Source organism: Rattus norvegicus, chromosome 1 (genome assembly GCF_036323735.1).
Source record: "Rattus norvegicus strain BN/NHsdMcwi chromosome 1, GRCr8, whole genome shotgun sequence".
Taxonomy (NCBI): Eukaryota; Metazoa; Chordata; class Mammalia; order Rodentia; family Muridae; genus Rattus; species Rattus norvegicus.
In genome coordinates this window covers 219,993,358-220,065,446 of record NC_086019.1, presented here as the reverse complement: position 1 = coordinate 220,065,446, position 72,089 = coordinate 219,993,358, and the positions used below count along the sequence as shown (strand labels likewise).

General features: G+C 36.8%; 2 protein-coding genes and 2 pseudogenes across 2 annotated transcripts; 1 reads left to right on the top strand and 3 right to left on the bottom strand.

The window, feature by feature from the left end:
* Positions 6,555-7,495, bottom strand: Or5b124b-ps1 (olfactory receptor family 5 subfamily B member 124B, pseudogene 1; annotated as a pseudogene).
* On the bottom strand, positions 39,301-39,367 carry LOC120100118 (U4 spliceosomal RNA; annotated as a pseudogene).
* A 13,233-nt stretch (positions 39,368-52,600) lies between these two features.
* Or5b116 (olfactory receptor family 5 subfamily B member 116) lies at positions 52,601-53,545 on the bottom strand. The gene has a single exon (NM_001001046.1). The coding sequence runs from the start codon at positions 53,543-53,545 to the stop codon at positions 52,601-52,603; it is 945 nt and encodes a 314-aa protein (NP_001001046.1).
* Positions 53,546-61,289: 7,744 nt separating this feature from the next.
* On the top strand, positions 61,290-62,234 carry Or5b17 (olfactory receptor family 5 subfamily B member 17). Its single transcript, XM_003749077.1, has one exon. It carries the CDS (start codon positions 61,290-61,292, stop codon positions 62,232-62,234), a length of 945 nt encoding a protein of 314 aa, XP_003749125.1.
* The last annotated feature ends 9,855 nt before the right edge of the window (positions 62,235-72,089 follow it).

The following is a 72,089-nucleotide window of genomic DNA, read 5'->3' as shown; positions in this document are numbered from 1 at the left end:
TCAACCTCATGGAACAGGTTAGAATGCAATAGTAAGATCATTCATTAATTCTCTGGGAGTGCCCTTTATATACTACACCTGCATACCCTTGGTCCCAAGCAAGTGTGTCCTCTACATGGAAGTTAGTTATTTGTTGTCATTAGCTGTACCACCAATATTTAGTCAATTGGGCAGCCTTCAGTTTGTTTATGTGGAAGCAGCCACCTGGCAGCTGAACTTTTCTATTCCTCCTAAAAGTACCCACCAATACTTGCCTCCAGACCTACAACTATACTTAACAATACTAAAAATAGGCACTAAGACAGGTAACTATACACCCTTCTATGTATATCTATTCCAATTATACAGTATACACTGCTAAGAAAACAATCAGACACTACAGGGTCTACTGAATAATTCTTAGAAATTAATGCTGATTCTGTGAAACTCCTAAGAAACATTTTGTCTCCCCAGCTAAAGTAGGGGTTTGTGGAGGTTGGTGGGTTGAGTTTTGATTGAAGTTCTACTGGCAGCATGTATAGTTTGAGGCCAAATTTACTCTGAGGTTATTTTCCCAGTCTCATGCTGTATAATTGGGATAGATATACATAGAAGGTGGACCCTCAGCAATGGGGTAATGGCAATTATTGTTGGAAAGGCTAAAGAGAAACCTGTAGGTTTTCCTTTCCAAGGAATATGGTCAATCATCTCATGTACCATATTCCTAAAGGAATTAAAGAAATTAGTGCTACCATCCAGTACAAAGGAAAACATGACGACATTAACCATCCTGCTAGTTGTACACTACCATGAGTCCTGAAGCATGAATAAATTCTCTTGCTCATGTATCAATATGTTGTTTAGTGTGAAGGACCACCTGCTGAGTTCAGAATATGAGAAAGCTGTATAAGCACTTCATTGTATAGGAACTTCATTGATATCCGCAACTGGAAAAATTCAATGTAATGTGACTCTGGGACTCATTTCAACTTGCTTGATATACAGTCTTCTCTGTTATAGTAATCCACACAGGACTACTTTATACTACCGGAAATCACTTGTAAACACTCTTTCTTAAAATGTGCACTGATACCTTAATGAAAAAAAGGGTTTAATGTAGGAACATGCAGCCAAACTTCAGCATGCAATAAAGGCAAAAGCTGTTAGTGGATATTTCATATATCATGAACACCTGTCAACTGATTTTTATGTTTTCTTTCTCTTTTTGTTATTGTTCCTAGATGTTGAAATCATGTATGTTAAAGAAATGCTATACCATTAAGCTACATATTCAACCTGCATTTCTCTTACTATATGCAGATAAGTAATGATTTATTTTCTTCTTTAGAGATATACATCCTCTTTATGAGGACTTTAAATGGAATCTTTTCTTTAAACACAGGTGAGTGGAAATGTACAACCTCTAGAACATACTATTCCCTTGAAATGAGTTATAAACAGTTGTGAGGTGCTATTAGGTGTTAAAGAAAACCAAACCTTGATCTGCTACACAGGAACAGGTCCTATTAATTCCTCAGCAGTCCTTAAAGACTTTCTCTTATTTTCTTAAAAGTTATCAGCATATAATAATTGGAATGATTTGTATGGTTTGATGTGATATTTTAATACATGCCGAAGGGAAAAATAAAGATACTGAGAGTCCAATATTATAAATACTAAATACAAGATATTCTACTAAAGATCATTATAGTTAAAATGCTATACAAGATAAAATAAACATGAACTCGATTGTTTCTCTTTATTTACAATGCATAATACATGTTGAATATTAAGGAATCAGTTTCAACATCAAAATAATAAGTTACATTGAATTGAAGAAAGAAGTAAATGCAAAGTATTAATTACAAAGTCATGATTAAATTAAAATTTTATACAATAGGAAAATAGAATACATACAAGCATATATAAAATTAATGCTCAGCCATACTAGGAATCTTAATTAAAAAGGATGGCAAAAAAAGCTTAAACAAAGTGCTTTCTGAATGATGAACAATCTAGTATTTTCAGTGCTCCACTTATTGTGCATTTTATTTCAATAAGGCAAATCAGAAATATTAGTAAGTTAAAATGTCCAGAAATAATTGTACATCAATTTATAAAATATGGAAATGGCTGCTGAAAGACAAAGAATAAATTTACTCCTGGGAAAAACCTCCAATTAGTTATTCTAAACCTTACTGGTCAGGTCAGCCATATATGCTTTTATACATGCATAAAAGTAAATGAATTTGAGAGTAAGCAGATAGAAGATGGAAGTAAAGAAGGAAGGAAGTTAATATGACAGTGTTCCTGTATAAAATTTACAAATAAATGAAGTTAAAAATAAAATGAGACCTGGTAGGTAAGAGACTCTCAGGACTCACAGCAAGGGACCATAGATGAACTGCCTAAAAGTGGAGAGAGGGAATTTGTAGAGTCCACATCCAGTAGAAATACAGAGCATCAAGTGGAGGGAGGGGGTTGCCATACCACAGCCAAAAACTCTGTTCCTGCTTAAAAGTTGGAGGGACAAAAATAGAGAAGATACTTCGCAAAGGAGGTCTAATGACAGGAACAAATTGGGATACAGCTCAAGAGCAGGTTCCAGGGCTTGACACTATTACTGATGCTATGGTGTGCTTACAGACAGGAACAAATCATGGCTGTCTTCCTAGAGACCCAGCAAACAGCTAAGAGTCAGTTGCAGATACTCACACCTAAGCAATGGACAGAAGCTAGGGAAACCTGTGGTTGAGTTAGGGAAAGGCTGGAAGAGAATGAGAAGGAAGGCTACTCCATGGGATGACCAGCATTCTCAATTAACCTGGATCCCCTAAGACCTCTCAGACACTGAGTTGCTAACTAGGCAGCAAACATAAACAGCCTTTAAGGCCCTGAGACAGATACAACAGAGAACTATCTGGTCCATTCTCAGTGAAAGATGTACCTAATCCTTGAAAGACTTGAGGCCCCAAAGATTGGGGAGGTCTGGTGGAATGGGTAGCATCCTCTTGCACATAGAGGAAGGAGAACTGGAACTGTGGGATAGTAGACAAGGAGAGTGGTAATGACTAGACATGAAAACATAACAGTAAATATTTTATAAAGTTAAAAATTAAAAATTTTAAAAAGAACTAGCCATTTGAAAAACTGAAATGGAGCAGACCTATGTAGGCTTCTATATTCTCCCTCCTCTTCTCCTTCCTTTCAGTCTTCCTATTCTATCAGCTATTTTCCAGTGAGAGCACCCGACTTTCAGCCTGTTAACATTATTTTGAATCTCACCTGTTCTGTTGCTTACAGGGAAATTGTAGGCAACATATTTGTTTCTTTTCTTCCTCTCCGCTTTCATTCCATTTGCTCAAGCTGCATCCAACCTCAAAAATTTAGTCATAGCTTAGATTCTGTACAGAGTCTGACTTGTTTCCTTGACCCTAGATCATGTACACTACACCTACAATCCATATTTTCACATCTGTATGCAGATAAAACTTAAGGAGATCCCTGAGACTTACTGGTTCAGGACAACTGCACCCCTTGTAGTTTGCCCAGACTATGTAGCCTGAAGTAGTCCACAATCTCATATCTGACATGCAATGCACAAAAGAATTCCATATTCTCAGAAGTAACTATAAAATCACAAACAGTATTTAAAGTCAAAAACATATTTCCCCTAAAAATCTCTGGTCCTATAGCAAGGTCTTCCATCAAGAATTACACGGATGAACTCAGGACACAAAAACTTAAAGAATTCGGTATGCTTTAAAAAAAACACAAACAAACAGATTAGTGAACTTAACAAGCACAGAAATGTATACCACAGTGATGCCCAAGATATATATATATATATATATATATATATATATATATATATATATATATTCCTGAGAAAAATGACAAAGAAGAAGACCTACCATTTGTGTTATAGAACTAAACTGAGAATTCACAACAAAGGAATCTCAAATGGCTAAGAGGCATCTAAAGAAATGTTCAAAGTCCTTAATGACCAGAGAAATGCAAATGAAAACGAACCTGAGGTTCCATCTAACACCAGTCAGAATGGCTAAGATCAAAACCTCAGGTGATAACAAATCAACATGAGTGGAGGATATAGAGAAAGAGGAACACTCCTCCATTGCTAGTGTGGTTGCAAACTGGTACAACCACTCTGGAAATCAATTTAGAGGTTACTCACAAAATTGGAAATAGACCTACTTAAAGACCCAGAAATACGACTCTTGGGAATATACCCAAAAGATACCCCAGCATGAAACAGGGACATGTGTTCTACTATGTTCATAGTGGCCTAATTTGTGATAAGCAGAAGTTGGAAGCAACCCAGATTACCACTAAAGAAGAATGAATACAGAAAATGTGGTTCATTTACACAATAGACTACGACTCAGCTATTAAGAACATAGACATCCTGAGTTTTGCAGGCAAATGGATGGAACTAGAAAATGTCATACTGTGTGAGGTTACTAAGACCCAAAATGACATGCATGGTATGTTCTCACTAATAAGTTGATATTAGCAAAAAAGAAAAGTTCATAACACCAAAGATACAGTCCATAGAACTCAAAAGGTCAACAAGCTGAAGAGCCCAAAGAGGATGCGTCAGTCTCACTTGGGAAAGAGAAGAAAGCAACCACAAGGATGGGATGGAGCAATGTATAGAGGAGGGAAAAGAGATGGATATTGGGGAAGAGGGGAACAAGATCTGTCCCAAAGTGGGATCAAGCTCCTCAAGAGGAGGCCCCAAGGCCAGACATTACTGAGGCTATGGGGTGCTCACAAAAGGGACCTATCATGACTGACATCCAAAAGACCCAACAAGCAGTTGAAATAGATGCATATATGTACACGAAACCAAAGAAAAGAAGCTGCTGACCCCTCTGGTTGAATTAAGGAAAAGCTGGTGGGATCTGATGATGAGGCCAATCATGTAGGATTACCAGTAGTCTCAATTTACCCGGACCCCCAAAATCACTCAGACTCTGGATCACCAACCAGGCAGGACACACCAGCTGAGATGAGGCCCCTAACACATATTATACAGCAGAGGACTCTCAGGTCTGGATTCATTCACAGGAAATGCACATAACCCTCAAGATACTGGAGGCCCAGGAAGTTTAGATGTCTGGTGGGATCAGTGGGGTGGGTGAGGTTGGAACCTTCTCATGGAGACACGGGAGCCAGGTTGAAGAAGTTGTGGGATGTGGAACAGTAGTGGGGTAGATTGGGAGGGGCATACAATCTGGAGTATAAAAATAAATAAATAAAAAACCCGATTCTATTAAAGAGATATAAATATTGAAGAGAATTGAAGTTGAAATAAAGAAGTAATTTAAAAACTCAACAAACCAACTGGGCAACTTAGAGGAGATTTGGGTTTTTAATTCTAGTAGTAGCCATGAAGCTATTGGCAATTTATAGTTGCTGGAAGACAGATACATTTCTCCCTAAAAGTGTAGCTAACTGATCTTGAAGTGAAAAAATCAATAAATTCAAAATTGTGGTGGGAGTGGTAGGAGAAAATTGAGGGGCTTGAAATGATTGTGATCAAAGAATATAATATGAAATACTTAAGAAATTAATAAAAAATTAAAAGTAATAATTATAAAACCCTGATATCTACATACCTCTAGTATAATATATATTTTGTATAATATATATGAATGTTCACCTATATTAATACCTCCTTGTCTATACCTCTATCTATCTCTCATCTATCTATCTATCTATCTATCTATCTATCTATCTATCTATCTATCTATCTATCTATCTTCCTACCTACCTACCTATCTACTTTACATACCTATAGCCATCAACACAGTTCATGTCAAATGGGAACAAGTATCTATTCAACACACACACAGGGCCTGAATGACAGCAATGAAACAATTATATCCAGATCTATGTTGCTGATCTGATCAGTTTAGTCGTGGTTCTGAATGACATGAGCATATTCAAGGAGCTCTCTACAGACAAAGGCATGTCTCTAAGACAATTCCTCCTTAGAAAGTCTATCCTTCATTGGTGATCACTCAAGAAAAAAATCTGAATTCCTAGATAGAGCTCGATAAACAAATTCAAATGAACTTAAGTTGAGACTCTTCATTCTAGAATTACTTTTCCATTTTCTTTTTAGAGACATGATATTTTGAGACTTGTAACATTGTAAGATCAGGAGCTTAGTATGTTTCATTGAGATCATACTTCTTTTAAAATTAGTAAGATTTCTGAGCATGTAAATGTTTTTCTGAAACTTATTGTTCTCCTCCATCTCAAGAAACCAAAATTTTATTCAAAAGAACCACAAAAAGGCATATATTTTATGGTACAATGTGGGGTGCTGTAGTATCCAGGATTTTAATCTTGATATTTAAAGGTGAGATACCCTATTTGTATTATAAATATCGAAAATGACAGGAATCAGTCAGAATCCAGAAAAAATAATGAGGATTCATCTATGAAATACCAATTCACAAAGATTAATGTTATGAAGAATAATGTATAAAATATTTAAAGACAATATACTTCAAAAGTTTTCATAATTTACAAACATGTTACACTTAGACTAAACCCAGTGAAAACAACACTTTTCTAGTAACATTTTTGAATGCATTCTTGACCTCTGTGTTCCTCAGGCTATAGATTATAGGGTTCAACATGGGAATGATCATGGTATAGAATACAGATGCTACCTTGTCAGTGTCCATGGAGTGAGTGGAGCTGGGCTGTAAGTACATGAAGATGATCGTGCCATAGAATATGGAAACAGTGGTCAGGTGTGAAGCACATGTGGAAATGGCCTTCTTTTGTCCATCAGCAGAACGCATTCTCATGATTGCAACAAAAATAAGTATGTAAGAATTCAAGATAACCAACACACTTAAAGCAACATTGAGTCCTGCCAAAATGAACAATACAATTTCATTTGTGTAGATACTAGAGCAAGAAAGATCCAGTAGTGGGGGAATGTCACAAAAAAATGATTCACTATATTAGAATGGCAAAAGGATAGGTGGAATGTGAAGGCAACATGAATGGAAGATTGTAAAAATCCAATTATGTAAGAACCTGCAATAAGCAGGGTACATATTGTTGTTGTCATGGTGGTAGAGTAGTGTAAGGGTTTGCACACTGCTGCATGACGATCAAAGGCCATAGATGCCAATAGAAAACTTTCAGTAATTGCAAACGCTATGAAAAAGAACATCTGGGTAGCACATGCATTGTAGGATATGATGTTGTTTTCTGTGAGAAAGCCTTCTATCACTTTGGGAGTGACAGCTGAGGCATAAACACAGTCCACTAGTGAGAGGTTACTGAGAAAAAAGTACATGGGAGTGTGGAGACGAGAATCCAGGAGAATCAACCCAATCATCCCAAGATTACCAATCAATGTGGTCAAATAAATAAAAGTGAAGATGATACATAAAGGAATCTGTAGTTCTGGGACAAATGTTAATCCCACAAGGATAAATTCAGTGATTTCTGAAATATTCTTCATCTTTGTTTCATGTAAATTATGACAGTCTCCTAGGATGAAATCAGGAAATTAAAAAAATATTGAATATGGAACTCACTTTGAGATTTTAGGTATGATTAAGTTCTATACCTCAATTTTCCACACACAGAGTGCTCAAAAGTCAAACTGAAAGCTGGGTACTTGTGAGATGAATTAAATCATTTATCTGGGGATAGTGCTTACTTTATTGCTGCCAACAGTGTTCCTTACTGTAAAACTAGATGATTTTTTTCAGTTTTCTGGATATTAAAATATTTCTTTCAGTAGCCTACAAAGTACTTTTGTGTTACTTGTAATATTTCCCAAACACACTTTTCTAAGCTGTGCATCAGAGGTTGCTTGGTAACAAGAGCAGTGTAGAAATATACTATCAGCTTTGCTCTAGGTTAGTACCAAAATTTATATACTGTATTTCCCATCTCTGATACTTGTACGGAATTCCATTCACATAGTTGTAGCTATGTTGTGACTTTCTACTACCATCTCACAAGTCTGCTTTATTTGTATTTGAGAGAGAATAAGGTCAAAACAAATTAGTTATTTTTGCTCTCTCTACAAATTGTTTTGTCATTCATGTTGTATCTTATATCATTTCCATGATGAATCAGATGACATATGACTATACATCCCTGGTCCCGTATAAGTCTGCTTCTTCACTTGAGAGTCACTTTCAAACTTGGAATCTTTGATATACTCATCCATCTTCATTTGTAACCTCTTATAATCAAGGGGACAGGCAATATAACCTTATTCTTTTAAACAATTAGGTTAAAATTCATCCATCTTTACAGGCTATGACTGCCACTTACATTGCAATATAAGTGTAAGTTCTTAAAAGATATAAAAGATAGTAACATTTTGAAATTATGTAAGTCAAACTTATTACCTTCCAAGCTCTTTTTCTTCTTTGCCCTGATTCTTCCCAATGCTCAGATCATAGAACAAATGTCTAATAGTTGATGTTTCAAAGGAAATGGTCCTATAAATTAACATGACAAATGGATATTGAAAGTTGTACAGCCACAAAGGACTCAAGATCAACATTCTGGAGACACTTGCACATCAATATTTATAGTAGTCCTTGTTATAAGAACTCAGAAACTGAACCAGCCGGGATCTCATTCAAAAATACCTGGATAAAGAAAATACAAAACTGGCCCTCTCAACAGTCATGGATCTATGAGGGGGCCTAATCAGAAATGGGATCATTTTGAACAATTTGTGTGTGTGTGTGTGTGTGTGTGTGTGTGTGTGTGTGTTTAAAACATGAGAAATATATCAATTAAACATTTATTCATAAAAAATTGTACAGTCTTCTGAAGTTAAACATGAGCAATATAACATGTAGACTTTTAATCTTGTAGATTACAATTATTAGCAAATTAGAACTTGGTCTTCATGTAAGGTAAAAGTAACCTGAGAAATAAAAGTACTAGAGTATAATCTGAATACTCTGCACCAGTATAGTGGTTAGAAAAGCAGTAGCCAAGAGTGAGAGCATTATTAGTAATACTGTATAGGTGACTCAGCTGATTTACCAATCTAGATAGTAACTTCACTTTTTGTTTCCACATAGAAAATAAAAGTGGTTCGGTATTTTATCATCAATTATACTTATTTCTATTCATATTACAATATTTTTAATACTTACTGTTGCTCTAAGAACAGACAATTAGAGTCAAATGGGGTGTTGTGAAATATTTCATATCAAAAGTATGGATTTAACATTCATTTCCAAAAAATAAAAGTATTTTACTCTTCATCTTTTCTGTAGGTTGAGCTCTGCCATGGAATTGAAACTGACCTTGTAATATTTCCAATATCAAGAAAAGATTACAAGCTATATACGTATCTCACAGAAACAGTACATGTGATTGGATGTCTCTGGAGATGTATGAATCCATATTGATTCTTCAATTTACCCTTAATGGAGATATCAGGTGATTTTTTTTGTCTAAGAGTATGCATAATGATAATGGGAAATAGGAGCATAGAGGAAAGATCCTTCAATTATAAAACACAGATGTTGCACAACCACGGTGCACACAAACCAAAGTTAAAGGCCTCATTAAAACTACTGCATAAGAAACTTTCACTAGTTATGAAAGCATTCTGTTATAAGATTTATTACAAAAGTTGAGATGTCCCCGGGATACTTTATTCTTTCAATTTTACCTTTGCAAAGAATATACTCATAAATGTTTGATTATTTTGTTCTCTCTTCTACTCTTTGGTATATTTGATTCTTTTGTTGTAGAGCTTTCAGATGTGCTGATATGCTCCTAGTTTATGCTTTCTCCTGATTCTTTTTGGAGGCACTCAGAGCTGAATTTTTCTCTTAACACCACTTTCATTTTGTCACATTAAATGTCTTTAATTTCTTTCTCTTTTCATATCTAGACAACTTATCACTGAGTGTGGAGTTCTTCAGCATCCATGTGTATGTGGGCTTTCTCTTGTTTTTGTTGTTATTTAAGGCCAGCCTTAGTCGTCAGTGATCTGATGTGGTACATGGTATTATTTTAATTTTCTTGTATCTCTTGAGGCTTGTTTTGTGACTGATTACATGAATTGATCATGTAATTTTGGAGAAGATAGCATGAGGTACTGAGAAGAAGGTAAATTCTTTTTTTTTCAAGGTTGAAATGTCCTATAGATGTCTATTAAATCCTTTGGTTCGTAACTTCTGTTAGTTTCACTGTGTCTCTGTTTAGTTTCAGTTTCTATGATGTGTCCACTTATTAACATAGGGTGTTGAAGTCTCCCAATATTATTATGTGAGTTACATTGTATGATTTGAGCTTTAATAAAGTTTCTTTTATGAATGTGGATGCCCTTGCATTTGGAAAAGGGATGTCCAGGATTGAGAGGTCATCTTGCTAGATGTTTCTTTTGACGATTAGGAACTGTCCTTCCTTATTTCTTTTTGAATACTTTTGCTTGAAAGTAAATGTTATTCGATATTATAATGGCTACCCCAACTTCTTTCTTGGGATCATCTGCTTGAAAAAAAATTCCAACCTTTTATTCTGAGGTACAGTCTGTCTTTGTCACTGAGGTATGTTTCATGTATGCAGCAAAATCCTGGGTTCTGTTTATGTATGCTTCTGGTAGTCTGTGACTTTTTATTAAAGAATTGAGTTCATTGTTGTTCATAGACATTAAGTACTAGTGTTACTGCTTCCTGATTTTTGGTGTTAGTGGTGGAATTATGTTTAGCTGACTGTCTTCTTTTGGGTTTCTTGAAAAAAATTACTTGTTGCTTTTTCTTGGATGTAGATTCTCTCCTTTTGTTGGAGTTTTCCATCTATTATTTTTGGTTTGTGGACAGGTATTAGTATATTTGGCTTCATCATTGAATATCTTGTTTTTTCCCTCCATGGTAATTGACAGTTTTCGTGGGTATAGTAGTCTGGACTAGCATTTGTGTTTCTTAGTGTCTGTATGACACCTGCCCAGGATCTTCTAGCTTTTAGAGTCTATGTTGAGAATATGACATAATTCTGATGGGTTTGCCTTTATGTTTCTTGACATTTTTACCTTACAGCTTTAATATACTTTCATTACTTTGTACATTTGCTGTTTTGATTATTATGTGATTGGAAAAATTCCTTTTCTGGTTCAATCTCTTTGGGGTTCTGTAGGCTACTTGTATGTCTATGGGCATCTCTTTATTTAGATTAAGAAATTTTTCTTCTATAGTTTTGTTGAAGATATTTACTTGTCCTTTGAGTTGTGTATTCTTTCTCTCTTCTAAACCTATCATACTTAGTTTTGATCTTTTAATTGTATTCTGGATTTCCTGTATATTTTGGGTTAAGAAATTATTGCATTTGACAGTATAACAGCATGCCTGAAAGTCCTATAAAAAAATCCAAGAAGAGTAGACTGCAGGAAATAGTCATACTCAGGGTCAAAAATCAACTGAATCTCAGATACAAAAAAAAATCAACAAAACCAAAAATGGTTTCTTTGAGAAAAATCAACAAGATAGACAAGATAGATAAACCACGAGTCTAACTAAAGAGCACAGCAACAATAACCAAGTTAACAAAATCAGAAATGGAAGGGGACAGATAACCACAGAACTTGAAGAAAGTAAAAAACATGGTAAGATCCAATTTTTAAAAAGGCTATGCTGAACCAAAAATGTCTAGATGAAATGGATGCTTTTCTAATACAATACTATGTACAAAAGTTAAATCAAGAGTAGGTAAACTGTCTAAACTGTCCCATACGTCATAAGAAAATATAAGTCATTAAAAGTCTTCCAACCAAAAAAAGTCCATGGCCAGATGGCTTTAGTGCAGAATTTGCTTATGAGTATCAATGTAAAAATACTAAATATAATTCTTGCAAACTGAATCCAAGAACACATAAAAACCACTCACGATAATCTGGTAGGCTTTTCCCAACAGATCTAATGCTGTTTCATGTACAAAAATTCATTAACAAAATCCACTATGTAAACAAACTCAAAGAAAAAATTTACCAGGTTATATAATGCAATATTTAAAAATAATTTGACAAAATACAACACTCCTTCATCTTAAAAGCATTGGAAAGGTCACTAATTCAAGGTTTATACCTAGACATAATTAAACAATACACAGAAAACCAACAGTTGATATCAAATTAAATGGAGAAATACTTGAAGCAATCCTACTAAAATCAGAGACAAGACAAGGCGGACCGATGTCCTCATATCTGTTCAATATATTACTTAACATGCTAGCCAAAAGCAATAAGACAACTAAAGTCGATTAAGGAGATACAAATTCACAAAGATGAAGTCAAGATATGACTATTTGCAGATGATATGATAGTAAACATTAACAATACCAAAAGTTCTACTGGAGAACTTCTACAGTTGATAAGTCTCCAATACTGTGTGAGTTTCAATGTGTGTTTTGAGCTTTAGTAGAGTTTCTTTTGTGAATGTGGTTGCCCATTTCAGGCATAGAAGTTCAGAACTGAGACTTCATCTTGGTTTATTTTCCTTTGATGAGTATGAGGTGTCCTTCCACATTTCTTTTGATTGCTTTTCATTAAACATCTATTTTACTGAATTTCAAAATGGTGACTCTAAGTTTCTTTCTTGGGACCTTTTGCTTGGATAATATTTTAGCCTTTTACTCTGAGATATTTTCTGAATTTGTTCCTAAGTATGCTTCCAGAATGCAACAATATAATGGATGCTGGTTAATTAACCACTCTGTCAGCCTGTTTCTTTTTATTAGATAATTAAGTTTATTGATGTTGAGAGATATTAAAGAACAATGGATTTTAGTTCCTGGTGTTTGTTTTTGTTTGTTGTTGTTTTTGTTATTTTTGGTGGTGGTATTATATGTCTGTGATTCTCTGCTGTTAAGTTTGTAGTGAGATGATTAATTTCTTGTTTTCTTGTTTGTAATCACAATGTTTGTATAGGAGTTTTCCTTCCAGCGTCCTCTGAAGATCTATCGTAGTAGAAGATATTGATTAAATTTGGAATATGTTAGTTTCTCCATCTATGATGATTTACAGTTTTCATGGGTATAGGAGTCAGGGTTCACCACTGTGGTATCTTAGGGTCTGGATGAATCAGTGCAGGATCTTTTGGCTTTTGAGCACTCCTCTTGAGAAGTCCGATGTAATGCTGATAGATCTGCATTTATATTTATTTGACCTTTTTCCCTTACAGTTTTTAATATTCTTTCTTTGTTCAGTTCATTTAGCATTTTGATTATTATGTGATAGTAGAATTTTATTTTCTGGTTGAAACTATTTGGTATTCTCTAGGTTTCTTGTATATGCATGGCCATCTATGGCTTTAAGTTAGTCAAGTTTTCTTCTATAATTTTATTGAAGATGTTTCTGTCCCTTTGAATTTTCTCTCTTTCATTGGTTACATTCTTTTGTTGATACTTGCATCTATAGTTCCTGTTCCCTTACCTAGGTTTTTAACCTCCCTATTTGTCTCCACTTATGATTTCCATATTGTTTATTTTTCTACCTTTATATCTATGACTATCTGGCTCAACTTCTTTACCTATTGGATTGTATTTTACTGCATAACTTTAAGGGATTTACTTCTTTCCTCCTTAAGGGCTTCCAGTGTTTACCTGTGTTTTCCTGTATTTCTTTAAGATAATCATTTTTGTCCTCCTTAAAGGTATTTATCATCTTCATGAGGTGGGAGTTAAGGTCAGAATCTTGCTCTTCTGGAATATTAGAGTACCCAGGGCTTGCTGTGGTAAAAAAACAAAACAAACAAACAAACAAACAAACAAACAAACATGGAAGCCTGATGTTGCCAAATTTTATTAACTCGTGTTGCTTATATTCTTTTGCTTGTCATTAGATATCTGGTTATCTCTCTTGTTAACAGACATGGGTATCTCAGATTGGAGAAGGCCTCTTTGGAGACAGGTAGAGCTGCATGACTTGGCCTAGAGCAGGCAGGCCATTATGCTGGAAATGTTGTACCTTCTTAGGCAGTCCTCTTGGGTTCCTGGATAGAGGATGACTTCTGGGAAGCAGGATGGCTGTAGGCTGGGGGACAGTGCATACGGAGGTACAGACTGGAAATTGTTTGGAATGAGCAAACATATATAGATAGAAATAGATATATAGATATAGATATAGATATAAAATTTATTGTCTGCTGGGTTCTGTAGGGGTCCCAGATGGCTTGGGCATTGCAGCATGCATCTCTCTTTTATGCATGATTAGAACAGACATCCTGGAAGACAGGCAGGCTTAGGGGTTTAGGGCAGGTTTTATACTCATTCTAAATTCAAAATAAAACTTAAGCTAATTTTAATTTCAAGCCTAGTATAATTTCTTTGCTAATTATTTTATTAAATCATTATCAATGTGTTTTAATGTTTGCTCATTTCTTTCCTATTTGTATGTGACATTTTTTATTTATAGCTACTTAACATTAAATGTAGTTTTAGTTTTATTTCATATAGTATGGGAACCGTGTACAAAAGAAAATATTCCCTCCTGTTCCAGTACCTGAAAATTTGTTTATTTTTGGAAGGTGAGGAATTTCAGGACCAGTTGCTTAGTTTTAAATCTATTTTTGAATATATTATATAACAAGCATGATAAAGGAAAGTAGTTTATTATCTGTGCATAATGAATTTCTGGAGGACAATTTAATAAAAAGGCTGGAGCTTTTCTATATTTCTTTTTTTCATTTTTATTGGTTAGTTTATTTACATTTCAAATGTTATCTCTCTTCTAGTTTCACTCCAAAAGCTCCCTATTTCTTCTCCCTACTCCAGGCTCGATGAGGGTGCTCTGCCACCTGCCCACCCACTCCTGCCACAGTGGCCCAACGTTCCCCTATCCTGGGTCATCAAGCATCCACAGAACCATGGGACTCCCCTTCTAGTGGCACCCGATAAGTAAATCCTCTGCTACATATCCAACTGAGGCCATGGGTATCCCTTGTGTACTCTTTGGATGGTGGTTTAGTCCCTGAGAGCTCTGGGTGGGGAAGGAGGGTCTGATTAGGTGTTCTTCCTATGACGTTGCAAACCCTTTCAGTTCCTACAGCCCTTGCCCTAACCTCTTCATTGGGGTCATCATGCTCAGTCCAATGTTTGGTTGTATACATCCACATCTGTATTGGTCAAGCTCTGGCAGAGCCTGTCAGGGGACAGCTATACCAGGCACCTATCAGTAAGCATTTCTTGGCATAATGTGTGGATTTGGTGTCTGCAGAAGGGATGGATCCCTAGGTGAGGCAGTCTCCAGATGGCCTTTCCTGCAGTATCTACTCCACTCTTTGTCCCTGCATTTCTTTTTTACAGCAGGAATTCTGGATAAATATTTTTGAGGTGGGTGTGTGCTACCATTCCTCAACTGGGGGGCCATGCCTATCCACTGGATATCGTTTCTACATGTTATATATCACCTTTATTGGATGTTTCAACTAATGTCCTCTCTGTTGGGTCCTTGGAACCTCTTGGGTCCGTGGCATCTGGGACTTTCTAGTGGGCACCTACAATTCCTCCCCCCTCACTGCTACACACCTACTTTCAAATTCTTGACCATCTGTACCTCTTCCCCATCTCTTCCTATATCAGAATCCCTCCCCCTTTCTCCCCTCTCAATCTCCCTCCCAGATTCCCTTCTCTCTTTACTTACCTGAGATTGTTTTCTTCCCTTTTTGAGTAGGACTGTGGTATCCACACTTTGGTGTGATCTTCTTTCTTCTTGGTTTTCATATGGTCACTGAGTTGTATCATGAATATTCCAAGCTTGTTTTTGGCTAATTTCCACATATCAGTGAGTACATACCATATGTATTAGACTTATTGCTGTGAACTAACCATAACCAAGGTAAGCTTTATAAAGGACATTTAATTGGGGCTGGCTTATAGGTTCAGAGGTTCAGTCCATTATCATCAAGGTAGGAGCATGGCAGCATCACAGAATCTAGGCAGGAATGGTGCAGGAGGAGCTGAGTTCTACATCTTCACCTGAAGAAAGACAGGAGCTGACTGAGCATCTCCAGGCAATTAGCAGGAGGGTCTCCAAGCCCACCCTCACAGTGACATGCTTCCTCCAACAAGGCCACATTTTCTAATACTGCTAATCCCTGGGCCAAGCATATGCAAACCATCACACCATGTGTGTTCTTTTGTGACTGGATTACCACACTCAAGATGATATCTTCAAGTACCATCCATTTGCCTACATAATTCATGATGTAATTGTTCTTAAAGCTAGTAGTATTCCATAGTGCAAATGTACAACATTTATATATTTTCATTTATTAATTTTTGTGTTGCATTTTTTTTAACTTTCTGTAAAAAACAGACAACTATAATAAGTATAGTGTTTTAGTTGCAGGACTAATTTGGTGGTGGGGGAGGGTATATGCCAATGTTACCACAGGAAAAGAAAAGCTGTGGGTTCCTTCCAAGTTGATAAAGATCATACATGACAAAGCAAGATCTCCTGAAGACCCTGGTGACAAAGAAAAGGGACACTAGCATAATCAACAAATAGGTGATGTATACATGGTGATGTTTGTGTCTGTATATGGAGACAGCTCTAGAACTGGCTGAGACTAAACTGTCTATACACAGCCAGTAACATTCATTGGGTATAAATGTCCTATAACTTGTTATTACATACCATCTTTAAGATGGCATGTATATGTGGCCCATACATATACAGCCACCCAATTAGACAAGATGGATGAAGCAAAGAAGTGCAGGCGGACAGGAGCCAGATGTAGATCTTTCCTGAGAGACACAACCAGAATACAGCAAATACAGAGGCGAATGCCAGCAGCAAAACTGAACTGAGAACAGGACCCCCGTTGAAGGAATCAGAGAAAGAACTAGAAGAGCTTGAAGGGGCTCAAGACCCCATATGTACAACAATGTCAAGCAACCAGAGCTTCCAGGGACTAAGCCACTACCTAAAGACTATACATGGACTGACCCTGGACTCTGACCTCATAGGTAGCAATGAATATCCTAGTAAGAGCACCAGTGGAAGGGGAAGCCCTGGGTCCTGCTAAGACTGAACCCCCACTGAACCCCCAGTGAATGTGATTTTTGGGGGGAGTGCGGCAATGGGGGGAGGATGTGGAGGGGAACACCCATAAAGAAGGGGAGGGGAAGGGGTTAGTGGGATGTTGGCCTGTAAACCGGGAAAGGGAATAACACTCGAAATGTAAATAAGAAATACTCAAGTTACTAAAAAAATAAAAAGATGGCATGTATACAAAATCATATTACAGTTTGATTATATGATCAAACTAACCTCTGAAGAAAAGCAGTCATATTACTTTATTGATCTTCATTAACAAATCCATGCACACTCCATGTTAATGTGTTTACAGTACTATATGATGCTTGTAAGTTTTGTGTGCTGCAGGATGAAGAAGAGAAAGACAGCCTTGAAAAGATCAACATTCTGGGATGCTGCGATTCATTTGATTCTACCTCAACTACACTGAAGCTGTTTCTTTTTAAAGATGTTTTTCCAGAACTTTTTCAGAACAGCTAGTTTCCCAGTCTTTCAGATTGTCATAGTTAAGATGTCAGCTAAACAATGAACTTTCTCAGCATATAGTGACTGGAAGGTAAATAATGCCAGCTACCTCTTCTTTGACAAAGCCAGTTTTCCTATTTCCCCTTGGGTCTCCAGAAGGAAATTCTTTTCCCCAATTCAGCTGGAAGCAGGCGAGAGAAGATCATCATCCCAATTCCTTATGCTTGGATGGATGGGTCTAGTTCTGTAAGAATTATAGATGTGTTGTCATTTACAAAAGTAGCTTTGGACAGGGAGGAAAATACAGTGATTAAACTCATGGATTGCTGCCTTTTCTTTCTTCCTCTCTATTCATTCTTTTTAGGTAAAAGGGAGGGGTGGATGGGAAAGAGGGGATATAGTAATATCATAGAAGTTAGAGACATGGACAAATAACAATAAGTTAGCAAATTTAATCTTAGACAAAATATTACACAGCTATATATTTCATTGATAGAAATCTTTGTAATTGATACACAGTTGAAGTTATAATCTTTACATTGGTATAGAATTTATTTGATACAAATTTAAGGTTTTCATTCATATAATTCCTTATTGATTTAAAATTGAGATTAATATTGTTACTTTCATATAGGCATTGTCCATGTTCAATACATTTAATAATACAAAGCTTAGACCTCAGCCCAATAAATACTATTATACACTGTTTTTAGTTGATTAAATAATACAAGTTAAGGGACAGATAGCAAACTTGTGGTTCTGAGTCAATTAGAAGGGTGTCTTTGATATACTTCAATTAAAAATGTCTAAGAGTCGTCAAGGCTTAACAGTTTAGAAATACTTTGTCTTCATAGATAATCTTCAAAAGTTTCAGAAGTTCACAGAGTATGAAATTTATGGATATTTCATTATTAAAGACCATTTGACTAGGGACCTATCTGTTTCTAACAGCACAACTACTTGAATTCTAAGAAGTTGAGCATCAATGGCATTGCTCCAATTGCAGTGAGACAGCCACTAGGCAAGAATTACTTCAATTCACATACAAATAAAATACTGTCCATAAAAAGGACAAATTATGCAGAATAGTTGACTGATAATCTTTGTCAATACAGGAGAATCAGCCATTCAAAATTCTGCATTACAAAGGTCTGTCAGAATCTTGGGCCAGAAGACTGAAGACTGATGCCCCAGTCTTTCCTGAGGAATGAGGGACTAACCAGTTGATCAGTGTTCTCTATAAATTGGCTAAGTTTTGGAAGCTATGTTTTGTTCTCATATTTTCAGGTAATATTAATCATTCTTAGATATCTGATGTGTTTGAAGACTGGTAGTCTCATGGCCATGCTCAGCTGTTTAGCATTAAGAAAGATAATACGGATTAGGAAGGGTGGTTTTCAGATGGCATACAATATAAAATGAGGATATAAGTCAGGTGTAACATTATAGTTTTTTAGGATAAATGGCATCATGCTTTATTTAATAGAGAAAATTGATGGACTGGATGTTCAGTGTATCTTATACTTCATAAATTGTAGAATGATAATAGTTGTACTCAATTTGTATTTGCAAAAAAGAGCCGTTTAGCTGAACAATAGGGGGAAAATGTTGGGGATTGCCCTGGAGCTTTTTGTATTTTCATGCTAATTCCACTTCCTTAAGAAAGGTTGCCCAGTCTTGTACTCATGACTCAGATGACTTCATCAGAACCTTCTCCCCATTTTAACTTGTAAAATAAAGTCAAGAGCCACTGATTGGGCAGGTGAAGGAATGGTGGAGCAGAAGATTTGGGGTGCGGGGAGAGAGACAGAGACAGAGACAGAGAGAAAGACAGAGAGAGACAGAGATATACAGAGGAGAGACAGAGAAAGACAGAGATATACAGAGAGAGACAGAGACAGAGGAGATAGGCAGTCATCAGGAAAGGACAAGTTGGAAGGAAGGTGGCCTGGAAAAATTGCAAGTTATAAGGAATCTCACAGCCAAGGGAAGTATAGTGGTAAATCTGTCCTATCTAGGCATGAGCTTGTATTCATACTAATCTAGTTGTGCTTTCTTTGCATGGCCTTATTTGGGTTGGAGAGTTTACTGCAACAAATAGAAAATAAAAGTCTATAACACCAGACAAAGTACATAACAGATATATATTATAAAAGTTGCTAATTAGTTAAAGTCTAAGGCTCCAAGTAGAGAGATTAACATATAGATGGTATAAAGATATAATGCTCTAGTATGTCTTCAAGGTACTCATATTCTTTCTAACATGGGCTTTATGGAAATTTTGGGTTAAAATCCTAGTTTGAAAAGTTGTTTACTTATTGGTATTGGTAATAATAAAAGGAATCAAATTATTTTTATGTATTATCCCAGTAAACGACATATGGCTTGATGATGCCAATGTCGGCTAGTGAGGGTTTATAGTTATTTTTTATATTTACCACAACAGAAATCTCAGGTTCTGTTGACATGGCCTACACAGGAATTTTGGGTTAATATCCTGTTAGGTCAGATTACAACAGCCTAAACAGGCTCATACACAATTTATTTTTTAGCGTACTTCTTTTTTTTAATTGTTTTAATTTCATAAAGGATGTGATTTTGAGTCCTATTAATCCTCTGGGAGAGACTATAAGAAACAAGATTTTCTGGTTACACACGAAAGAAGACAGTATTTTTGGAGAAAGGTCTTGTCTTTGTGTATTCCACAAGGGTGAATAGGCTCTGGACATGTTACAGAATTATATGGTTCAAATTTGTTTGATAGAGGCAGACCACATGAAAAACTAGATTCAAGATTAAAACAAAAAGTTATCTTGGTGATGCTAAAATTTTGTCTTGAGAATTATATTGAAGAATGACCTGATTGGATTCCCGATCTCAAAGACATTTCAGCTGGGTCCAGTCAAGACAGACACATCAGGATACAATATCCGTTCCATTTTCCCTATCCCCTACAACCCCATGAATAAGACAACAAACTAGCACAGTTTGAAAAGTTATTGAAGAGCCATCACTCTGATTCCCTGGATTTGGGGGGGGGTTGAAGGTGATTATTCCAAGATTGTATTTGAAGAATTTAGAAATTGTCATAATTTAACAGGAATGAAATATCTATATTGATTTGTACAGCCATAATCTCATTTGGTAACTGAGCTAAAGTCATATCTTTACTTTGGTATAGAACTTATCACAACTGGTTCACTTTTCAAAGCATCACAAATTTTTCACTTGTTATGTCTTTGAAGAGAGTAACTCACTAAAGATTCAAGCTGCCTCTTGCCACTTAGAGTGATACACATTTGTTAGAGCCTTACAATTTCTTCTGAATTGAGCTGATACTACTCATAAGAGTTTGGTATTTGCCTCCACTGGGCTGCCAGTTTTAATTTCTGTTTGATATTTTGGACTGTGTTGTTGATATCCTAACAACAAATATTGGAATCTCCCTGAAGAATTACTTCTGAATAGCTCTGCAACTTCTGTTTCCCATTATTCCATTCTATCCCCAACCTATGGTATGTAGGCTAGAAGGGAGGTTGAAGTGTTTAAAATCCCATGGGGGAGAGAGCTGAACAACAATAAGTGCAGACAATTCTGGGACAGCAGAACAGACCACCACTGCTGCCCACCTCTACCCACACTCCTAGCCCTCCTCCCAAAAAACTGCATAGTGTCTCAGGATACAGGAATACAGAAGCAGGCAGAAGCAAGAACCTGCTTCTTCTGGCCATCTCCCTGAACTAAAATGAACCATCACACAGCTCCCTGAACCCAAGTATAATAGGGGAGAAAGCTGGACACTCAGAAGTATGGAGAGCCCTGTGAACTCAGAGGAGACTATTCTCTGCTCACATTTTTGAACCAAGAGTAAATCCCCTAGTGCAATCTGTGCCTTCTGGGCACAAGGACCTAGGAACAGTCAGGGGCAGGACCCTTCAGGTTTCTACCTGTGCCAAGAGCTGAAAGTCAGTCTCCAGGAGCCCCTACATATTTGACAGCAGAGATCTCTGTTCCCAGATCCAGCTAAAGAAAACAGGTCTGAAGGAGTGCTGACACACAGGCCTACAGGAGGAACAATCCACTCTCATAGACAGCAAGGCAAGCTAACACCAGGGACAACTTGATGGCAAGAGGCAAGGGCAGGAAACTAAGCAACAGAAACCAAGATTACTTGGCATCATCAGGGCCAAGTTCTACCACCAAAGCTAACAATTGATATGAAACACACTGGAAAAGCAAGATTTGGTTTTAAAAATAACATGTTATAATGATGATGGGGGACTTTAGGAGGAAATACAAAATTCCCTTAAATAAATACAGGACAACAAAAGTAAACAAATAGAAGTCCTTAAAGAGAAATCACAAAAGTCCCTTAAAAATTACAGGAAAATACAACCAAACAGGTGAAGGGATTGAAAAAACCATCCAGGATTTAAAAAAGGAAATGGAAACAATAAAGGAATCACAAAGGGAGACAACCTGAGGGATAGAAAACCTAAGAAAGAGATCAGGAGTCATAGATGCAAGCATCACCAACAGGATACAAGAGATAGAAGAGAATCTCAGGGGTAGAAGATAGCATAGAAAGCATTGACACAACCATAAAATATAATTTCAAATGCAAAAAGTTCCAAGCCCAAAATATCCAGGACACAATGAGAAGATCAAACCTAAGGGCAATAGGTATAGAAGAGACTAACGATTCCCATATTAAAGGACCAATAAATATCTTCAACAAAATTAAAGAAGAAAATTTTCCTAACCTAAAGAAAGAGATGACCATAAATATATAAAAGCACACAGAACTCCAAATATATTGGGTCAGAAAAGAAATTGCTCCCATCACATAACAGTCAAAATATCAAATGCAAAAAACAAAGAAAGAATATTAACAGCAGTAATGGAAAAAGGTCAATTAATATATACAGGCAAACCTATAAGCATTAAACCAGGTTTCTCATCAATGACTATGAAAGCCAAAAGATGCTAGGTAGATGTCATACAGACCCTACGAGAACACAAATGTCATCCCAGTCTACTATATCCAGCAAAACCCTCAATTAACATAGATGGAGAAACCAATATATTTCATGAAAAAAACAAATTTACACAATATCTTGCTACAAGTCCAGCCCTACAAGGGATAATAGGTGGAAAAGTCCAACACACAGAGGAAAACTACACCCTAGAAAAAGCAAAAAAGTAATCACCTTGCAATGAAACCAAAAGAAGAGAGACACACAAAATAATTCTACCTCTAAGAATGAAAGTAACAGGAAGCAACAATTACTATTTCTTAATAAATCTCAACATCAATGAACTCAATTCCCCCCAAAAAAGATATAGAGTAACAGACTGAAAAGAGGACCCAGAATTTTGCTGCATACAGGAAACACACCTCAGAGACAATGACAGACACTATCTCAGTGTAAAAGACTAGAAAACAATTTTCCAAGCAAATGGTCCAAAGTGAAAAGCAGGAGTAGGCATTCTAATACTGAATAAAGTCCACCTTCAGTGAAAGGTCACCAAAAAGTAAAAGGAAGGACACTTCATATTCATCACAGAAAAATCCACCAAGATGAGGTCTCAATCCTAAATAGGTACGTTTCAGAGGCAAGAGCATCTACATTCATAAACAAAACCTTACTACAGCTCAAATCACACATTGTGCCTCACATAATAATAGTAGGAGATTTCAACACCCGACCCCCATCAATGGATGGATAATGGACACAGAAATTAAAGACATAGAGAAATTATCAGAAGTTATGAACAAAATGGACTGAACAGATATTTATATAGCATTTCAACCTAAAACAAAAGGGTATACCTTGTTCTCTGCACCTCATGGCACCTTGTATACAACTGACCATATAGTCTGTCACAAAACAGGCCTCAACAGATACAGGAAGATAGAAATATTCATGAGCATCCTATTAGATAACATGGAACAAGGGTGATCTTTAATAACAGCAATAAAGACAGAATGCCCACATATAAATGGAAGTTTGACAACACTCTACTCAATGGTTACTTGGTCAAGGAAGATATAAAGAAAGAAATTAAAGAGTTCTTAAAATTTAATGAAAAGGAAGATCCAACATACCAAAACTTATGGGACACAATGGAAGCAGAACAAAGAGGAAAACTCATAGGTCTGAGTGCCTGAAAAAAGAACGAGAGAGAGTATACATCAGCAGCTTGAAAGCACACATAAAAACTCTAGAGCAAAAAGAAGTAAATACACCCAAGAGGAAGAGAACACAGGAAATAATCAAACTCATAGCTAAAACCAACCAAGAAGAAACAAAAAGGACTATACAAAGAATTAAAAAAAAACAAAAAAAAAAAAAAAACAAAAAAAGCAACAGCTGGTTCTTTGAGAAAATCAATAAGATAGATAGATAAACCCTTAACGAGACTAACCAGAAAGCACAAAAGAGTATCCAAATTAAGAAAATTAGACTTGAAAAGAGAGAAACAAAAACAGAATCTGAGGAAATTCAAAAAATTATCAGATTCTATTGCAAATGCCTATAGTCAACAAAACTGGAAAATCTGTAGGAAATGGACAATTTTCTAGACAAATACCAGGTATCAAAGTTAAATCAGGAACAGATAAATCATCTAAACAACCCCATAACTCCTAAATAAATAGAAACAGTTATTAAAAGTATCCCAACAAAAGAGCCCTGGACCACATAGAAGACCTCATACCAGTATGGTCCAAACTATTCCACAAAATAAAAACAGAAGGAGCACTACCAAATTTCTTCTCTGAAACCACAGTTACACTTATACCTAAGCCACACAAGGACAGAACAAAGAAAGGGAATCTTCAGAATATCGAAGCAAAAATACTCAATAAAATTCATGAGAACCAAATCCATGAACACATCAAAATGATCATACATCATGATCAAGTAGACCTCATCCCAGGTGTGCAGGGATGGTTCAATATATGGAAATCCATCAACATAATCCACTGTATGAACAAACTCAAAGATAAAAACCACATAATCATTTCATTAGAAGGTGAGAAAGCATTTGGCAAAATTTAACAACCCTTCATGATAAAAGTACTGGAAAGATGAGGAAAGATTAGGCCCATATCTAACCATAGTAAAAGCAGTATACAGCAAAACAGTAGCTAGCATCAAACTAAATAAAGAGAAACTTGAAGCAATCCCACTAAAATCATGAAAAGGCTGCCCACTCTCTCCCTACTTAATTAATATAGTACTGAAAGTCCTAGCCAGAGAAATCAGAAAATGAAAAGAGGTAAAAGGGATACTAATTGGAAAGGAAGAAGTCAAAATATCACTATTTGCAGACGATATGACAGTATACTTAAGTGAGCTCAAAAGTTCAACCAGAGAACTACTAAACCTGAGAAAGAACTTCAGCAAAGTCAATGGATATAGAATTAACTCAAACAAATCAGTAGCCTTCCTCTTCTCAAAGGATAAATAGGCCGAGAAAGAAATTATTGAAATGATACCCTTCACAAAAGTCCCAGATAATATAAAATACCTTGGTGTGACTTTACCCAAGCAAGTGAAAGATCTGTATGACAAGAACTTTAAGTCTGAAGAAAGAAATTGAAGAAGATCTCAGAAGATGGAAAGATCTTTCATGCTTACAGATTAGCAGGATTAATATAGTTAAAATATGCATTTTGCCAAAAGCAATCTTCAGATTCAGTACAATCCGCATTAAAACTCCTACTCAATTCTTCCTAGAGAGAGAAAGAGCAATTTGCAAATTCATTTGGAATAACAAAAAAAAATCCAGGATAGGCAAAACTTTGCTCAAAAATAAAACAACTTCTGGGGGAATCACCATCCCTGACCTAGGAGTATTACAGAGCAATAATGATAAAAATACTTTTTGGTATTGTTACAGAGACAGGCAGATCTATCAGTTGAAAAGAATTGGAGATCATGAAATGAGCCCACACACCTATGATCACATGATATTTGACAAAGGACCTAAAATCATCCAATGAAAAAAAGATAGTATTTTCAACAAATGGTGCAGGTTTAACTGGAGTTCAGCATGTAGAAGAATGCAAATTGATTCTTTCTTATCACCCTCTACAAAGCTTATGTCCAAGTGGATCAAGGACCTCCACATCAAACCAGATATACGGAAAAATAATAGAAGAGTAATTGGGGAAGAATCTCGAACACATGGGCACATGGATAAATTTCCTGAAAAAATACCAATGGATTATGCTCTAAGATCAAGAATAGATAAATGAGACCTCATAAAACTGAAAAGCTTCTGAAACACAAAGGACCCTGTCATTAGGACAGAATTGCATCCAATAGATGTAAAAAATATCTTTAACAATCCTATATCTGATAGAGAGCTAATATTCAAAATATACAAAGAAGTCAAGAAGTTAGACTTCAGAGAGACAAATAACCATATTAAAAATGGGGTACAGAGCTAAACAAAAATTTCTCAGCTGTGGAATATCAAATGGCTGAGAAGTACCTAAAGAAATGCTCAACATTCTTAGTCATCATGGAAATGCAATTCAAAACAACCCTGAGATTCCACCTCACATCTGTCAGAATGGTTAAGATAAAAACTCAGAAGACAACAGATTTAGGGGTCATGTCCTTAAGAACAAGAACATTGAGGTCCCCTCCCCCAGTCCTGACACCGCCTGGACATGAAGGAACTGATCAAAAGTTCTCTGCACCCAAATCCCGTGGGAGGGAGAGTTAAACCTTCAAAGGGGCAGACATGCCTGGGAAGCCAGAAAAGACTACACTCTGCCCACATTTTTTACTCCAGCGGAAAACACCTAACACCATCTGGGACCCCAGTGCACTGGGACACAGGAAAAGGCAGTACAGGCCCTCCTGGTTGCTGCCCTCACAGAGAGCTCAAAAGCAGCCACCCCATGAGCAACTTGAGCTGCAGGATCACAGGTAAGACTAACTTTTCTATTCCAAGCGACCTGCCTGGTGGATTCAGGACACACCGAGGCAAAATTCCTCTGGGACTGGACACTTCCAGCTTTTAGCTGGAGCCCAAACCTCGCTGATCCCTGCCCACAGCTCCCTCCTCCCAAACCCCCTGGGACAGTGAGCTCACTGCCTGGATAAGTGGACACTCCTGAGACTGCAGAGAAGAGAGACCACCAATACTGTCCACACCTGCCCACATCCCTGGTCCAAGAGGAAACTGTATAAGGCCTCTGGGAACCAGAAGACAGGGGCACTGGAGCAGCAGGTCCCCATGGTCCAGACACCACCCGGATGTAAAGGGACCAATCAACAGTTCTCTGCACCCAAATCCTGTGGGAGGGAGAGCTAAACCTTCAGAGGGGCAGACATGCCTGGGAGGCGAGAAGAGACTATACTCTCCCCACATTTCTGACTCCCGAGGAAAACACCTAACACCATCTGGGACCCAGGTGCACAGGGGCACAGGACCTCCTGGTTGTGGGCCTCACAGAGAGCTCAAAAGCAGCCTCCCATGAGCAACTTGAGCCGCGGGACCAAAAGGTAAGACCAACTTTTCTGCTCCAAGCAACATGCCTGGTAGACTTAGGTCACAGTCCCACAGGAACAGCTGAAGACCAGTAGGCAGGAAAGACTACATGCCCAAGGAGCAGAACACTCTGTTTCCGTAACTGGCTGAAAGAAAACAAGAAAACAGGTCTACAGCACTCCTGACACACAGACCTATAGGAAGGTCTAGCCACTGTCAGAAATAGCAGAACAAGGTAACACCAGAGACAATCTGATGGTGAGAGGCAAGCACAGGAACCCAAGCAACAGAAACCAAGACTACATGGCATCATCAGAGCCCAATTCTCCCACCAAAGGAAACACGGAGTATCCAAACACACCAGAAAAGCAAGATCTAGATTTAAAATCGAATTTGATCATGATGCTGGAGGACTTCAATAAAGACATGAAGAATTCCCTTAGAGAAAAGCAGAAAAGCATAAATAAAGAGGTAGAAGCCTAAAGGGAGGAATGACAAATATCCCTGAAAGAATTCCAGGAAAACAAAATCAAACAGGTGAAGGTTTTAAAAATGGAAATAGAAGCAATAATTTCTCTGTTTTTCTGTAACAGAGAAACAACCCTGGATATAGAAAACCAAAGGAAGAGACAAGGAGCTGTAGATACAAGCATCACCAACAGAATACAAGAGAAAGAAGAGAGAATCTCAGGAACAGAAGATTCCATAGACATCACCAAAACAAAGGTCAAAGATAATGTAAAATGGAAAAAGCTACTGGTACAAAACATACAGGAAATCCAGGACTCAATGGGAAGATCAAACCTAAGGATAATATATATAGAAGAGAGTGAAGACTCCCAGCTCAAAGGACCAGTACATACCTTCAACAAAATGATAGAAGAAAACTTCCCTAACCTAAAGAAAGAGATGCCCATGAACATACAAGAAGCCTACAGAACTCCAAATAGACTGGACCAGAAAAGAAACTCCTCCCGTCTCATAACAGTCAAAACACCAAATACACAAAAAAAGAAAGAGTATTAAAAGCAACAAGGGAAAAAGGTCAAGTAACATATTAAGGCAGAGCTATCAGAATCACACGAGAAATCTCCCCAGAGACTATGAAAGACAGAAGATCCTGGACAGATGTCATACAGACCGTAAGAGAACCCAAATGCCAGCCCAGGTTACTGTTTTCCTGCAAAAATCTCCATTAACATAGATGGGGAAACCAAGTTATTCCATGGCAAAACCAAATTTACACAATACTTTTCTACAAGTCTAGCCCTACAAAGGTTAAGAGGTGGTAAACCCAGCATAAGGAGGAGAGCTACACCCTAGAAATAGCAAGAAACATCATCTTGGCAACAAAACAAAGAAAAGAAAAGCATATAAATATAATCTCAAATACAAATATGAATATAACAGGAAGCAATAATCACTATTCCTTAATATCTATCAAATTGAATGGATTCAACTCCCCAATAAAAAGACATAGATTAACAAACTGGATACCCAATGAGGACCCTGCATTCTGCTGCCTACAGGAAACACACCTCAGAAACAAAGACAGAAACTACCTCAAAGGGAAAGTCTGGAAAAGAGATTTCCAAGCAAATGGTCAGAAGAAGCAAGCTGGAGTAGCCATTCTAATATCAAATAAAATCAATTTTCAACTAAAAGTCTTCAAAAATGATAAGGAAGGTCACTTCATATTCATCAAAGGAAAAATCCATCAAGATGAACTCTCAATCCTAAATATCTATGCTCCAAATACAAGGGCACCTACATACATAAAAGAAACCTTACTAAAGCTCAAACACACATTGCACCTCCCACAATAATAGTAGGAGATTTCAACACCCCACTCTCATCAATGGACAGATAATGGAAACAGAAATTAAACAGACATAGACAGACTAAGAGAAGTCCTGAACCAAATGGACTTAACAGATACTTATAGAGCATTCTATCCTAAAACAAAAGGATATACATTCTTCTCACCACCTCATGGTACTTTCTCCAAAATTGACCATATAATTGGACATAAAACAGGCCTCAATAGATACAGAAGGATAGAAATAATCCCATGTGTTCTATCAGACCACCACAGGCTAAAGCTTGTCTTCAACAACAATAAGGGAAGAACGCCCACATATACATGGAAGTTGAACAACTTTCTACTCAATGATAACCTGGTCATGGAAGAAATAAAGGAAGTAATTAAATACTTCTTAGAATTTAATGAAAATGAAAGTATAATATACCCAAGCTTATGGGACACAATGAAAGCTATGCTAAGAGGAAAACTCATACTTCTGAGTGCCTAAAGAAAGAAACAGTAGAGAGCATATATCAGCAGCTTGACAGCTCTTGAACAAAAAGAAGCAAATACATGCAGGAGGAGAAGAAGGCAGGAAATAACCAAACTTACAGCAGAAATCAACCAAGTAGAAACAAAACGGACCATACAAAGAAAAGTTGGTCCTTTGAGAAAGTCAACAAGATAGATAAACCTTAGCCAAACTAACAAGAGGACACACAGAGTCTGTCCAAATTAACAAAATCAGAAATGAAAAGGGAGACATAACTACAGAAACAGAGGAAATTCAATAAATCATCAGATACTACTACAAAAGCATATATTCAAAAAAATTGAAAATCTGCAGGAAATGGACAATTTCCTATACAGATATCAGGTACCGAAGTTAAATCAGGAAGAGATAAACCATTTAAATAACCCCAAAACTCCTAAAGAAATACAAGCAGTCTTTAAATGTTTCCCAACCAAAAAAAAAAAAAAAGGTCCAGATGGGTTCAGTGCAGAATTCTATCAGACCTTCATAGAAGACCTCATACCAATACTCTCCAAACTATTCCACAAAACTGAAACAGATGGAGCGCTGCTGAATTCCTTCTGTGAAGGAACAATTACTCTTATACCTAAACCACACAAAGACCCAACAAAGAAAGAGAACTTCAGACCAATTTCCTTTATGAATATCAAAGCAAAGAGAGTCAATAAAATTCTGGCAAACCGAATCCAAGAACACATCAAAACAATCATCCACCATGATCAAGTAGGCTTCATCCCAGGCATACAGGGATGGTATAATATACGGAAAACCATCAACATAATCCATTATATAAACAAACTGAAAAAACAAAACCACATGATCATTTCATTAGATGCTGAGAAAGCACTTGACAAAATAAAACATGATGAAAGTCCTGGAAAGAATAGGTAATCAGGATCCATACCTAAACATACTAAAAGCCATATACAGCAAACCAATAGCTAACATTAAACTAAATGGAGAGAAATTTGAAGCAATCCCACTAAAATCAGGGACTAGACAAGTCTGACCACTCTCTCTCTCCACTTATTCAATATAGTTCTGGAAGTTCTAGCCAGAGCAATCAGACAACAAAAGGAGTTCAAGGGGATATAGGTTGGAAAAGAAGGAGTCAAAATATCACTACTTGCAGATGATGTGTTAGTATAATTAAGTGATCCAAAAAGTTCTACCAGAGAACTACTAAACCTGATGAACACCTTCAGCAAAGTGCCTGGGAATAAAATTAACTCAAATTAATCAGTAGCCTTCCTCTACACAAAAGAGAAACAACCAGAGAAGGAAATTAGGGAAACGACACATTTCATAATAATCCCAAATAATATAAAATACCTCGGTGTGACTTTAACCAAGCAAATAAAATATCAGTATAGTAAGAGCTTCAAGCCTCTGAAGAAAGAAGAAGAGTTGAAGAAGACCTCAGAAGATCGAAAGATCTCCCATGCTCATGGATTGACAGGATTAAAATAGTAAAAATGCCCATTTACCAAAAGTGATTTACAAATTCAATGCAATTCCCATCAAAATACCAATCCAATTCTTCAGAGAATTAAACAGAAAAATTTGCAAATTCATCTGGAATAACAAAAAAACCCAGGATAGCTAAAACTATCCTCAACAATAAAAGGATTTCTGTGGGAATCTCTGTCCCTTAACTCAAGCAGTATTATAGAGCAATAGTGATAAAAACTGCATGGTGGGCCTGGGGATTTAGCTCAGTGGTAGAGCGCTTACCTAGGAAGCGCAAGGCCCTGGGTTCGGTCCCCAGCTCCGAAAAGAAAAAAAAAGAACCAAAAAAAGAAAAAACTGCATGGTATTGGTACAGAGACAAACAGATAGACCAGTGGAATAGAATTGAATACCCAGAAATGAACCCACACACCTATAGTTACTTGATTTTTGACAAAGGATCCAAAACCATCCAATGGAAAACGATAACATTTTCAGAAAATGGTGCTGTTTCAACTGGAGGTCAGCATGTAGAAGAATGCATATCGATCCATGCTTATCACCCTGTACAAAGCTTAAGTCCAAGTGGATCAAGGACCTCCACATCAAACCAGATACACTCAAACTAATAGAAGAAAAAGTGGGGAAGACTCTCGAACACATGGGCAGTGGAGAAAATTTCCTGAACAAAACACCAATGGCTTAATTTAAGCTCTAAGATCAAGAATCAACAAATGGAAATCCATTAATCTGCAAAACTTCTGTAACACAAAGAACAGTGTTGTTAGGACAAAACAACAACCAAGAGATTGGGAAAAGTTCTTTACCAATCCTACAACAAATAGAGGGCTTATATCCAAAATATACAAAGAACTCGTGAAGATAGACGGCAGGGAGACAAATAACCCTATTAAAAATGGGGTTCAGAGCTAAACAAAGAATTCACAGCTGAGGAATGCTGAATGGCTGAGAACCACCTAAAGAAATGTTCAACATCTTTAGTCAGAAGGTAAATGCAAATCAAAACAACCCTGAGATTTCACCTCACACCAGTGAGAATGTCTGATATCAAAAATTCAGGTGACAGCAGATGCTGGCGAGGATGGGGAGAAAGACGAACACTCCTGCATTGTTGGTGGGATGGCAGACTGGTACAACCATTCTGGAAATCAGTCTGGAGGTTCCTCAGAAAATTGGACATTTAACCACCTGAGGATCCAGCTATACTTCTCTTGGGCATATACCCAAAAGATGCCCCAACATATAACAGATACACATGCTCCACTATGTTCTTAGCTGCCTTATTTATAATAGCCATAAGCTAGAAAGAACCCAGATGCCCTTCAACAGAGGAATGGATACAGAAAATGTGGTACATCTACACAATGGAATATTACTCAGCTATCAAAAACAATGACTTTATGAAATTCATAGGCAAATGGATGGAACTGGAAAATATCATCCTGAGTGAAGTAACCCAATCACAGAAATACACACATGGTATGCATTCATTGATAAGTGGCTATTAGCCCAAATGCTTGAATTACCCTAGATGCACAGAACACATGAAATTCAAGGTGGATGATCAAAATGCAAATGCTTCTCTCCTTCTTTAAAAGGGGAACAAGAATACCCTTGGCAGGGAATAGGGAGGCAAAGTTTAGAACAGAGGCAGAAGGAACACCCATTCAGAGTCTGCCCCACATGTGGCCCATATATATACAGCCACCAAACTAGATAAGATGGGTGAAGCAAAAAGTGCAGGCCGACAGGAACCGGATGTAAATCTCTCCTGAGAGACACACCCAGAATACAGCAAATACATAGGCGAATGCCAGCAGTAACCCACTAAACTGAGAACAGGACCCCCGTTGAAGGAATCAGAGAAAGAACTGGAAGAGCTTGAAGGGGCTTGAGACCCCTTGTGAACAACAATGTCAACCAACCAGAGCTTCTAGGGACTAAGCCACTACCCAAAGACTATACATGGACTGACCCTGAGCTCCAACCTCATAGGTAGCAATGAATAGCCTAGTAAGATCACCAGTGGAAGGGAAAGCCCTTGGTCCTGCCTAGACTGAAAACCTAGTGAATGTGATTGTTGTGGGGAGGGTGGTAATGGGGGAAGGATGGGGAGGTGAAGCCCATATAGAAGGGGAGGGTGAGAGTTTAGGGGGATGTTGGCCTGGAAACCGGGAAGGGGAATGACAATCAAAATGTAAATAAGAAATACTCAAGTTAATAAAGATAAAAAAGAACAAGAATATCAGGATATCAGAAAATAGATGCTAAAATATAATTGAATCATAACCATAAAATTAAAAGTAAGATTATCTGTAATTTATACTCTTTCTCTATAATTAAATTTAAGCAAATGACAAATCAAGGGAATCACTTTAGCTTTCTGAAAAAAAAAACTTTAAATTGCCTTTCTTAGGAAGTGTTTTAATACATACTCTTGAGTATTAAACAAAATCCGGCTGGAACATGGAATGCAGGCATCACTGGATGTACCAAACAAAAAGGAAAAATCAGGAGTGATGGAGAGATATGCTTTGTTCACTGTCAGTCCTTGGCACAGCCACAGAAACAGGATTACTAGGAAAAGTACAAAGTCTTGGAACTGACCATATTCCTGTACTTGAGGTCATCTTTGGGACTAACTGGGGCCTATGCAATGGGTCAGTAGGAAAAACTCTTGTTGCCAAGGCTGAGTTAATCCCCAGAAGCCCCTTAGAGAAAGACAAGTGACTTCTGAAAGCTGTAATCTGACATGCCTACAGCATCTGGACAAGTGCAACAATAATAAAAGAAATCATTGACAGTATGAAAAGCAAAGGAGCTTCTGGACAATCAGAACATACTTCTGGACATACTGCATGTAGGTTCATGCAGTATGTAGGACAGTTTTGCAATACCAATTTGATTTGATATAACAAATTATAGTTTAGGTATGCTTGCATCTTCCCCCTCTATGAATTAATTTATACATAAAACAAAGAATACTGAGTTACGATTACAGATCCAAATATAAATGTATTTTGTGGTTTTGCTTGGAGGTATACTCTTTTGAAAACCATTAGCTCATGAGGGTAGAGTCTTTATAAATGGAAATAGTACCATACAGAATATTTACTTCCTTCTGAAGATGCAGATGTGCTCTATAATTTGGGGAAAAATGCTCCCTCAGAACTGGTCCACACTGGTATGAGATCTCAAAAATCCCCTAGACTTCACAATTGTAAAAAGAAATTCCTTGTTTGACATCCATGCTTCTGTCACAGAACTCTGAGCTTAGATGGAAATCAGTCTTGATTCTCTAAGAATTCAAGTTTCTAATGTTTATGGTACAATGGTTTTGTGTGTGTGTGTGTGTGTGTGTGTGTGTGTGTGTGTGTGTGTGTGTGCATGTGTGTGTGTGTGTGAAACTATAGTAATACAAGTTTGTCACCATTCCCACCAGACAAAGCAAGAAATAAAAGCATACTGCTGTGTTCTCAACTGGTCAAAGCTAGATGAGCTGTTGCCTGCCTTTACTCCCAGCAATCTAGAGGCAAAGGCAGGTAGATATCTGTGAATCTGAGGTCACTCTGGTCTACCTCGTGAGTTATAGAACAACCAGGGTTACATAATGAGACCTTTCCTCAAAAAAAGAAAAGCAGGCAAAAAACCAAACAAACAAAAAACAAACCAACAACTCAGTACAATTTAGTTCCACGTGCAGCAATTTGTAGATTTCAAGGGTGCCTAGATGATGAAGACTCTGAATTCATGAATGATTTAATACCACTATTAAAAATGGCTTTGGGGACTAGGTTCCTTGTCTTCTTTACAATGTTCTGCATCTCTGGAGTGTACAGTAGACCTTGAACCTGAGGCCAGCTGACTGTTTCTTTGATGTCTCACTTTTCCAGAACTGTTAGCACAAATGTTTCTTCCTGATGAATCTTCCAGTATTCACCATTTATTACAGCAGCAAAAAGTGAATTAGCAAGATGCAGATACTATTTCTCTTTTTTTAATTTATGGTTATGGAAAACTGGCCATTTCCATTTTTTTCTTCTTTTTTATTAGATATATTTCTTTACTTACATTTCAAATGTTATTCCCTTTTGCGGTTTCCTGTCCATAAGCCCCCATCTCCTCCACCTCCCCCATGCAGGTATTCCCCCATCCATTCCCCTTATTGCCCCACCTAGTCTCCTACACTGGGGGTCCAACCTTGGCAGGACCAAGGGCTTCCCCTTCCACTGGTGCCCCAACAAGGCTACATATGTAGTTGGAGCACTGGGTGAGTCCATATAGTTTTTCTATTGTGGCTTAGTGCATGGAAGTTCTGGTTGGTTGTCATTGTTGTTCTTAGGGGTTGCAATCTCATTCAACTCTTTCAATCATTCCTTTAGTTCCCTCCAAGGGGATCCTGTTATCAATTCAGGTTATCCAGGAATTTTATCCTGTTATCAATGGTTTGCTGCTAGCATTGACCTCTGTATTGGACATGCTCAGGAGAGGTCTACATCCATTCCCTTTCAGCATGTATTTTTTAGCTTCATCAATCTTTTCTAGTTTTGGTGACTGCATATATCTGGGCCACACATGGGGCAGGCTGTGAATGGCAGTTCCTTCAGTCGCTCTAAACTTTGCTTCCATATCCCCTCCTAAGAATATTTTTCCCCTTTTAAGAAGGAGTGGGAGCATCTGCATTTTGGTCATCCTTCTTGAGTTTCCTGTGGTTTGTGGATTGCAAATTGGGTAATTTGAGTTTTTGGGATAATACCCACTTATCAATGAGTGCATACCAATAGTGTTTTTCTGGGATTGGGTTACCTCACTCAGGATGATATTTTCTAGTTCATTCAGTTTGCCTATGAATTTCATTAAGTCATTGTTTTTGATAGCTGATTAGTATTCCATTGTGTAGATGTACATTTTTTTAATCTATTACTCTGTTGAAGGGCATCTTGATTTTTTCCAGCTTCTGGCTATTATAAATAAGGCTGCTATAAACATAATGGAGCATGTGTCTTTGTTCTTCTATGTTGGAGCATCTTTTGGGTATATGCCCAGGAGAGGTATAGCTGGATCCTCAGGTAGTGGAATGTCCAGTTTTCTGAGGAACCTCCAAAAGTATTTCCCAAGAGATTGTACCAGCTTGCAATCCTACCAACAATGGAGGAGTGTTCCTCTTTCTCCACATCGTTGCCAGCATTTGCTGTCACCTGAATTTTTTATCTTAGCCATTCTCACTGGTGTGACGCAGAATCTCAGAGTTGTTTTGATTTGCATTTCCCTTATGACTCAGGATGTTGAACATTTCATTAGGTGCTTTTTGGCCATTCAATATTCCTCAGCTGAAAGTGCTTTGTTTAGCTCTGTAACCCATTTTAATAGTGTTATTTGGCTCTCTGGAGTCTAACTTTTGAGTTCTTTGTATATTTTGGATATTAGCCCTCTATCAGATGTAGGATTGGTAAAGATCTTTTCCCAGACTGTTGTTTGCCGTTTTGTCCCAATGACAGTGTCTTTTGCCTTACAGAAGCTTTGCAGTTTTATGAGGCCACATTTGTCAAATCTTGACCTTGGAGCATAAGCCGTTGGTGTTTTGTTCAGGAAATTTTCCCCAGTGCCCATGTGTTTGGGACTCTTCCCCATATTTTTTATTCTATTAGTTTGAGTGTATCTGGTTTGATGTGGAGGTCCTTGATCCACTTGGACTTGGTTGATAACACTCATCAAGGATAATATATGCAAGCCATGGAAGATAAATTTGAGTTTAATAAGAAGATAGGAGGTTGGTAAAATTTTACTGGAAAGCTAATGATAATATTTAATTTTGGGAAGACTAAACATGTGGGAGGGAGAGCTGAATACTGTTTCTAAAAGACATAGCCTAAGACATGTTGCAAAACAGATATGATTATAAATTCATAATGCTATCTCCTGAGCACTAGAGCTAAGGGCTTCTGTTCACCAACTGATCGTCTTCTGTGTCAGGAATCACATCTGACCACACTAGGGAACTGTCAGGCCTACTGTCTACCATATACCTGATCCACTGATGCTTACAGTGGGCTTGTGGATCAACTCAGCTTATGACTAGTCAATGAGACTTGGGTAAGTGAATCTCATCACCAGAAAGTTGGTCAAATACCTATGTTGTTGTTGCAAGGAAAATGAGCCTATGAGTGCATTCCTCATATTGGGAAGGAATGAGTCATGGCATCGGTTTCTTTTCCAGATCTATAATTCATGTGGGACAAGTACTTATATATTGGTAGAACAATTTTGAGAATATAATGAAATGATTGCATTGATACCATATTGATTTTATTTTTAAACCTCTTGAATTCAATTCGTCAGGAATTTGGTTGGTTCTATTATCAAAGTACTGTATCATATAGAAAATGAATCTCATTCAGTGGCTACACTGCCCCCACAACATCCTAACTATTGTCATTATCCCTAAATTACAGCAACTACTTCCCAGTTGCTCTTGCTGCTCAATATCTTTTCCATGTCACAGAAGAGTTAAACTCAGCAGCTTGTGAGAGCATTTCAAGCTACAGAAAAAAAATTCAATCATGTCTCTACTTAAAGCCATGCCTAGACTACACACATGAGACTAAGTAAAGCCAGAGGCCTTCCAAGGGCCTATCTGATATACCATTATTTTCTCCTGTGATCTTATTTTTCCTCTTCCTCCTCCTCCTCCTCTTACTCCTCCTCCTCTTCCTCTTCCTTATCTTCTTCCCCCTTCTTTCTCTTCCTCATCCTCTCCCCCTCTTCCTCCTCTTCCTCTTCCACATTCTCTTCCTCCTCTTGCTCCTGTTTCTCATCCTCCTTCTCCTCTTCCTCCCCCTCCTCCTCCTCCCTTCTTTTTCCTTCTACTTCTTCTCCTAGTCTTATCCCTAGTTCTTACTGTGGCCTCCTGTCCATTTTCCATGGGCATCTGACTCCTGATCTTGCCTTCATTCCTTAGCAGTACTTGTTTGTCTTGGGGAAGAAACACTTTCTCAGGATCCTGCATAGCCAACTCTATCATATCTTCACAAGCCTATGTTTTAAAGCTCTCTGCCCATTTCTACTTTTGTTATAGTTTCCTACAGTTATCTAATAATGTTGTAATTGCTATATGTAGTACTATAGATGATTCACTTAATTATCATAACTGAGAGAAAAAATTTTGGCTATCATAGAGTATGTATGTATGTATGTATGTATGTATGGAAGAATATGTTCTGAACATTACATTATATACATGTTAATATTTTCATGTATAACTGTAACTTGATTCATTACTCTAGAACTTATTGGTTTTGAATCTAGAAATACTTTAAGAAACAGTTCCCAGTTCTTTCTTTGAAATTCACAAGCTTATCAAACTTATGATGAGTAATGGCATTTTTGGCAATAAATGTGTAATAATGCTATTTCCACTCTATCATGCTGAAGCACATTGCCCTAATTACCCTCTAGTGACTTGCGAACTATGTCTATGACCTGGTTATAATCCATGACTCAGTGACTATGGTGAATTACAGCTGACTGACTGGTGGAACATTCTTGAGGGTGTGTTGTCTTCCTAGTTAATGAACTGTATTGCCTCCTGCCTCAGGGAAGCAAGTGTGATCACACCCACACCTCCCTCACCATTTTGCTGTCATTTGGATGAATAGACTTAGGGCAGAGATACCTACACTATTTAAAACTAGAATATGTTATATGCATTTTGCTAAGAAGGAAAATAGTATTTGCTCCTTTAACAATTTTGACACCCCATAGATTCAGTAATGGTGTCGGGTCTTTGGTCCTCCTTTTGAGCTGGATTCCACTTTGGGCCTATCACTAGACCTTTTTTTTCTCAGGCTTTTCTCCATTTACCTCCATGCATTTCTTTCAGACAGGAAGAATTTTGGGTCAGAGCTTCATATGTGGAGTAGAAACTCCATCTCTCACTTGATGCACTGCCTTTCTGCTGGAGATAAATTCAATAAATTCCCTCTCCCAACTGTATGAGCTTTCTTCTAGCCCCTGCCCCTTTGAGGGCTGAGAGTCTCTCAAATCCCAGGTATCTGGTAAATTATAGAGAGTCCTTCAAGCCTCGTTCCTCCTGAGGTCGCCTGTTTCAATTCTTTCTGCTGACCATCAGGGATTCAGTTGTTTTTTTCCCCACCCAATACCAGATCATGTTCCCCTCTTCCCCCACAACCATTCTCTTTCCCTTCCCTGTCCCTCCCTCCCACTCACCCTTTGGTTGGTTTATTTTCCCTCTCAAGTGGAACTGAGGCATCTTCACTTGGTCCTTCAGCTTGTTGAACTTTTTAATTTCCATGGACTGTATCTTGGTAAATATGTACTTTTTGGGTAATATCCACTTATTAATGAGAAAATATTGTAAATATCCTTCTGGGTCTGAATTACTTCACTAAGAATGACATTTTCTAGTTCCACCCATTTGCCTGCAAAATTTAGGATGTCCTAATTCTTTTAGCAATAATCGCGCCTCGGATAAGCCTCATTGGCTATGATACTGCCACTGCGCAAAGCTAGGATGTCCTAATTCTTAATAGTTGAGTAGTATTCCATTGTGTAAATGAAACCACATTTTCTGTATCTACTATTCTGTCATGGGAAATCTGGGTTGTTTCTAGCTTCTGGTTATCACAAATAAGGCAATTATGAACATAGTGGGACATGTTTCCCTGTGGCATGGTTGTCATCTTTGAGATATATTACCAAGAGGGATATTACTGGGTCTTTATGTAAGTCTATTTCCAATTTTCTGAGGAACATACAAATTGATTTCAAGATTGATTGTACCAGTTTGCAATCCCACCAGCAATGGAAGAGAGTTCCTCTTTCTTCATATCCTCACCAACATTTGTTGTTACCTGAAGTTTTGATCTTAGCCATTCTGACTGGTGTAAGATGAAATCTTAGGGTCATTTTTATTTGCATTTCTCTCATAATGAAAGACTAAACATTTCTTTAGGTGCTTCTCAGCCATTCAAGATTCATCTATTGCGAATTCTTGGTTTAGTTGTATACCCCATTTCTTGATTCTCTTCCTTTTTTTTCATGGTAAGCTTCTTGAGTTTTTTATATATTTTTGATATTAGCTCTCTATTGGATGAAGGGTTAGAGAAGATTTTTCCCAATCTGTAGGATGCTAATTTGTTGTATTGACTATGTCATTTGCCTTGCAGAAGCTTTCCAGTTTTTTGAGGTCACATTTATCAATTCTTGATCTTAGAGCTTCAACCATTGGAGATCTGTTAAGGAAATTTCTTCTTGTGCCAATGATGTCAAGGCTCTCTCCCACTTTCTCTTCTATTATATTCAGTGAATCTCATTTCATGTTCAGGTCCTTGATCCAACTTTGTGCACGTTGACATATAAGTGTCTATTTTAATTTTCTACATATAGACATCCAGTTAGACCAGCCCCATTCAATGCATATGCTTTCTTTTTTCCATTGCATATTTTTGGCTTCTTTGTCAAAGATCAAGTGTGTGTAATTGTATGATTTTACATCTGGGCCTTCATTTCTAATCCATTGATGAACCCATCTCTATCTGTACCTATGCCATGCAGTATTTATCACTATTGTTCTGTAGTAGAGCTTGAAAACAGGGATGGTGATAGACCCAGCTGTTCTTTTATTTTAAGACATTTTTCCTCTGTTCTGTGTTTTTTGCCTTTTCAGATCAATTTGAGAATTGATCTTTCCATGTCTTTGAAGACATCAGTTGAGATTTTGATGCAGATTGCACTGAATATGTAGATTGACTTTGGTAGTATGGCCATTTTTACTATTTTAATTTTGCCAATCTATGAGCTTGGGAAATCTCTCTATTTTCTGATATCTACTTTGAATTCTTTCTTGAGAGACTTGACATTCTTATCATAAATATCTTCCACATGTTGGTTTGAGTTATCCCAATATATTTTATATTCTCTGTGGCTATTGTGAAGGGAATTGTTTACCTAATTTCTTTCTCAGCCTGTTTATCATTTGTATAAAGGAAGGCTACTTATTTATTTGAGTTAATTTTATATCTGGCCACTTTGCTGAATTGTTTATCAGCTGGAGAATTTCTTGGGTAGAATTTTTCAAGTCACTTATGTATACCATACTATCATCTGCAAACAGTGTTACCTTTAGTTCTTTTTGCCAATTTGTATCCCTTTGATCTCTTTTTGTTGTCTTATTTTTCTAGCTAGCACTTTGAGCAATATATTGAATAGATATGGGGAGAGTGAAATCCTAGTCTTGTTCCACATGTTAGTTGGATTGCTTCAAGTATATCTCAATTTAATTTGATAATGACTTTTGGTTTGCAGTAAATTACTTCTATTATGTTTAGTTACTGGCCTTGAATTTCTGATCTCTCAAATACTTTTAACATAAAAGGATTTCATATTTTGTCAAATGCTTTTTCTGCATGTAAAGAAATGATCATGTGTTTTTTCTTTGAGTTTGTTTATATAATATATTATGTTAATGGATTTCCATATATAGAACCAACCTTGCATCCATGAGATGGAGACTACCTGATTTTGGTGAATGATGGTTTTGATGTATTCTTGGATTCTGTTTACGAGAATTTATTGAAGACTTTGCATCAATATTCTTAAGCAAGATTGGTCTGAAATTCTCTCTTTTTTTAATAGTCCTTGTGTAGTTTAGCTATCAGACTAATTGTGGCTTCATAGAATTACTTAGTTTCTATAACTTCTGTTTCTATTTTATGGAAGAGTTTGAAGAATATTGGTATCAGGTCTTCTTTGAAGGTTTGGTAGAATTCTGAACTAATTCCATCTGGCCCTGGGCTTTTGTTTGTTTGTTTGTTTGGGAGGTTTACAATGACTTCTTATTTCCGTATGGGACATGAGCCTGTTTAGAAAGCTTATCTGTTCCTGATATAACTTTGTTCTATGGTATCTGTCTAGAAAACCATTCATTTTATCTAGATTTTTCTGTTTTGGTGAGTATAGGTTTTGTAGTAGAATCTGATGACCCTTTGAATTCCCTCCATTTCTGTAGTTATGTCTCCCTTTTAATTTCTGATTTTGTTAGTTTAGATACTTCATCTGGGTCCTTTAGTTTGGCTAGCGGTTTATTTATGTTTTTTGATTCTCTCAAATAACCGCTCCTGGTTTTCCTGATTCTTTGTCGTGTTATCTTTATTTTTATTTGGTTGATTTCATCCCTGAGTTTGTCCATTTCCTGCTTTCTACTCCTCTTGGTTGAGTTTGCTTCTCTCATTTTTTTTTTTTGAGCTCTCGGGTATGCTGTTAAGTTGCTAGTGTAAGATCTCTCTGGCTTCCTTACCAGTGCACTTAGTGCTATGAATTTTCCTCTTAGCATTGTGCTCATTATGTCCAACAAGTTTGGGTATGATGTGTCAAAATTGTTATTAATTCTAGGGAATTTTTAATTTCTTTCATTTCATCCTAGACCAAATTATCATTGAGTAGAGAGCTGTCCAGATTGCACATGTATGTGGGCTTTCTATTTCTTTTGCTGTTATTGAATACCAACTTTAGGATATGGTGGTCTGATAGGATGCATGTGATTATCTCAATTTTCTTGTATCAGTAAAGGGTTGCTTTGAGACCAATTATATGGTCAATTTTGGTGAAGATACCATGAGGCACTGAAAAGAAGGTGCACTCCCCCATTCCAGGGTGCAATATTCTGCAGGTATTTGTCAATGCGACTTGGCCTACAACATCTCTTAGTTTCACTGTGTCTCTTTTCAGTCTTTGTCTCAATGACCCATCCACTGTTGAGACTGGGGTGCTGAAGACCTCCACTACTACCATACGGGTTTCAACTCATGTTTTGGGCTCTACCAAAGTTTCCTCTATGAATGTGGGTGCCCTGGCACATGGGACATAGATGTTCAGAATCGAGACTTTCTCCTGGTGGATTTTCCCTTTAATGAATATGAAGCATCACTCCTTATCGTGTTTAATGACTTTTGGTTGAAAGTCTATTTAATTGGATTTTAGCATAGCAACTTCAGCTTGTTTCTTGGGACCATTTGCTTGGTAGATATTTTTCCATCCTTTATCTCTCAGATAGTGCCTGTCTTTGTTAATGAGGTGTGTTTCCTGTATGCAGCAAAATGTTAGATCCTGTCTTTTCATCCAGTCTGTTAGCCTACGTGTCTCTATATGTGAGTTGAGTCCATTAATGTTGAGAAATATCAAAGACAGCTGAGTGTTGGTGCCTATTATATTTGTTGTCATAAATAGTTTTATTTGCCTGTGGGTTTTCTCCTTTTGGTTTCATTGTGAGATGCTTAATATCTTGTCTTTTCTTTGGAAGAGGTATCTTCCTTATATTGGGGTTCTCCCTCTAGGATCCTCTGTGCGACTCTATTAGTAGATAGATACTGTTTGAATTTGGTTTTCTCCTGGAATATTTTGGTTTCTCCATCTATCTTTTTTTATCTTTATTACCTTGAGTATTTCTTATTTACATTTCGATTGTTATGCCCCTTCCCAGTATTTGGGCCAACATCCCCCTAACTCATCCCACTCCCCTTCTCTATGAGTGTGCCCCTCCCCATCCTCCCCCCATTACCAAACTCCCTTCAACAATCACATTCACAGGGAGTTCAGTCTTGGCAGGAAGAAGGGCTTCCCCTTCCCATGGTGCTCTTACTAGGCTATTCATTGCTACATATGCAGTTGGAGTTCAGGGGCAGTCCATGTATAGTCTTTGGGTAGTGGCTTAGTCCCTGGAAGTTCTGGGTGGTTGGCATTGTTGGTCATATGAGATCTCAAGCCCCTTCAAGCTCTTTCAGTCCTTTCTAAGATTCCTACAACGGGGGTCACATTCTCAGTTCAGTGGTTTAATGATGGCATTAGCCTATGTATTTGCTATATTCTGGGTGTATATCTCAGGAGAGATTTACATCCAGTTCCTGTCGACCTGCACTTCTTTGCTTCATCCATCTTATCTAGTTTCGTGGGTGTATGTGTATGGGCCACAAGTGGTGCAGGCTCTGAATGGGTGTTACTTCTGCCTCTGTTCTAAACTTTATCTCCCTATTCCCTCCCTAGGGTATTCTTGTTCCTCTTCTAAAGAAGGAGTGAACCATTTGCATTTTGGTCATCCATCTTGAGTTTCATGTGTTCTGTGCCTCTAGGGTAAATTGAGCATTTGGGCTAATAGCCACTTTTCAATGAGTGCATACCATGTGTGTTTTTCTGTGATTGGGTTACCTCACTCAGGATGATATTATCCGGTTCCATCCATTTGCCTATGTTTTAATAAAGTCATTGTTTTTGATAGCTGAGTAATATTCCATTGTATAGATGTACCATATTTTCTGTATCCATTCCTCTGTTGAAGGGCATCTGGGTTCTTTCTAGCGTCTGGCTATTATAAATAAGGCTGCTATGAACATAGTGGAGCAAGTGTCTTTGTTATATGTTAAGGCATTATTTGGGTATATGTCCAAGAGAGGTATAGCTGGGGCCTGAGGTAGTTCTATGTCCAGTTTTCTGAGGAACGTCCAGACTGATTTCCAGAATGGTTGTACCAGTCCGCAATCCCATCAACAATGGAGGAGTGTTCCTCTTTCTCCACATCCTCGCCAGCATCTGCTGTCACCTGAGTTTTTGATCTTAGCCATTCTCACTGGTGTGAAGTAAAATCTCAGGGTTGTTTTGATTTGCATTTCCCTTATGACTAAAGATGTTGAACATGTCTTTAGGCGTTTTTCAGCCACTCAGCATTCCTCAGCTGTGAATTCTTTGTTTAGCTCTGAACCCCATTTTTAATAGGGTTATTTGTTTCCCTGCAGTCTAATTTCATGAGTTCTTTGTATATTTTGGATATAAGCCCTCTATCTGTTGTAGCATTGGAAAAGATCTTTTCCCAATCTCTTGGTTGCCATTTTGTCCTAACAACACTGTTCTTGGTGTTACAGAAGCTTTGCAGTTTTATGAGTCCATTTGTCAATTCTTGATCTTAAAGTACAAGCCATTGGTGTTTTGCTCAGGAAATTTTCTCCACTGCCCATGTGTTTGAGAGTCTTTCCCACTTTTTCATCTATTAGTTTGAGTGTATCTGGTTTGATGTGGAAGTCCTTGATCCAACTCAACTTAAGTTTTGTACAGTGTGATAAGCATGGATCCATATGCATTCTTCTACATGTTGATCTCCAGTTGAACCAGCACCATTTGCTGAAACTGCTATCTTTTTTCCATTGAATGGTTTTGGCTCCTTTGTCAAAAATAAAGTAATCATAGGTGTGTGGGTTCATTTCTAGCTCTTCAATTCTATTCCACTGGTCTATCTGTTTGTCTCTGTACCAATACCATGCAATTTTTTTATCCCTATTGTTCCGTAATACTGCTTGAGTTCAGGGATAGTGATTCCCCTGGAAATCCCTTTATTGTTGAGGATAGTTTCAGCTATCCTGGATTTTTTGTTATTCCAGATGAATTGGCAAATTGTTCTTACACTCTGAAGAATTGGATTGATATATGAATGGGGATTGCATTGAATCTGTAGATCGCTTTTGGTAAAATGGCCATTTTTACTATATTAATCCTGCCAATCCATGAGCATGGGAGTTCTTTCTATCCACTGAGATCTTCTTCAATTTCTTTCTTAGAGGCTTGACGTTCTTATCATATAGATCTTTCACTTGCTTGGTTAAATTCACACCAAGGTATTTTATATTATTTGGGGCTATTATGAAGGGTGTCATTTCACTAATTTCTTTCTTGGCTGGTTTCTCTTTTCTGTAGAGGAAGGCTAATGATTTATTTCACATAATTTTATACTTTGCTGAAGGTGTTTATCAGGTTTAGTAGTTCTCTCGTGGTACTTTTGGGATCACATAAATATGCTATCATATCATCTTCAAATAGTGATATTTTGACATCTTCTTTTCCAATCTGTATCCCTTCGATCTCCATTTGTTTTCTGATTGCTGTGGCTAGAACTTCCAGAATGATATTGAATAAGTAGGGAGAGAGTGGGCAGCCTTGTCTAGTCCCTGATTTTAGTGAGATTGCTTCAAATTTCTCTCCATTTAGTTTAATATTAGCTACTGGTTTGCTGTATATGGCTTTTACTCTGTTTAGGTATGGGCTTGGAATTCCTATTCTTTCCAGGACTTTTATCATGAAGTGGTGTTGAATTTGTCAAATGCTTTCTCAGCATCTAATAAAATGATCATGTGGTTTTATTCTTTCAGTTTGTTTATATAATGGATCATGTTGGTGGTTTTCCGTATGTTAAACCATCCCTGCATGCCTGGGATGAAGCCTACTTGATCATGGTGGATGATTGTTTTGATGTGCTCTTGGATTCGGTTTGCGAGAATTTTATTGAGTATTTTTGCGTTGATATTCATAAGGGAATTTGTTCTGAAGTTCTCTTTCTTTGTTGGGTCTTTGTGCGGTTTAGGTAAAAGAGTAATTGTGGCTTCATAGAAGGAATTTGGCAGTGCTCCATCTGTTTCAGTTTTGTGGAATAGTTTGGATAGTATTAGTATGACGCCTTATATGAAGTTCTGATAGAATTCTGCACTGAACCCATCTGGACCTGTGCTCTTTTTCATTGGGAGATCTTTAATGACTGCTTCTATTTCTTTAGTAGTTATGGGGTTGTTTAAATGGTTTATCTGTTCCTGATTTAACTTCGATACCTGGTATCTGTCTAGGAAATTGTCCATTTCCTGAAGATTTTCAATTTTTGTTGTATATATTCTTTTGTAGTAGGATCTGATGAATTTTTTAATTTCCTCTGATTCTGTAGTTATGTCTCCCTTTTCATTTCTGATTTTGTTAATTTGGACACACTCTCTGTGTCCTCTCATTGGTCTGCCTAAGGGTTTATCTATCTTATTGGCTTTCTCAAAGAACCAACTTTTGGTTCTGTTGATTCTTTCTATGGTCCTTTTTGTTTCTACTTGGTTGATTTCAGCTCTGAGTTTGGTTATTTCCTTCCTTCTACTCCTCCTGAGTGTATTTGCTTCTTTTTGTTCTAGAGCTTTTAGGTGTGCTGTCAAGCTGCTGATATATGTTCTCTCCTGTTTCTTTCTGCAGGCACTCAGAGCTATGAATTTTCCTCTTAGTGCAGCTTTCATTGTGTCCCATAAGTTTGGGTATGTTGTACCTTCATTTTCATTAAATTCTAATAAGTCTTTAATATCTTTCTTCATTTCTTCCTTGACCAGGTTATCATTGAGTAGAACATTGTTCAACTTCTGTGTTTATATGTGAATTTTTCCCTTATTGTTATTGAAGACCAGCTTTAGCCCGTGGTGGTCTAATAGGATGCATGTGAATATTTCTATCCTTCTCTATCTATTGAGTCCTGTTTTATGACCCATTATATGGTCAATTTTGGAGGAAGTACCATGAGGTGGTGAGAAGAAGGTATATCCTTTTGTTTTAGGATAGAATGTTCTATAAATATCTGTTAAGTCCATTTGGTTCATGACTTCTCTTAATCTTTCTATGTCTGTGTTTAATTTCTGTTTCCATGATCTGTCCATTGATGAGAGTGGGGTATTGAAATCTCCTACTATTATTGTGTGAGGTGCAATGTGTACTTTGAGCTTTATTAAGGTTTCAAAACAAAAGATAAGGAAGAACACTTCATATTCATCAAAGGAAAAATCCACCAAGATGAACTCTCAATCCTAAATATCTATGCTCCAAATACAAGGACATCTACATACATAAAAGTAATCTCCACCTACTTGATTGAGGATTTTACTGGATATAGTAGCCTCAGCTAGCATTTATGTTCTCTTAGAATCTGCATGACCACTGAATAGTCTCTTCTGGCTTTCATAGTCTCTGTTAAAAATCTGAGGTAATTCAGATAGGTCTGCTTTTGTATATTACCTCACCCTTCTCCATTGTAGCTTTTAATATTCTTTCTTTGTTCTGTGCATTTAGTGTTTTATCTATTATGTGACAAGGGGATTTTCTTCTCTGTTCCCATTTAGTTGGTGTTCTGTAGGCTTCTTGTATCATTAAGACAATCTCTTTCTTTTGGTTGGGTTAATTTCTTATATGGTTTTTTGAAGATATTTTCAGGTACTTTGAGCTTGGGGTCTTCATTTTTGTCTATTCCAATTATTCTTAGATTTGTTTTTTCACTGTGTACTGAAGTTCCTGGGTGGTTTGGGTTAGGAGTTTTTATGTTTCGAATTTTATTGAACTCGTGTCAATCTCTTTTACAGTATCTTCTACACCTGAAATTCTCTCTTCTATCTCTTGTACTCTGTTGGTAATACTTACATCTGTAATTCTTGACCACTTTCCTAGACTTTCCATTTCTTGGTTTGCCTCCATTTTTGTTTACTTTAACGTTTCTACCTCTGCTTTTAGGTCTTGGACTGCTTTATGCAATTACTTTACCTATATTTTTTAAAGGAATTTTCTTTGTTTCCTCTTTAAGGCTTCTACCGGTTCACCTGTGTTTTCCTGTATTTCTTACATTGAGTTATTTATATCCTCCGTAAAGGACTCTGTTATTGTCATGAGATAGGATTTTAGGTCAGCTGCCTGATTTTCAGGTGTGTTGGTGTGTTTGGGGCATTTTGTGGTGGAAGAACTTGGTTCTTATGATGCCCATGTATATTGGCTTCTATTGCTTATGACCATAAGCACTTGCACTTGCATCTCACCAAATGATGATCCTTAGTGCTTTATGGTCTGGGTGACTCTATCTGGAGTCTACCTCTTTTGTCCCTGAGTTGCTACAGGTCTCCTTGTAGACCTGTGGCCCTGGCTGCAGCAGGCCTCTTGTCGGGCATTCCAACTGGAGGGTATTCAAAGGTACAGAAAAGCTGCTGATTTGTTGTGCTGGTTGCAATAGATATCCTGGGAGGCCTTCAGACTGTTGGGTCCTCAGAGGAGCAGTAGTCAAACTGTTGTACTGTGAGAAGTTGTTCTCCAGGAGGGGAGGGGTGTCAAAGGACTGTGATTTCTGGTTCCTTGTATGCAGCCACACTCTAGGGAGTCTTTCATTCCTTTAGGTCAGCTGCCCTGCATTCCTCAGAGCTGCTTGAAGTTCTTCAGGCTGGGGTATTAGTTGCCCACTTGCCCTGTGTACAGAGGAACTCATGGGATGCCTGTAAGCTGTGGTGTCCTGGTTGCAGTGGATTTCTGTGAGGTTTCGAGTTGTGGTGTCAGATGCCCTGGGTGCAGCAGATATCCTGGGATGCCTCAGGATGTGGTATCAAATAATTTGAATACAGTGTTTCTTCTCGTATGCTTCAGGATATGATGTCAGATGTTGTGATTGCAGCAGATCCTCTGATATGTCTGAGAATATACTCTTCCAGGTAGGATATTGTTAGCAGTCTGTCCCATCAAAAAGGACCAGGTGGAAGAGGATTGATATTTGGCAAGTGGGAAAATTGGGTAGGTGGCATGTCCCCAGTACCCTGATCTCCAGCAGCTGCCTGGGACTTGGCAGGCAAGGGTGGGGGAGACATACCAAATGTTGAATGCAGCAGATCCTCCGGTATGTCTGAAGATATAACATCTTCCAGGAAGCAGACTAGCGAGGAGTCTCTCTGGGCAGAAAGGACCAGGCAGAAGGGAATTTGTATTTGGCAGGTGTGGTTTGGGGGCACAGTGTGTTCCCGAGTCCACTAGACCTCAGTGGCAGCTGTGGGATTTGGGGAAACAGTTTTTAACAAATATTAATTGTGGTGGATCCTCTGGTACTTCTGAAGATATAGCCCCTTCTGTGTATCAGACTAGCTATCAGTCTGTCACAGCAGAAAGGACCAGGAGGACAGGCTCATTTTATAAACCTCCACGTTTTACAAATGTTATATTAGTAAGATAGAATTTCTCCAGAGATGTTCTTCTCCTAAATTTTTGATAATTTTATGCCTCAATTTCTCTCTACAAATCACTCTATTGCTTCAGGCCCAAGCCCCAGTTATGGAGACAAACTGTACAAGAACTCAAATAATTCATTTAACCTTAACTTGTAGTCTAGAATTATATAGACTAATACTGGTTCTTCCTGAATATGCTTTTTGTTTGTTTTCTTAGGAATCTCTCTCTTTGTTCTATTCAAAATGTTTAGAAACTCCTGTGATCTCTTCTCAACATTGTGAACTGCTGTACCCTAGGTACTATATATATTTATGAATTTAATTTTTATCCCAAATATAAGATGTTTTAAATGCTGACGTAGACTCTTATATTCTTAAACTATTGGGTGAAGACTTTTATATACAACTTTGTGTTTCTATTTAGTACTTATGATGAGAAGAGGAACAAGCTTTCATTTTTTACACCCTTGAGTATCCTAATCAGACAAGATGATGGTTGTGTTTATGAGGTTTTAATATCAAAAACAAGTAAAGTGTTTTGGTTAACAAAGTTAGAGAGAGATGTATCATTGAAAGACAAAAAGATATCTTTAGGTGGACAAGCATGAACCTATTTGTAAATCCCTACTGAAAAGCTCATCAACACAAGGACACAGATAAATAAAAAGTGTGGTAGTCTGCTGTTGCCTGTCAAATATAAGGCACAAGCTAATTCACTATTATTTTTACACAAAGTAAAACAGTTTTACATTTATTTCAATGTGGTAAAACAAACTTTATGCATAATACTATAGATATAGCACCTTATTGACTGGCAGGCAAACTCCACTTCTATTGTTACTTCCTTTTATACAAAGTCTTTGGTTTTAACCATTGTGTAAACATGGTTGAAATAGATAGCATGGGATGAGGTAATAATTTATTTTGATATGAATGTAAGGCAGCACTTAATGTTACCTGAATATTTGTCTTTCTGGTGTGAATTCCTCAGAGAGTGCAGTTGTTTACTAAGAATCTCATTTTTCTATGACTGCCAACTACATATGTGAGGTATCTTTGAAAAAAATTCTCTTTGTACACCTGAAAACCATAGATAAATTGCAGTTTACATCAACTCTAATTATATTCTGTCTATCAGGCAATGGAGTTTGTAAAATGAGATGAATTCCTCTGCTACATTTTCACCAATAAAAATTCTCCCATGATCACCAAGTAGCTGTATATTTAGTGTCATTGCAATTTTGATTTAATCTCATTGTTTCTCCAGAATTTTTTAAGCATGTAAGCAGTTTCAGGATTCAAGGTATAGGATATACTGAGAGATTAACCTCTATGTTTAATGAATGAAGAGGTAGACAGTTTAAATTGTGTTGTATAGGAAGACAGAATATAGTTCAGTAATCTCATAGATGTCTCTTTAGGCAAATAAAATAACCAGTCCCAGACTTCTATGATCACTCAGCAGAAATCCAATTTCATTCATTCAGCCTCTATTATACTTCCTCTCATGTATCTACTAATTCATTCTCTTTTACAGTTATTCTTTAACTCCTAATGAATTTATTTATTATTTAATTTTGTCTCTGTTATGGAATATTCATTTAATAATTCCTATAAATAGGAAGCTTATTAGGTTATAATAGGACTGATAGAGAGTAGCTACGATTCTCAGAAAGGCATAGTTTCATCTGGGTATCAGTTCCAGTCATAATTATTGTAGCTCCATACTAACTCTGTTCTTAAGTTTCCTTCTCAAACACTCCTTTGAATACCATCTAATGGAACTTCAAATTACTATTTTTCTTAAATTTGACAACTTTATATAAAATAGCATTTAGTAATCAAGGGAAAATCTCATTATCATTTTCATCCTTCTAATGGGTTCTTTCTCTACAAATATTCTAGCTATAATCTAGATTTACCATTGTCTTTTTTCAGTAGCATAGTCACTAAAAGTTACAAAGTGTAGAGATGGAAATTTACTGCTTTGTGAATAGGCATTAGACATGGATAAATGCTATTTAGAATGTGAGACAGGAATAGATATTTTAGAATTAATGTTTTGTTACTTGATCATTTAATAGTTATCAGCAATTCACAAAAATTTTCTTCAAGAGAAATACTAAATGGTCAAAAGATTCCACATGCTGTTATTTAGAACTCTGTAAGTTATTAACTACATTATTTATCTTATAAATTAATATTTGTTGACTGCAACCTGTATTTTGTCCATGGAATTTAGTATTATTTGGATTTGGATAATATGTGTTCCATCATTATGAAAAGTAAGCCATTACTGAAATTATTCTAAACTCAAGATTCAAGATTTCTATATGACCAGTACCTTACAAAATAATGTTGTGTAAATTGAAATTTTTGGACTCTGTTTAAGAAACTCTCAGGATAATCTTTATAGCATTTTATATTAAAACATTTGATTTGTGTCAGGTATGAATATCATACACTATTTTGAAAATTACATTAATGAAATACAAGGCCCTGAATTACAAAAGAGCAAGCCAAGCAAAGTATATACTATGAGATGGAGGGAAGAGTAGAAAGGGAAAATTACATAGTTATATTTCAAAGAATAGCAGTAATTATAGTAATAAGACAACTGAAAATAAAACTGTTATCATGCACTCCTGAAATGGGCCTACAAAATCTTTATAAAGTACTTTATAAAAACTTATGAAACAATATTGGTTGTGAGTTCTTTAGCATTATAATCTTCATTTAAATATTAAATTCACATTTTATTCCTGGCAACGTATACTCCAATTTCACTACAAATTAATCAAAGTGCCAATGCATGAAGACAAAGTTCTCATTCAGAAAATAGTAGCTGGAAGAAATCATAGAAAAGAAATACAAATAAACTATTCTTCAAAGATTGAGATACAAAAATTTCACATGATTGGGAATTATTTTAGAATTAATCAGCTAAATGAAGACATTAATTTTCCAACAACCTTCTTAAATGCATTTTTGACTTCTTTGTTCCTCAAGCTGTAGACCAAAGGGTTCAACATAGGAATAACCATTGTATAAAAAACAGATGCAATTTTGTCTGTATCCATTGAGTGACTGGAACTGGGCTGTAAATACATGAATGTAAGTGAACCAAAGAAGATGGACACAGTGATAAGATGGGAAGCACAGGTAGAGAAAGCCTTCCTCTGTGCTTCAGCTGAACGCATCCTCAGGATAGCAATGAAAATTAGCAGGTATGTGTTTAAGATAACCAAGAGAGTGAAAACAACATCCAATGTAGCCAAGATGAGGAGGGTGATTTCATTTGTGTGGGTGTCAGAACAAGAAATAGTCAACAGTGGGGGAATGTCACAGAAAAAGTGATTAATCATATTTGAATGACAGAAGGAAAGACGAAATGCAAGAGCAACATGGATAGAGGATTGCAGGATTCCACACATGTAGCAACAAGTGGCAATTACAATACAAGTAGTACTTGTCATGATGGTAGTGTAATGCAGGGGTTTGCACACTGCTGCATGACGGTCATATGCCATTGAGGCAAGGATCAAACTTTCAATAGCAATAAAGGCTACAAAGAAGAACATCTGAGCAGCACACCCATTGAAGGATATGGTATTATTTCCTGTGAAAAAAGCTTCCATCACCTTTGGGGTTATTGCTGAGGCATAAACACAGTCCACCAGGGAGAGGTTACAGAGGAAAAAGTACATGGGAGTGTGGAGTCTGGAGTCCAGCAGAATCAGCATTATCATCCCAAGATTTCCAAACAGTGTGATCAAATATATGAGAGTGAAGATAATAAACAAAGGGATCTGCAGTTCTGGGGCATCTGTTAACCCTACAAGAATAAATTCAGTAACCTCTGAAATATTTTCCATCAAAGTCATTTAGGAATAATTATGACAAGATCCTAGAATAAATAAAGAAATGTATATTTGAATATCAATGGGATTCTAAACTATTACTAAGCACTTTTATACATTTCATATTTCCTAGTGAACAACAGTGTATATAAGAAGATGAAATATATGCTAGAGAACTGCAAGTGTTTTGTTCATTTGAACGTGATAAACATGTGCACTGAGTTTTTTTGATATGAGAGATGGCTTATATAATTTTCAGGCTCAATTCTGTTTCCATTAACTAGAGTGATGTGTACTGCCATAAATCATACTATATTCATTATTATTGTTTGAAACACATACATTTTGTAATATATACACATTACAAGTTTAATCAGCACTAATGAGAAATATGTGACTTTGTTTATTTTCATAAAATCTGAAAAATGGATTTTACCTATCATATATTTCTATCATATACACTACCTTAAAGATAGGCAATAATCTGGGAATCTGATCCTGGCACACTGTTTTGTTTTGTATTTTTGTTTGTTTTTCCTAAATCATGAGAGTTTTTAGTTGACTTGTCCATTTGAAACATTGCCACTTGAAAGAAACTGGATGATATCTTCATATATTTCCACAGGAAAAATATAAGTTCATAACTTTCCAAATTGAGGAGGAAAACTGAAACTATTTAATCTCCATGTCATTCTCTTTTATACAAACTGATGTCATCTCTTGCCATCTATCAACATGTCTTTATGTTTGAGATATCAGAGAGAAAACAGTACAATTGTTCTGATTCTTCCATAGAGACTTGGTGCCTTTTTAGGAAGTCATATTGCATTTCATTATCTAATTTCCTCACCTGCACAATGGCGCATATGACAAATGACTGGTTACTGATTACAGTATGAAAGGGACTGTACCCATGAAAACTTCTGTTTCTGAAATGTTGAGACATTCTCAACTCTCAATATCTTTCCATATATATATATATATATATATATATATATATATATATATATATATATATATGCTGAATGTGATATTTTCCACCCACCAACTTACCCCAACTTACAGGTTGCTCCTATGGTTTTCTTTGTGTATAGTTATCATCTTCACCTCTTCTAAAGAGAATCTTCTGCTGCTGATCATCAAAATATAAATAATGTAAAGCAGTGTGATGTGGTATAAATATGGCAGAGAAGATAACACAAAGATTTGAAGAATGACTATTCTACATGTATTACCATTTCCCATTGATTTCACCTGAAAAAAATTTAAAAAGCTTGATTTTTTTCCTTACAGTTTTATATTTTAATACTTACCATTGTTCTAGAAAGACAAGTATACCAAAGGTTTGTGGTATTGTGCTAGAAGTAGACAACTACATGAAATATTTGTTGTATGAAAAACTTCATGCCTAGTATATTGGTCTGGCAAACACATTCACAAAAACACTGTAAAAGATGGTCATCTTCCCATCTGTCACAAGCTCAGCTATACAGCAGAACTCTGGCCTGTGTGTGCTTTTGTCAGTATCAAGGCAGTTGTTGCAAGCTCCTGACATCCCTCAGGAATATCAGGGTAAATAGTAGATATCTCTGGAGTCTTGTGACCCACATTTGCCATTTATCTTCAATTTAAGGAGTCATCAAGATGTTTGGAATTTTAGTGGGATTCCTTATAAGGACGTGATAAAACAGATATTTATAGGGAAATTATTTTAGTTATCAGGAAAACTTGGCCACAATAAGTTAGGCAGGAAAAATAAAAGCCCACATAATCCCTGTGCTTCTAGCATTTATCTTTGTCACATGGTTCTAAGGCATCATTCATTTTCCTTCTGGTGGGTTTATAATCAAACATCAAAAAATGTCTTGTAAGAATTTTCTTTTTCATTTCTTTTTATAAATTTATCAACATACACATATGCATATTCCTCATCTGAGAATGAATGTGATACATTATCACAAGTATGCACTATGTAGTGTTTTTGGAGTAAATAAGGGAAACTTGCATTTTTCATATTGCTGAACCAGTTATGAAAACAACCAAAGTTTGCTTTTATATTTCTTTAAAATATTTCTTTTTAGTACACTAGGCTTTTTAAACTAAAATAATCTTTTATTGGATATTTTTATGTATTTGAATTTCAAATGATATCCCCTTCCTCCTTCTCCCATCCCACCTCTCCCTGTCTCTGTGAATATGCTTCCACTTTCACCCATTCATGCCCTCCTCAACTCCTCTGCACTTCCCCACACTTGGGAAATGAGGCTTCACAGGACCAAAGGCTTCTCCTCCTATTGATGGCAGACAATGCCATCCTCTCCTAAATATGTGGTTAGAATGATGGGTCCTAGAGCTATGGGTCCCTCCATATGAACTCTTTGATTGGTAGATTAGTCCCCAGGAGCTCTGGGTAGCCCAAAAGATCAGAATATCCATGAAACAATTCATAGATCATATGAAGCTGAAAAAGGAAGGACTGTGCATGCATCAGTCCTTAGAAGGGGGACCAAAATAGTCAAAGGAGGAAATACAGAGACAAATAGTGGAGCAGGAACTGAAGAAAATGTCATAAAATGATCTTATTTCATAGTACAGTTATGGCTAATGCTTTTTTCTCTTTAAGAACAGAAGCAATACCCATAAAGTCTCAACATGACTGAGTAAATATGAACTGAACAGGGACAACAGCAGTAGGCATATCAAAGTGAGAAGTCAAAGACTATGAGCACCCAACCTCCTGGAGATAAACAATTACAGACAATTAAAAAATTCTAAGAGTGGGAGAAATTGTCTTTTCTGGAAAAAAGCATACTCATTATCTATCGACTAACAAATCACTAGCTAAAAGGAGTATATACAGGGATTGGGGATTTAGCTCAGTGGTAGAGCGCTTGCCTAGCAAGCACAAGGCCCTGGGTTCAGTCCCCAGCTTCGCAAAAAAAGTATATACAAGTACATACAGATAGATATAAATATAGATCATGTTATATTTTAAATATACATTTGCATGTATGTGTATTTGCATCTATATTGAGGCAGCAATAATCAGTGAAAATAGGCCATGAACTTGAAAGATAACAAGAAGGGCATATGGGAGGGGTTGAAAGAAAATTATGATATGAGAAATTATGTAATGATATTACAATCTTAAAAACAAAAGAAAAAATAAATGATTTAAATCTATTTTCTATGTATTGACCTCTCATTTGAAGTTCTATAGCAGAAATTTGTTTATTGTTCACATAGTCATGAACAGTTATGAATCTAGGCAGTGGCCTAGGATTTTCCTTCAAATATTATCTCTGTTTTCTGTTTAATGTTGTCTTGGTATCAAATTTAACTCCCCAAACTTCAGTGTTACATTTGTAAAAAAATATTAAGTGAGTACCCCTCAAACAGTGATTTACTTCCAAAAAAAGAACATAAGACATTGAGAGGAGGATGTGAGGTGAATCATTTTATTATTATAGTTAAGAATTTCATATGTGTCAAAATAAATTTTATATGCACCCTAAACTTCCTCTCTCTAACTTCCCTAGGTTCTTCCAAACATGGCTAAGCTACATGCCTTCTTCTTTGTACTTTAGTAATTCATTAAATTCAATTAGTTCTGCTAAAATATAGATATATGTGGAGCCATGGACCAGAGCATGGGCAATGTACTCTAGGTAAAATTCCCAAAAAAAATGACTCTTCCTTACCCCAAAACTTCTACCAAATACCAGTATTTTTTTAGTCATGCACCATATCATACCTATTCGTGTGTACCTGCACAAGTAAAAGTTCTGTGTGGTATATGATTGATTCACATGGGACTGTATATGGAAATCAAATGCCAAAATTCAACATCAGGAATTCCCTACATCTTCTTTACTGGAGGTAATTTATTGACCCAGAGACATATTTCTTTTCATGATAGATTTAATCAGATGAGAAATTTGCCTGTTTACTAAAGAGACCTATGGTTTTGTCATATGAATTAAGAAAGTTCTCCGAATGTAAACTCCAAGTCAGTGATTCAAGGTCATATTCTTATTTCAGATGATAGCAGAACTGATGAGTTGAGGAAGACATTATGGAATGAGAGTGGAAATTCAGTTTTTACTAAAGAATGGCTTATCTATGGGAACTCCTGGAGTTTGATCTTATTAGAAACCTTATAGGTAGTAGAAAGCAATAGAAGATGTGATGTGACACAGTGACATTAACTGGTAGGGAATAATGTGATTCTCCTTGTTCTGTTTCTAGCATTTTATTTGGTAAAAGAAAAAGTAAAATAAAAATTATTAATCACATACAATTTTCAGTAGTCCATATTTAGTTTCCAGAATTCAAGAATGAAAATGGGTACAAGGAAAGAAAAATTACTGGTAGAAAAACTCTCATAGGAATATTTCTTTCAAATGACAGGAGCATTCAATACATGCATGCATGACTAATCCAAGTGCTGAGAATAAAGCACTGAGTGCTCAGACCTAAAGAGAACAAATATATTAATCCTCCTACCACCTTTTAAACTCAAAAGACATCGCTGAAGAGCAGCTGAAAGAATATAAGAGCTAGAGGATGCGAAGACCTCTGAGATAATATCTTCTAGATCCTCTGGACATAACATTGTTATTATAACCATGAACATAGCAGGTGTAGCTACCTGTATAACACCAAATGAGAAAAGCATCCAAAATAGATTTTTTAGTTGATCACAAGGCCTCACCTCTTAGTTGAAAGTTATTGGAAATTGATAGTTACTGGAAGAGAAAAAAAAACATTATTTTTTGAGGATGAAACAACTGTATATTTCCCATTCTCAAGTGCATACTCAACAGCCACAAAAATAGCTCACTGGATTTATTAAATTATCAAAATCAATAATATTTTTAAAAAGACATGTAGTGGGGAAGGAGTCATAGAAGGAATTATAGGAAGAGTTGGGAGGGAAAACTGGAGGGTAGGTAGATAAATACAGTATTTCATTGTATACATGCATGAATTTCTCCAAAGTAAAAACAGTTTCAATAATTATAAATAAATTAAACTTATTGCACATGCCTTAAAATATGGTTTAACAAAAGTAAAGGAAGATAGATATAACTGAGGCAAGTACCATGGACTTTCTATGTGCTTTGAAACAAATAAAACAAGATTCATATGCAGTTGAAATACATCTACATGATTGCCCTCAAAGGAATTATTTTCCCTAGAGAACTCCAAGCCTGAGCAATTTTCTCCAGATTCCTACATAGTAAGGTATATAGTCCCATCTTACTTCATATGAGAATACCTCAAATGGGCCAGAGACTGAGCAGTTTTTTGGATCGTTATGTTTTTAAGCTGTTTGTAACACGTTGTCTGTAAAATAACCTTCAACACTGAGTATTTATGTTTAGTGTTCAACTGTGGCCAGAGGAAAATTCCAAGGTAATTATTACACTGAATTATTCTCATAAGATAGTCGCATACTAAAATTTTAAAATATATTCCTCTCAGCTAGTTTTCACCAATATTATTCCATGAAGCATGTGGGGACATTTTCATTTAGTTTTCAAAAGTGAAGAAAATGTGTCTGATCAAACAATATAAATTCTAATAATACTAAAAATAGATTTAGTAAATGTTAGACTTAAGGTAAGGTATCTTAGTTCCTTGTTACTAATTCCATCATATCATGATCCTTTAGGATCCTTAGAATTTTGAATAGAATATTTTTGAAAAATGATTTTTCCAAATATATTTCTGTATTAGTGCAATGGTGAACTTCTGGTTCTAGACATATAATCCTGTTTTCTGTTATCCTTCATTCTAATGGGTAAAATTTTATATTCAATAAAAATATTAAAATTTCAATTGACATGGAAACAATGAATGAGCAATATCATGTCTAAAGATTTGAAATCAGATGTGGATATTTGACTTCCCTTAGAATTTTCCTATTTATTTTTTACTATTTTTATTATTTTACTAAAAATTTTACTATTTTTCCCTTACAACTATTATAAGAGTAGAATGTTAAACTGAAAATCATGGTATAGTGAATACAAAGATATTTATCAAATGCCAATGCTTCCTTTCTAAAATAATCAAGAAAAACCTAGGGTAGATAATGCTGTGATTGGGTTGTTGATAAATTCCTATTATTTATTGTAGTGTGAGCTTTCCCAAAGAAGGTAAGAATATATCTTCATATTTCAGGGTGTCATCTTTAATATATTGTGGTCTTTATTCCATTTTTCAGAGTTTTCCACAATCTTATTCTTTTTAATTTTAGAAATGATCATTGTGAAATGATTTTAAATATCATATATACTTTGAAAAGTAGAGGTAAATGGGAATTTTGAATAATGTTATACTAGATGTAGACTCATATAGCATTATTTAGAAGATTCATTTTCTAATCCACTGAACTGTAATATGTAGATAAATAGATATACATATATGTATATCTCTATATATGTAAATATATACTCACATGTATACATGTGTATGATACATAAATGTACATAAATATTAATATTTGTACAATTTTAGATGTATATGCTCATATGCACCATATGTTGAAATGATGTGTGATTTGTCTTTCAATTATCTAAATAAATTATAATAATTTCTTCATATTTATAAAGTTGACAAACGACACTGCAAATGTTCAATTCTAAGTACATACACTTTTATTACTCTATCTTTAAATGACTTTGTTGTTGAGAATAATATGAATTATCTTGATGGCCAAATTAAAAAAAAACAGATATCATGGAGCACAATAAATATTTCTTCTAACAACATCCATACTTTTAGATCTTCTGTGGCTTAATTTATTTAAGGTGTGAAATACAGTGTAGCTAGGCTAGGCAAGGAGGGTTGAAGGACAATGGTTGTTAAAAGGAAATCTTTGAACATAAATTAAAATGTGTATTCAAATAATGGATCACCTCATAATTTGTTTTTTCATTGCTTGCAAGAATGGAGACTATCATCACTTACATAGGAGATGACAGAATATCAGCAGTCTACTAGAAGAAAAGGAGATAGGAGAAGATATAGTCTGTGAATAGAGTCAAATCACAAAGCAAGGGTACCTGTTTTTAAAGGTTACCTCTTCCTTGAAGCCTTGTACTCTTGCCTCTCCTAACCAGAAGGATTATCATTCTCCATTCAAGCAGTATAATGTAACTATTGCTTATCAGCTTTTTCCCATTAACTATCTAATTTTACAAGAATTATTTAGATAGGCACAAATAACAAATGCATTATTTATGGATAGAGATGTTGGGTAGAGACAAGTATCTTTTTTATTAAGTAATAACAATGATAAATGAATATTTCTATAACTTTTCACAGAATATACATTATCTACCATTATATCTTCTTTTAAAAACCATCTCTCTTGTCTGGACTAGCCTGCAATGACACATTTGTTTTAATGAATATAATATTTGGTTATTTGTGAATTATTCTACAGTTTAGTTTGAAGCATTAGCGTGTATACACTAAATGTAACGATTGAACACGAACTGAATAAACTTAAAATCAGTATATAAAGAAAAGAGATTAAAATGGCAGCTTAGTTTATTTAACTTTGCTCTGTGTATGTTTATATAAACTTAAATAATTTTCTCAAAATTTCCTCTCATTTGTAGGAAAATTTTGACTAACCAGTTTCATTGCATTGAATATTAAATCTATCTATGCATATAATATTCCAGGGTTGTGAGCCCTTGTTCTTTTAAGTTTGTCCATTTCAAAGAACATCTGTGGTCCAAGAAAAACAGCTATGAAGAACAACACAGAAATGAGTGATTTCATTCTCCTCGGACTAACCAAAGCACCTGGGCTTCAAGTTCTTCTCTTCATGATGTTCACATTTATCTATGCCTTTACTTTGGTGGGGAATCTTGGAATGATCCTTCTGATATTGCTGGATGCTCATCTACACACCCCTATGTACTTCTTCCTTAGTAATCTGTCCTTGGTAGACTTTGGTGCTTCCTCAACAGTCACTCCAAAGGTCATGGCTGGACTCCTTACAGGAAGAAATGTCATTTCCTACAATGGTTGTGCTGTTCAGATGTTCTTCTTCGTATTTTTTGCCACTGTGGATAGCTACCTCTTAGCCTCAATGGCATATGATCGTTATGCAGCAGTGTGTAAACCCTTACATTATACCACCACCATGACAAAAGGTGTCTGTACTTATCTGGCTGTTATTTCCTATACTTTGGGCATTTTGAATGCTTCCATGCAAACAGGAGATACCTTTAGCCTCCCTTTCTGTGTATACAATGTGATTAATCACTTCTTCTGTGATATTCCAGCAGTGAGGATTCTGGCTTGCTCTGATAAACACATTAATGAGATGATTCTTATTCTTGTATCTAGCTTTCACATTATATTTGCTTTTCTTGTTATCTTGATTTCCTATTTACTCATATTTTTGAACATTTTGAAGATGCATTCAAGTGAGGGGTACCAGAAGGCTTTTTCCACATGTGCTTCTCACCTCACTGCAGTTTTCACATTTTATGGAACTGTCACCATAATCTACTTAAAGCCAAGTGCCAGTCATTCCATGGACACAGATAAATTTGTGTCTGTGTTTTATACTATGGTAATCCCCATGCTGAATCCTATGGTGTATAGCCTGAGGAACAAAGAAGTTAAGAATGCATTAAAGAAGGTTGTTCAAAAGGCAAAGCTATGTGTATATGCAGTACCTTAATGATGCAAACTAACAAAACGTTATTTCGTTTATCATAAATGGGATTTGTTTACTTAAATGTTAATGATAATGTGTAATACTTACAGCATAGAATTTTACCTACTATCATTTTTTTCTTTATCTGATGCATGTATGCACACATATACTTTAAGTCTGGTTAAACATGTTATGTAATGCTTGCAAGACTGTTTATAATAAAGTTTATAAAAATAATTAAAAAATTAAATTTAAAATATATGGTTAATAAAAATATATAACTGATTAAATGCAGGAATATTTTAAAATGTGTTGATACAAAATTTATAATAAATAAATAAGAAGCATTTACTTATTACTCATGTATCTGATAATAAAAATATCATTATTTCACAAATTTTAAAGGAAAGTATTTTAAAAAGGGGGAAATAAGTCATCTTTATCACAAAGTTTATGAAAATCATCCTTTCACATTTTTCTAAATCAACAACTAATATATTCCATTCAAAACAGCAATACCTTCTTTGTCTCAATGTTTAAAATAGCTAATGCCATTACATTAATAACATTTTAGTTGATGTATATAATCTCCTAAATTTCCTATGCACTCAGCCAATTTTATTGACACTAAATTCTTTCTATTCATGTACAACTCTATGCAAGCTTCTGGCTTTAAACATTACCACTTGAAGATGTCTTTGCACAAAATAATTTCTTCATTACCTTTAGTTTCTTAATTTAATGTCTATTGAAAATAGATCCCTGAGAAATCTGTGAAATGCTACATGATATTCAAAGCACAATGGATGTCCTTTTCTCTATTTTACATTTCATAGTATATGTCAATAAACATTTCTTCATATTTTTCTTCATAAATGCATCTATCTTCCTAAATTTAATAAATATTCCATGACAGAAGAAGCTAGATCTATTTGATTCATAGTTCTGTTCTCAGTAATTCATACATTGTCTTTTATATAGATACTAAAATATTTATTACATTAATTATTGAATTAGTACAAGTTCAATAAAATTGTAAACATGTAAATATTAATAAAATGTACTAAATATTATATGAAGATTACATTAGTGGAGGTCTGGGATTACAGTTGAAATATTAATTTATGTTGACATTTGTTGTGAAAATGGCACATTATCTAATAAACTACATATTTTTTCAAATTACTTACATTTTCTCATTGTGAACCAAATTTAATTAGCAAATTATTGCAAAGCGACTATAATTCTTTCACTCTGTTTTGAATGACACATTCCTATTGTATTGATTTGTGTATTTTTCAGTGATTTCAACTTTTGTATATAACTAACCACAGACTTATTCAGATTTCATCATTGTTTTCAATATTTAATTTTTGTTTTAGAGTCCATACAAAATAATCAATGAATTAGTTACTGATTAGTTACTATGATATTCCATGTTGATCAATATAATATACCAGCAATGCCACTGCTTCAGGTAGAACAATAAACAAAGAACTGTATTTTGTTAGAGAATAATATCTAGAATGAATTTGTGTTTTAGTTACTAACATATGAAAGACATGATAAGTATCTAAGAATTCTACAGGATGTTATATTGGCTTCACACATACAAGTATGAATGGGGAACTTAAAAAACATTTTCTGAGCATTAAAATAATTCTAGGGTTTATGATGTGACTTATTGATAGAATACTTGTCTCGTGTTTGCAAAACCCTAACTTCAGTCTTCCTGCCACAGAAAAACCACGTGATAAAGTCCATGTTGGATGGGTAGATGTATATATATATTAAACTTTCTCCAGAAGAACAGAACCGATACACTATACTAAGATATATAAAATCTTTAGCAGAGAAGAATGGAGATATATAATTCTAAAGAACAAGAAATCTCCATGTCTGTAATTTTGAATATTAACTTATTTGTTCAAGAAGTCATGAATAGCCCAAACCCCGTAGGAGAGAGACCTCACCGCCTGATCAGGTGGGCACTCCTGAGGCTGCAGAGCGGAGGAGACCACCAACACTGCCCTCCCCTGCCCACATCCCTGGCCCAAGAGGCAACTGTATAAGGCCTCTGGGTTCCCGTAGGGGAGGGCCCGGGAGCGGCAGGACCCCTGCGCCTGAGACACTGCTGGAACCTGAAGGAAACAGACCGGATAAACAGTTCTCTGCACGCAAATCCCGTGGGAGGGAGAGCTGAACCTTCAGAGAGGCGGACATGCCTGGGAAACCAGAAGAGACTGCACTCTGTGCACATCCAGGCGCCAGAGGAAAACACCAAACGCCATCTGGAACCCTGGTGCACGGAGGCTCCCGGAAAGAGCGGCGCAGTTCTTCCCGGTTGCTGCCACAGCGGAGAGGACTTAGGCAGTAGCCCACGAGCAAACTTGAGCCTTGGAACTGCAGGTAGGACCAACTTTTCCCCTGCAAGAAACCTGCCTGGTGAACTCAGGACACACAGAGGCAAAATTCCTCTAAGGCTGGGCACTTCCTGTGTTTACCGGAAGTCCCACACCTGCGGATCCCGGACCGCAGCAGCTCTCTGCTCCCAAACCCCGTGGGAGAGAGACCCCACCGCCTGATCAGGTGGGCACTCGTGAGGCTGCAGAGCGGAGGAGACCACCAACACTGCCCACCCCTGCCCACATCCCTGGCCCAAGAGGCAACTGTATAAGGCCTCTGGGTTCCCGTAGGGGAGGGCCTGGGAGCGGCAGGACCCCTGCGCCTGAGACACTGCTGGAACCTGAAGGAAACAGACCGGATAAACAGTTCTCTGCACCCAAATCCCGTGGGAGGGAGAGCTGAACCTTCAGAGAGGCGAACACGACTAAGAAACCAGAAGAGACTGCACTCTGTGCACATCCAGGCGCCAGAGGAAAACACCAAACGCCATCTGGAACCCTGGTGCACGGAGGCTCCTGGAAAGAGCGGCGCAGATCTTCCCGGTTGCTGCCACAGCGGAGAGGACTTAGGCAGTACACCACGAGCAAACTTGAGCCTTGGAACTGCAGGTAGGACCAACTTTTCCCCTGCAAGAAACCTGCCTGGTGAACTCAAGACACAGGCCCACAGGAACAGCTGAAGACCTGTAGAGAGGAAAAACTACACGCCCGAAAGCAGAACACTCTGTCCCCATAACTGGCTGAAAGAAAACAGGAAAACAGGTCTACAGCACTCCTGACACACAGGTTATAGGACAGTCTAGCCACTGTCAGAAATAGCAGAACAAAGTAACACTAGAGATAATCTGATGGCGAGAGGCAAGCACAGGAACCCAAGCAACAGAAACCAAGACTACATGGCATCATCGGAGCCCAATTCTCCCACCAAAGCAAACACGGAATATCCAAACACACCAGAAAAGCAAGACCTAGTTTCAAAATCATATTTGATCATGATGCTGGAGGACTTCAAGAAAGACATAAAGAACTCCCTTAGAGAACAAGTAGAAGCCTACAGAGAGGAATCGCAAAATCCCTGAAAGAATTCCAGGAAAACACAATCAAACAGTTGAAGGAATTAAAAATGGAAATAGAAGCAATCAAGAAAGAACACATGGAAACAACCCTGGACATAGAAAATCAAAAGAAAAGACAAGGAGCTGTAGATACAAGCTTCACCAACAGAATTCAAGAGATGGAAGAGAGAATCTCGGGAGCAGAAGATTCCATAGAAATCATTGACTCAACTGTCAAAGATAATGTAAAGCGGAAAAAGCTACTGGTCCAAAACATACAGGAAATCCAGGACTCAATGAGAAGATCAAACCTAAGGATAATAGGTATAGAAGAGAGTGAAGACTCCCAGCTCAAAGGACCAGTAAATATCTTCAACAAAATCATAGAAGAAAACTTCCCTAACCTAAAAAAAGAGATACCCATAGGCATACAAGAAGCCTACAGAACTCCAAATAGATTGGACCAGAAGAGAAATACCTCCCGTCACATAATTGTCAAAACACCAAACGCACAAAATAAAGAAAGAATATTAAAAGCAGTAAGGGAAAAAGGTCAAGTAACATATAAAGGCAGACCTATCAGAATCACACCAGACTTTTCGCCAGAAACTATGAAGGCCAGAAGATCCTGGACAGATGTCATACAGACCCTAAGAGAACACAAATGCCAGCCCAGGTTACTGTATCCTGCAAAACTCTCAATTAACATTGATGGAGAAACCAAGATATTCCATGACAAAACCAAATTTACACAATATCTTTCTACAAGTCCAGCACTACAAAGGATAATAAAGGGTAAAGCCCAACAGAAGGAGGCAAGCTATACCCTAGAAGCAAGAAACTAATCGTCTTGGCAACAAAACAAAGAGAATGAAAGCACACAAACATAACCTCACTTCCAAATATGAATATAACGGGAAGCAATAATCACTATTCCTTAATATCTCTCAATATCAATGGCCTCAACTCCCCAATAAAAAGACATAGATTAACAAACTGGATACGCAACGAGGACCCCGCATTCTGCTGCCTACAGGAAACACACCTCAGAGGCAAAGACAGACATTACCTCAGAGTGAAAGGCTGGAAAACAATTTTCCAAGCAAATGGTCAGAAGAAGCAAGCTGGAGTAGCCATTCTAATATCAAATAAAATCAATTTTCAACTAAAAGTCATCAAAAAAGAAAGGAAGGACACTTCATATTCATCAAAGGAAAAATCCACCAAGATGAAGTCTCAATCCTAAATATCTATGCCCCAAATACAAGGGCACCTACATATGTAAAAGAAACCTTACTAAAGCTCAAAACACACATTGCACCTCACACAATAATAGTGGGAGATTTCAACACCCCACTCTCATCAATGGACAGATCATGGAAACAGAAATTAAACAGAGATGTAGACAGACTAAGAGAAGTCATGAGCCAAATGGACTTAACGGATATTTATAGAACATTCTATCCTAAAGCAAAAGGATATACCTTCTTCTCAGCTCCTCATGGTACTTTCTCCAAAATTGACCATATAATTGGTCAAAAAACGGGCCTCAACAGGTACAGAAAGATAGAAATAATCCCATGCGTGCTATCGGACCACCACGGCCTAAAACTGGTCTTCAATAACAATAAGGGAAGAATGCCCACATATACGTGGAAATTGAACAATGCTCTACTCAATGATAACCTGGTCAAGGAAGAAATAAAGAAAGAAATTAAAAACTTTTTAGAATTTAATGAAAATGAAGGTACAACATACCCAAACTTATGGGACACAATGAAAGCTGTGCTAAGAGGAAAACTCATAGCGCTGAGTGCCTACAGAAAGAAACAGGAAAGAGCATATGTCAGCAGCTTGACAGCACACCTAAAAGCTCTAGAACAAAAAGAAGCAAATACACCCAGGAGGAGTAGAAGGCAGGAAATAATCAAAATCAGAGCTGAAATCAACCAAGTAGAAACAAAAAGGACCATAGAAAGAATCAACAGAACCAAAAGTTGGTTCTTTGAGAAAATCAACAAGATAGATAAACCCTTAGCCAGACTAACGAGAGGACACAGAGAGTGCGTCCAAATTAACAAAATCAGAAATGAAAAGGGAGACATAACTACAGATTCAGAGGAAATTCAAAAAATCATCAGATCTTACTATAAAAACCTATATTCAACAAAACTTGAAAATCTTCAGGAAATGGACAATTTCCTAGACAGATACCAGGTATCGAAGTTAAATCAGGAACAGATAAACCAGTTAAACAACCCCATAACTCCTAAGGAAATAGAAGCAGTCATTAAAGGTCTCCCAACCAAAAAGAGCCCAGGTCCAGACGGGTTTAGTGCAGAATTCTATCAAACCTTCATAGAAGACCTTATACCAATATTATCCAAAATATTCCACAAAATTGAAACAGATGGAGCCCTACCGAATTCCTTCTATGAAGCCACAATTACTCTTATACCTAAACCACACAAAGACCCAACAAAGAAAGAGAACTTCAGACCAATTTCCCTTATGAATATCGACGCAAAAATACTCAATAAAATTCTGGCAAACCGAAATCAAGAGCACATCAAAACAATCATCCACCATGATCAAGTAGGCTTCATCCCAGGCATGCAGGGATGGTTTAATATAAGGAAAACCATCAACGTGATCCATCATATAAACAAACTGAAAGAACAGAACCACATGATCATTTCATTAGATGCTGAGAAAGCATTTGACAAAATTCAACACCCCTTCATGATAAAAGTCCTGGAAAGAATAGGAATTCAAGGCCCATACCTAAACATAGTAAAAGCCATATACAGCAAACCAGTTGCTAACATTAAACTAAATGGAGAGAAACTTGAAGCAATCCCACTAAAATCAGGGACTAGACAAGGCTGCCCACTCTCTCCCTACTTATTCAATATAGTTCTTGAAGTTCTAGCCAGAGCAATCAGACAACAAAAGGAGATCAAGGGGATACAGATCGGAAAAGAAGAGGTCAAAATATCACTATTTGCAGACGACATGATAGTATATTTAAGTGATCCCAAAAGTTCCACCAGAGAACTACTAAAGCTGATAAACAACTTCAGCAAAGTGGCTGGGTACAAAATTAACTCAAATAAATCAGTTGCCTTCCTCTATACAAAAGAGAAACAAGCCGAGAAAGAAATTAGGGAAACGACACCCTTCATAATAGACCCAAATAATATAAAGTACCTCGGTGTGATTTTAACCAAGCAAGTAAAAGATCTGTACAATAAGAACTTCAAGACACTGAGGAAAGAAATTGAAGAAGACCTCAGATGATGGAAAGATCTCCCATGCTCATGGATTGGCAGGATTAATATACTAAAAATGGCCATTTTACCAAAAGCAATCTACAGATTCAATGCAATCCCCATCAAAATACCACTCCAATTCTTCAAAGAGTTAGACAGAACAATTTGCAAATTCATCTGGAATAACAAAAAACCCAGGATAGCTAAAGCTATCCTCAACAATAAGAGGACTTCAGGGGGAATCACTATCCCTGAACTCAAGCAGTATTACAGAGCAATAGTGATAAAAACTGCATGGTATTGGTACAGAGACAGACAGATAGACCAATGGAATAGAATTGAAGACCCAGAAATGAACCCACACACCTATGGTCACTTGATTTTTGACAAAGGAGCCAAAACCATCCAATGGAAAAAAGATAGCATTTTCAGCAAATGGTGCTGGTTCAACTGGAGGGCAACATGTAGAAGAATGCAGATCGATCCATGCTTATCACCCTGTACAAAGCTTAAGTCCAAGTGGATCAAGGACCTCCACATCAAACCAGACACACTCAAACTAATAGAAGAAAAACTAGGGAAGCATCTGGAACACATGGGCACTGGAAAAAATTTCCTGAACAAAACACCAATGGCTTATGCTCTAAGATCAAGAATCGACAAATGGGATCTCATAAAACTGCAAAGCTTCTGTAAGGCAAAGGACACTGTGGTTAGGACAAAACGGCAACCAACAGATTGGGAAAAGATCTTTACCAATCCTACAACAGATAGAGGCTTTATATCCAAAATATACAAAGAACTCAAGAAGTTAGACCGCAGGGAAACAAATAACCCTATTAAAAATGGGGTTCAGAGCTAAACAAAGAATTCACAGCTGAGGAATGCCGAATGGCTGAGAAACACCTAAAGAAATGTTCAACATCTTTAGTCATAAGGGAAATGCAAATCAAAACAACCCTGAGATTTCACCTCACACCAGTGCGATTGGCTAAGATCAAAAACTCAGGTGACAGCAGATGCTGGCGAGGATGTGGAGAAAGAGGAACACTCCTCCATTGTTGGTGGGATTGCAGACTGGTAAAACCATTCTGGAAATCAGTCTGGAGGTTCCTCAGAAAATTGGACACTGAACTGCCTGAGGATCCAGCCATACCTCTCTTGGGCATATACCCAAAAGATGCCTCAACATATAAAAGAGTCACGTGCTCCACTATGTTCATCGCAGCCTTATTTATAATAGCCAGAAACTGGAAAGAACCCAGATGCCCTTCAACAGAGGAATGGATACAGAAAATGTGGTACATCTACACAATGGAATATTACTCAGCTATCAAAAACAACGAGTTTATGAAATTCGTAGGCAAATGGTTGGAACTGGAAAATATCATCCTGAGTGAGCTAACCCACTCACAGAAAGACATACATGGTATGCACTCATTGATAAGTGGCTATTAGCCCAAATGCTTGAATTACCCTAGATCCCTAGAACAAAGGAAACTCAAGACAGATGATCAAAATGTGAATGCTTCACTCCTTCTTTAAATGAGGAAAAAGAATACCCTTGGCAGGGAAGGGAGAGGTAAAGATTAAAACAGAGACTGAAGGAACACCCATTCAGAGCCTGCCCCACAGGTGGCCCATACATATACAGCCACCCAATTAGACAAGATGGATGAAGCAAAGAAGTGCAGACCGACAGGAGCCGGATGTAGATCGCTCCTGAGAGACACAGCCAGAATACAGCAAATACAGAGGCGAATGCCAGCAGCAAACCACTGAACTGAGAATAGGTCCCCCGTTGAAGGAATCAGAGAAAGAACTGGAAGAGCTTGAAGGTGCTCGAGACCCCAAAAGTACAACAATGTCAAGCAACCAGAGCTTCCAGGGACTAAGCCACTACCTAAAGACTATACATGGACTGACCCTGGACTCTGTCCCCATAGGTAGCAATGAATATCCTAGTAAGAGCACCAGTGGAAGGGGAAGCCCTGGGTCCTGCTAAGACTGAACCCCCAGTGAACTAGACTATGCGGGGAGGGTGGCAATGGGGGGAGGTTTGGGAGGGGAACACCCATAAGGAAGGGGAGGGGGGAGGGTGATGTTTGTCCGGAAACCGGGAAAGGGAATAACACTTGAAATGTACATAAGAAATACTCAAGTTAATAAAAAAAAAGAAAAATTAAAAAAAAAGAAGTCATGAATAATATTATGTTTATTACAATAAAAGCTTACAATTTAAAATAAATCTCAGTCATGACTTTGACCTCCAGTCTATGTATCAGGACATGTTTACCTGTCCAACCATTGCTTCAAACCAAGGACAAAGGATGTGTCAAGTTCATCTTTCCTCTGCCTGATTGTTTAATTGGACATGCAATGCATTGGAGGATATTTGCCCATCTTGGATATGGTAGTATGTACTGTATAGTGAGCCAAATAGATACACAGAACTTTTTAGATTCTTAAACATGTTTAACAAATTCCTTACATAGCTCCTCACATATGTGTTTAATAAAATTAACCATCAGAGTAACAAAAATTCTAGAATGTAGACAATTCTATATAGGTTTTAAACTTGTGCAAACTTGTACAGCCATCATGGAATTCAGTGTAGTGGTTCCTTAGAAATTTGGAGATCGGTCTGCCTCAAGATCTAGCTATACTACTCTTGGCTATATACCCAAAGGTTACTCTTTTCTATCATAAGGATACATTTTCATCACTATTTCAATTGTTGCTCCATTGATAATAGCCAGAAGTAGAAATGACCTAGATGCCCCTCAATAGAAGCATAGGTAAAGAAAATGTGGTACATTTGCCCAACGGAATTTTACTTAGCTATTATAACAATAGCATCATGAAATTTGCAGGTAAATCAATAGAACAAGAGAAGTCATCCTAAGTGAGGTAACCCAGACACCAAAAGATGAATATGCCTTATATTTACATATATTTGAATATTAGCCCTGGAATAAATGGATACCAAGACACAATCTAAAGTCCCAAAGAGGATAAGTACAGAAGTAGGAACTGGGAGTGTGGATTAGAGAGGCACATAGACCTCCTGGGTAGTGAGAAATAGAATAGATCTTATTGGTGGATTGTGAGCATGAGTTGGGAGATAAATGAGAGGATCAGTTTGAA

Excerpts from the sequence above, each read along its gene's own strand:
- Or5b116 (NM_001001046.1), bottom strand. The coding sequence starts at position 53,545 with ATGACTTTGATGGAAAATATTTCAGAGGTTACTGAATTTATTCTTGTA.
- Or5b17 (XM_003749077.1), top strand. The coding sequence starts at position 61,290 with ATGAAGAACAACACAGAAATGAGTGATTTCATTCTCCTCGGACTAACC.